At 46.4% G+C, this 71724-nt stretch overlaps 1 protein-coding gene and 1 non-coding gene across 2 annotated transcripts; both read left to right on the top strand.

Moving 5' to 3' along the window:
• The first annotated feature begins 46772 nt into the window (after positions 1-46772).
• Positions 46773-70945, top strand: Cdcp1 (CUB domain containing protein 1). Its single transcript, XM_027932453.2, has 9 exons — positions 46773-46821; positions 46916-47125; positions 51864-52226; positions 52956-53324; positions 59640-59861; positions 61029-61421; positions 63403-63768; positions 65884-65971; positions 68490-70945. The coding sequence occupies exons 1-9, from the start codon at positions 46773-46775 to the stop codon at positions 68914-68916; spliced, it is 2487 nt and encodes an 828-aa protein (XP_027788254.2). The 3' UTR covers positions 68917-70945.
• Positions 70031-70103, top strand: Trnav-cac (transfer RNA valine (anticodon CAC)). The gene has a single exon. It is a non-coding gene; the product is annotated as a tRNA-Val (tRNA).
• Positions 70946-71724: the final 779 nt, after the last annotated feature.

Here is a 71724-nt window from a genome sequence, read left to right as displayed (position 1 = left end):
TCCAATATGAACAAGTGACTTGTCCACAGTTTCCAGCTGCTATACACCAGAATTTATCCTGTCCCTTCTGCCACCAGAGCCCACCAGGCGAGAGCTCTGCTGGGTCAACGGTACCTTCCCACCAGAAAAGCCCGCTTGTAGTTTTTATCCCTTTAATGCATCTTATGCAGTCTCCTTTCTCCTTTCGTTCTTTCCTTCTGGTGAATCTCCATCTGAGGCCCTCTGGAAAATGAACCATATCTCTTCTGCTTTCCCAGCCCCAGCCCCTGAGACTTGGAACTCAGTTTAAAAGAAAAATTGCATCTATAGGCTGGTGAGAAAACTGGCTTTGTGGTACCTCCACAATGAAGGGCAGATGTGTGATGTCAAACAGATGCTTCTAACTCCAAAACTGGTGGGGACCCTCCTGCCTGGCCCTGGACTAGTTAACCTATTTTGGAGATGGCTCTGACACTGTGTCCCCTGCATCCCGGGACTTGGAAGTACGGAGTCCTCCTACAACTGGGTTTCCAGTCCCACCAGGCGTCTCTCAGCATGCCCAGCCCTTGGGGGGCGGGGGGGGGGGGGGGGGAGAGGTGACACCAGTGTCAGCACAAAGCAGGCTTCATATTAAGCTCCACTGTCTTTTTCTTTCCAGATTCCCCAGCTCCCTGGGGGCAGACCTCCACCCTAAGAGAAACTGAGAGGACATGAATCAGCACATTCTTGCCCGCCTGACTCGCCCTGCCTGCCTGGGATCACGATCAGCCAACACCCATCCCAAACACGCTGGTTGCACTTCCAACAGGCCCTCTAGCTTTTAAGGGTGGCACCTGGTTTGTGGTTCTGCTGAGGCTCACACCCTCTCTGCAGCTTTAACCCTCCCACAAGTGGGCAGAAACTAAAAGCACCTGAAAGCATTTCCAGCTCTCCAAAGGCAGGTAAGTGAGGACTGGTTTGTATCCTGCATGGTTTTCAAAGGGCTAGTGGCTGCTGTTTATAATAAGAAACAAAGAGACAAAGAATAGCAACAGTGTAATTAAGTACTTGTGGGTTTGCTTGGCAGGGGGCAGGGAATGTTGCAAGGGGTCTGGGGTTGTGGCTCTCCCTTAGCATGTGCGGGGGGGGGGGGGGGAGGCTTTGGTTTGATCCTCAGCACCACATAAAAATAAATAAAATAAAAGTATTTTGCCCAACTACATCTAAAAAATAAATATATATTAAAAAAAGAGTGTTGCAATTTTACACAAAACTCTTGCTCTGAGCCTCCTAGTAGGCAAGGGGAAAGTAGTTTATGCTGTTCTCATTATCAAATGAAAGAAAGTATACTATATCTTCCCAGGGACCCAAACTCTGAGCAATTGTTTCTAACCCAGAGAGAGGCTTCAGAAAAAATAATTGTGAAGGGGAGAGAGAAAAGAACATTTACTCCTAGCCCTGATACTTTGACTACTAACCCCAATTATCACTGGGTTGCAACATCAAATAAGCAGGAGCAGTCTCATTCATGCAAAGGTTTACAATATAGGCAGTTATTTTCCCTGCAGCAGTTTCAATCTAGAAGCCTACAAAAGTGCAAGTCCAGACCTATGGAATTGGAATCTCTGGAAGAAGAGACCAGGAATCTGCATTTCCCTTGGAATTCTTGGGCACCCTAGAATTGCAGAGCTGATTGAGAACTTCCATACACTTGGAAACTACATTCCAAATTGGACCCTCGGAGAGCAGCTCCCCTTTCCTACTTACTATGACTTTGAGCAGCCAACGAGGTCACGGCTCATGGGGACCATGTCACACCTGCTCACACTCCTCCTCCCTGCCTCCCACCAGGTTCACTCAAGTCCTCTGAGAATGATATGCCAAGATGAGACATGCAAAGCTTTCATTGGAGGAAATGCATGAGTGACAGGGAGTAGAGAAGAAGCAGAGAGCACTGCATTGAGAGCCTGGCCCCAACTAGGGTCACCGGGTTCAGCAAATAAATAACCAAGATACCCAGATAAATATGAATTTCAGATAAGCAACAAATGCACACACACACACACACACACAATTTCACACTATTTGGGACATACTTATTGTTTGTTGTTTACCCAAAGTTCAGATTTCCTTGGGCATCCTGCATTTTTTTCTGACAACCATAAAGCTCTGAGTGCAGGGGAGAAGGAGGCATGCTGCCTGCTGTGCTGTGCTGTCCAAGGAAGATTTCACTGAGGCCATCAGATGGGTCCTGGAACCAAACATAGGGCTACATCTGAGGAGCCCCTATCTCCCAAGGATACTCCCACTTAGTATTCCCACTGTGCTCAGTCTTGATGGAGCCACAGGAAACGTGGTCTCTATACAAACCCGGAGGCAGATGTAAGAGCCGGGGGTAGGAGCCCTTGGCCAGTGTGCACCCCGTGACTAGAGGCTTACAAGGTACACATGCACCAGTCCCACGCCCATTGGACACCCGTGTTCAAACCTTGGGTCAGTCACTTCAAAATGAAGTTAAAAACAACTTCTCTGCTCCAGTTTTTCCAGCCACCTTGCAGATACTCTGGAAAGATAAAGAGGGGCTGAAGCCAAGTACTTCTGCCCCCCAGAGCAAAGGTTGTATGTGGGCTGAGAGGACTGTCCTTTGTCCCACTGGAGTCTCTCTCAGTTGGGCTGCATCTTCTGGTCAGGGACACTCTGCCTCAGCCCTGTGGCGACACCCCCAACATCAGGGGCAGATGCAGTTCCACAGAATTCCTTTCCCTCAAATGTGGGATCCTCCTGGGAACCAAATCCCACAGGTCTCAGAGTGTCACACATACCTGGGAAAGGGGATGGAGCAGAGCAGGCAGGTATCAACAGGCGTGTGTTCTGTGTGCCAAGCCCCACGTGGAGAACGTGGCATTCCACAGGACTCCAGAGACCAGCCAAGGAAAGTGGAAGAGCCGGGGATCAGCCTGAGATCTTGATACCGATCTTGGGAATCAGGAATGGGTCCTCATTCCCCTGGTGCTGAAGATCAAACACCCAAGAATACGTAGAAAGCAAGCTTTATTTAAGAGAGAGAGACAGTGACAGAATTCTCTAGAGAGAGTGGAACCCAAAGCTGGGTACCCGTGAGAGGGGATGTGCCTTGCTCTTTTATAAACCCCCCAGAACCCCCCACACTTTTACTTTCTTCTCCCTGTGCACCCTCAGGGCAGGGAGGAGCAGCACAGGGGTCATCACTTGTCTTGGGAAGTGTGATTCCCAGGGGTGTTAACAACCCATTGTCTTTTCTGTGAAAACCAGCCCTCATCTTCTCAACCCCCATCATTCATTACTGTCAGGCCTTTCACTCCCTGCCTCAGTTTGTGGAGGAATGTGACATTTCCTGTCCCCTCAGGCCAGGCAGGGCTGCAGACAGATTGCTTTTTTTTTTTTTTTTTTTTTTTTTTGGCAAAGAAAACATGCCGGGAGTCAGAACAGTGGGCTCATTTTATAGAATTATTCTCTTAACCTTGTGTTCCCACCATGCTCATCTAGATGTCCTCTTACACTCTGGTGCCCTGAAGCCATGTTCTGGGTGGCACAGAGTATCTCCCTGCCTCACTAGTTGGAAGATACTTCTCCTTTTTTTTTTCCCCCAACACAGACCCAGTTATCTGGTTACCACTGTGACCACACAAGGCAGCCCTCCAGGACAGGACAACCCGCAGAGCACAGAAGGGGAGGCTCTGCCCCAGCCTGGTGCTTAAATGTGGCTGATGGGGATGGCCGAGCCTGGGACACTTTGCCTAAATGCCCTGCAGGGGGGAAAGTGCACTTTCAAACCAAGCCACAAGTTCCAACTTGCATCCTTCCTGGGACCATGTCCCCAGCCTAAGGCAACCTAAGTGGCATTCCTTCCCTGGATTCCTGCAGGCAGTCCCTGTTTACCCCGTTCTCAGGGCCAGGACCTCGCTCACACTCTGTGCCCCTCATGAGCTTTGCTGGGCTGTTCTGCTTGCCTGCAGTGCCCTCTCCTCGTGTCACTGTTCAAACATGTCCTAAACCATTGTTTATGTGGATGGCAGTGTGGTTAAGGGTGTGGGGTCAGGCTCTGAAATCCCAGGTTCCCTGTTCTAGTCCTGGCTCTGCTGCTGAACAAATATGTGAATGGGAGCAAGTTATTCAACTGTGCCTCGATGTTCTTACCTGTAAAATGGAGCCAGGGACACCACAGAAGGCTGTTACGAGAACAAAACCAGATAAATGATACGTCAAGCACTTAACAAAGGGCCTGGGAATAATAGACAATAATAAAGGATGATCTGTCTATCCATCCTGGAACAACCAGGTCCCAGTAGGTGAGAACTGGCCCCAAGGTGCTATGAAAGAGGCAGGATCCAGGACTCCACAGAGTGCAATTTACTGGGGACTTACAGAGAGAAGGGGGTTCCTGGGCAGCAGCAATACCAGTGGACTCCTGAGGCTTACAAGGAGGTCAGACAAAAGTGACTTCATCCAGGCAGAAATGGACCTGGTTTATCTTAAACCAACATCAAGGACATTGGGCACATTGCTGCCACTGTTGGCTCCAAGGTCTGGGTCTAAAGCTCTATATGCCACCATCATGGCTTTGTTTATTTGCAATGACTGGAAACGATGTCTGGAAAGCAGGCAGTCGACTCAAGATGGCTACAATCATGTCAAGCTGCATCCCTTTGTTACCTGTCTCTGCCTTCAGAAATGCAGTGGTGCACACCTGTAATCCCAGCTCCCTGGGAGGCTGAGGCAGGAGGTTTGCAGGTTTCAGGCCAACCTGGCAACTTAGTGAGACCCTGTCAAATAAAACAATAAAATAAAAACAGCGAAAGGCAGAATACTCCTGGGCTCAATCCCCAATACCATGAACTAAAAAAAAAAAAATTTAAGGGCCATTGAGCCATTCCAGGTTCTGGGGATTCTGGGGTACCTATGACGTAGACACTGTTTTTCATCGATGAGGATTCACTTGCTTGTACCTTATGGAGAGTGGTAGAATATGGTATGCAAAAAAGGGAGGGCAAATAGACTGCTTCTAGCTGAGAAGCTTCTAGCTTCTTCACATGGAGCATATAGATTCTGATCCCCACCTCTCTTTCCAGCTGTGGAAAGACTTGGGGGCAAATTCACTTCCCAGTGCTGTTGGAAAGACAAAAGGACTTCAGGTAGGATAAAGCCAGTGCCTATGACAAGAGATATTAGAGACAAATAGGCGCTTCCCGTGCAAAGGAATGGCTTTTAAGTGATGGAATGTCAGGCACCTGTAGGCAGAGGACAGCTGCATTTGGAGTTGGGCTGCCAGGGAGCTGGATGTCAAGTTCCCTGGGACCCAACTTTGACAGGTCTCACATAATGCTGACCCTGGGCTTGGCCAAAGTCCCATCGGTTCTAAGGGAAAAACTCTATAGAGGGACAGAGTCAAGGGTTCTCCATAAAATAAAGCTTCCTTCAGGAAAATCTGGATCTGGAACTCCACCGGACACTTGCATGTCATACAGCAGCTTGTTTATGATTCCAGCAGCTCTATCCCGCTGGGCTCATTCAACCTGGTTTATAGACGAAGAAGCTAAAACTCAGAGGCAGGCCACCTGCTCAAGGACACAGGGTCCATTCATAGCAGGGCCAGGATTCCAACCCAGAGGAGATGGGCTCCAACATCCAGGGCCTCCCATACAGCTCATTCCCTGCCTGGGCAGGGCTTCCAGGTCACTTTTTGGACAAAATTCATTTTTCACCACTAAGATCTTGTTACAGAGATCTCAGTGTTGAGCCCTGAAGCTATGCATGTGCTGGGTTTTCCGGTCCTACTCAAGTTCCATCTTAATTGTGCAATATTTACTGCCTGTTAAGTCTTTGTGAGAGCTGCTCATCCCCAGTTCATGGTCATGAGGTTTCCCCTTACGGGAATCAAGCACATCTTTATGAACACCCCAACATAGCATAGCATAGTGTGGGGGGACAAAGTTGGTGTTCCATCAATGGTTGTGGAATAAAAGAAAAATGACAGCTGTTACTTATTGCATGCGACAAATCTTTCTCTTTTGTACTGTCTCACTTGACCTTGACAATGACCTCTGAAGCCACAAATGGACCCTTGGCTCAGGTCCACTCACAGTGAACCTATTCATGCAGCAAATCCATGATTATTTCCCCAGCCCTCAAACGTGTGATGCAAATGGATACCCCTGGCAGCAAACTTCCCTCGTTGGTTTTCTGGCCTGTGGGGCCAGAGCTGCTGTCATAGGACCAAATAGGCCCTGGTCCAACCAGCCTCCACTGAAGCCTTCGGACTTCTCCCCCAACTCAGGTGAGCAAGAAACAGGAAATTATCTTTCTATAATTCAACCCAACTTACACTGAAGTCCCCTTTTTTTTTTTTTTTTTTTTGAGGTGGTGGATGCTTCCCTTGGAGTCCCTGTTTGGGGACTCACGCTCAGCCAAAGGCCCCTCAAGAAGCTCCAACAGAGCCAGCCAAGGTCCCACCAGCATCAATCATCACGTGTGTCAGTCCTCAGCTGTGTGAGGGAGGGAGCCCTCAGCTGCTTCCTCTCCAGCCTTCTGGCTGCCCCAGCTGGTACCACAGAGGTGGAGTGAAATAAAGATGGTGACTGTTTTATCTCCTAAGTGTTGGCATGTCTGTTATGTTGTCATAAGGGACTAGAGGCTGTCCTCCGAGGATGGGCACTGACCCAACTCTTGACAGCCTGTAGCCCAGAACAGTACCTAGAACATTCTAAATATTCCTTACCTGTCAGGTGTTTATTCTGTTGTTTCCAAATTGAACAACCCCAGTTCTGAATGGTGGCACTGAGCTGTAGACACACAGATAAATGGCTGTGCCATCCAGACAGAGGGAATGAAGGAAGGCTTCGCAAGATGAAGGCCTTTGGCCTACACCCTGGAGGTGAGGAAGCAAATTTTCAGAGCAAAGGGCAGCACTACTCACAGCCGATCTGGGAGGTGCCTCAGGCCCCACTAGCAATCCTGGTTAAGGATTGGTGGTACTGAGCCCAGAACCCAGGTCTCCTGGGTCCTGCTGTGGAAAGTGTCCCCTCTTCAGGTTACCCAGGGGTTGCCCTCAGGCTGGGGAGCTATACCCACAGCTCTCCTCTCCCTAACCTGCACCGGTCTGAGGGTTTGATGTCTGCTCCCCTGGAGTTTGTCGATTCTTAAGGCCTCCAGTGAGCTGTGTGTTTGCACATCCCTATCTCTCCATCCCCCACCTCAGCCCTGCAAGGCCCAGAAGGTTATTTGCACCAACTCGCTGCCTAATGGGCACTGGAGTCCGACTGGGCACCCACAGACAGACCTCATCACTCCCTCATCAGTTAACCCTTCCCTCTTGTTCTACCGCCAGTGTCAGGCCTTCCCCTGAGGACCATGGTTTAGAACCAACTTCCAAGGTATGCAGTTACACGGTATGTTTGTAAATCATAAATGAAAGATAAGTAGGATGTGGAAAAATCTTGCAGATTAAGAAAACAATTACCCACAACCCCACCAGCCCCACCCTGACAGTGATAACCATTGTGTTCATCTCTTTTGGATTTTTTTTTTTTCCAAACCTTCCAGTATTTTTGGAACCTGTTACAGTTGTACTTTACATTTAACTGTGAAGGCTGAGTTTTCCATTTAACATTGCAATGTGTGCTTTTTCATAGCTTGCTTTCTTTTTTTTTTTTTAATATTTATTTATTTTTAGTTTTCGGCGGACACAACATCTTTGTTTGTATGTGGTGCTGAGGATCGAACCCGGGCTGCACGCATGACAGGCGAGCGCGCTACCACTTGAGCCACATCCCCAGCCCTCATAGCTTGCTTTCTTAATGAGCACATAGCAGTACTAAGGGGCTGGACCATATTTCATCTATTTAGTTGGGTGTTTAGAAAACATCTGCCTGCCTAGAGCTTTTCCTGAAAACAGAATTATTCCTTAAGATAGATTCCTAAGAGGAATGACTGGGGTCAGAAGTTGTGGGGATAGTGATACCCACAATTCTCTAGATACCCTTTTGTCAAATGATCACAGTGACTTTTTGAAAATTTGAATTACTATTGTGATTGTTACTGTTGTTATGAAGGATCAAATGATCCATGTAGAAAATTTGGAAAGTTGAGAGAAATGAATAAAAATCACCCACATTTATCCCCCCACAAAGATAATCAGTAATTATCATTGTACAGCAGTAATGTTGGTATATTTGTTTTCAGCCTATTTTTTTTTATGTAAGTGTTAGGGTTTTTTGTTTGTTTCAGTACATTTGTGAATTAACATAATTATGATGATGCTCTAAATAAATTAGAGATCATAATTTTCCTCGAGCATAACAGCTAAGCATTTTCCACTTTATTGCAAACTCTTCATAAATATCAAATTTAAGAAATGCATAATTTCCCATTGAGTGGATATATTCTCATTTACTTGCCCATTATCCTATTTGGGGACACTGACACTGATTCCAGATTTTTGCTTTTAAAAACATTCGGCATGAATAAATTTGCAAGTTATGGCTTGAAAAGCAATTCCTAAGTTGGGTAAGTAGAAAAATTGTGAAAACTCATCATGGAAGAGGTGACTAATTGGCCTTGATTGTGGAAAAGACTAATTTCAAAACTCCTAGATTCACAAATGGAATTTAAAAAAAAAAAAGTGAGTTTTTTTGTTTGGTTGAAAATTTTTTTTTGGACAATCAGAGCAAACCCAGCAACAGAACACCGGTTGGGAACTCTGACGCCTGGTTCTCTGATGGCTTTGCCTCTTGCTGTGTGATCCTGGACAAGTCACACAACCTCTCCAGGGTGTAGTAGAATGAGCAGTTAGACCAGATGGCACCAGCCTGGTGCTGTGACTCCCTGGCTTTTCCCTTCCACCCACCCACACCTTGTAAACACAGCACCTTCATTAAGCCTCTGGGGCTGCCATCTGCTTCCTGCCCCACCCTTACTGGAAAACCCTGCAGTCTGGGGCTGGGCGCTGGTGTGCAAGCAGCAGACAGGGTGCCTGCTGCAGGAGCCATTACAGACATGTTGGCTGGGAATGTGGCTCAGTGGTAGAGTGCCTGCCTGTCACAGAGCGAGGCCCTGGGTTCCATGTCCAGCACCACAGAAAAGCATACAAACAAAAACAGTGATGTTGCTTCCTCTGTTCAGACATGGGTAGATCATCAAGAAACTGATTACGTAGGAAAACAAAACAACAACCAAACAAAATATCCTGGGGGAAAAACCAGGACATAGTATGCTATCATTTGCATAAAAATAAAGAGCCAGAGATACATATTAAAAAAAAAAAAATCCAAAGAGTTGAAGAAAAGCAGCAAAGGGCCATGCAGCCACCACTGGCAATCACAGGGTGAAGACTTACTGTTCCTTAAAAAAAATCACTTCACTTTACACACAGACAAGACTCATTCACTACAGCGGTGTTTAGTCAGCTTTTTAACTCCTGTGACTAAAAGACCTGCCGAGAAAATTTTGAGAGGGAAAAATTTATTTGGGGCACAGTTTCTGAGGTCTGAGTCCACAGATGTCCAACTCCATTCCTTTGGACCTGAGGTGAGGCGGAACATCATGGTAGAAGGGTGTGACTGGGGAAAGCAGTGGGGATATGGTACCAGGAAGCAGAGAGAGAGAGCACGTCACTCACCCAGAACAGAATAGATACCCCAAAGACAGGACCCCAATCACCCACCTTCTCCAGCCTCATCCTACCTGCCTACAGCTACCACCCAATTAATGTGTATCAGGGGATTGGCCCACTGATTAGGTTAAGATTCTCTTAACCCAATCATTTCACCTCTAAATTTTCTTGCATTGTCTCACATGTGAGTTTTTGGAGGATACCTCATATCTAAAGCAGAACATTCTGCTCCTGGCCCCCAAAAGCTCATGCCCATCTCACAATGTGAAATACATTTAGTCTATTTCCAAGAATCCCCATAGCCTTAACAGTTCCAGGATTGCTCAGAAGTTCAAATTTTTCACCAAGACTCGAGGCAAACTCTCAGTGTAAGCTTTGGTAAAAATGAAAATCAATACATACACATATATATGCTAAGAGTAAACATTTCCATTCTGAAAGAAGAAAAAGGGGCCTAGAAAGAAGCCACAGGACCAAAGCAAGACCAAAATCCAGCTGGACAAACAAATCCTGTGGCTCTTTGTCCAGCATCTGGGGCACACAGCATCAAGTTGTTCTCTCCAAAGGGCTTGTGTAGCTCTGCCCCTATAGCTTTGTTGGTTGCAGCCCATATGGTCTCTCTTTTGGCTTGTCTGTGTTCAATCCCTTCAGCTTTCCTTGGATGACATTCCACGGTACTGGCATTTCTTAATCCCGAAGGTCTCCACTGCAGCTTTGGTTTCCTTCTCACATCTCCACACATGGCCCTCTCAGTGGCAGCCCACAGGAACTCGAACTCTGTTACACCTTTCCTGACCTTCCGGGTCTTCCTTTGAAATCTTGGTGGAAGGCTTCATGACCCCTTAACTCCAGCATCCTGTACTCCGAGACTGCACCAGGAAGAGCAATGGCAGAGAGAGAGAGAGAGAGAGAGAGAGAAAGAGAAGGGAGAAAACAGTGAGAAAAAAGAGAGAAACTTTGGCTATCTTTTGGACACTCAGAAAGATCTTGAGGAATTCTGATGATGCTTCACTCAGGACAAGCTCTTTAAAGTTATCTTCCTTTCAAGGGCACCTTGTCTCTCAAGACATCTTTCTGTCTCTCAGGATATCTTTTTGCCCTCAGCAGCTCAGAAGGGCTACTGCTGCTTGGCAGCCTTCTGCTGGGGACCGATCTGGAGACCCTGGGTTATCCCTGTTTCTTGTCCTAGTCCTGGCCTTCCAGTGCAGTAACAAGTGACCATTGCCTGTGACCATGCCTGACACCTGCTGCCTCCAGGGTCTTGGCACAGGAAGCCCCACTAGCTCTCCCTCTGAAAGGGGCCTCTCAGCTCCTTGTGCATGCTTTGGAGCAGAGATGCTGAAAATCCTGAGGCCCTGGCAGGAAAGATACGTGGCAGAGTTCATATTTCCCAGATGTCTCTTTCTTATCTGCCAGGATTAATCTTTGGTGACACAGCCATTAAACTGGACAGAACACATGGAGAAAATGAATCTGATGCAGACATCCTGAATAATAAGGGGTGAGAACTGTGGGGAGAACTTGGAGTGCTGAGAAAGCCCTGCCTGAGGACAGCACACATGACCAGAGGAAGCAGGGACCCTGGAAGGCCAGCAGGTCTCCTGGGACCTGAACACCACCACCTTGGAATCTTCTGTCATGGTTTTGTCACTCTATCAGCAACTCCCCAACTCAAAAGTTGGACCAGGCTGGAGGGATGTCCATTTCTTGCTTTCTCCTCCCCACCTTCCAGCTGGGGTCAGTGAAACCAGGTAGCATGCCAAGGCCGGCGTGACCATGGGCTGTGCTCTGCGACAGAGGATCCCTTCAGACCTCCTGCCAACATCAGGGACAGAGCTAGGCAGTGTCTCCAAGTCTTTTTTAATTCCTGAAAAATGACACAGGGACACAGGAAGAGTAAAAACACTGTTTTTATAATAACAACTAGTATTTTAGACTCCCGCAGCCAGGCACTACTCTGCTTTAAGAGAAATGTCCCATTGGATCTTTGCAATGACCCTAGGAGGGAGATTCATGATTTATCCCCAGTTTACAGGTAAGAAAACTGAGGCATGAAGAAGTTTAAGACCACACAGTAGGCTGGAGGTGAAACCAGGGAGTCTTCTCGTGTGTACCCTTAGGTCAGTAACACATCTCATTACTAATGAAGCCAATGGGAGGACTCAGTTTCCACCTGTGGCTGAGGGGGCTTGTGAAAACACCTGTCTAAATGGGACAGGCTTTGTCATTCACTTGAGAGTGGGGAATCCAGCCTTGGAGCATACCTCATAGCTGAACAGGGACATTTGCCCCCAGGAAAAGAAAAGTCACAAGCCCAGAGGGGCAGAGCTCCTGCTACTGTACCCAAAGTGAGAGGAGAATTAAGGGTGGGTGTTACTCCAGCACTGTGAGATGCCCCCTGGCCCGCATGGCACAATCACCTGGGGAATGTTTTAAACATTTCCGTTATGTCCAGTCTCTCCAAATGCCTGTCCCCAGTGAAATCCGATGCTCTAGGAGGGACCCAGGCATCTGTATGTTTGAAACTCTGCAGGTGATTCCAGTAGATAGGCAAAGTTGAGAACTACTTCCAGGCTGACATTTCCTTGTGGGACAGTACGCAAGTCCAAGTGAATGGCCACTTGCCTTTTACATGAATTTGGAGATGTGGACTGGGGTGAGCAACAGGCGCAAGGCCCTGTCAGTCTTGTCATGCAGTGTGAATTCATTCTGGCCTCAGCTCCCTCCGTGCTGGCTGAGATCCAGGTGCAAAGGAGAGGGAGTTTGACAGTAGAGAACAGAGGGTGCAGTTGCTATGAGGGCCCCTGCAGAGAAGGCCAGGCCACCACGCACCTTCTGGCTCACTAGGGTGAGCCCCCATTGGCCATCCTATTTTGGAGCTTCTGCTGCCTGAGTCAATGTCTTAGATTACACCCATTGCTAAAGAGAGAGAGAGAGAGAGAGAGAGAGAGAAATTTAAAAAAAATAAAAATTGATTAATTAATTAATTTTTTAAGAAAGAATACACCCATTGCAATTTCACAATGCCCCCACCGCCCCCCCAGCAGCCATTGCTCTTTCCACTGCCTCGGGAGACGTCTTCTCCACTCCTGTTACCTCTCTTGACAGACAGCTTGTCCTTGAATTAAACTAAAACTCTCTTCCTGTGACATCTACACCCTGACCAGGGCTCTGCTCTGAGGAGACATAAAGAGAAGTTCTCTTCCCACCACAAGAGAAGAGTCCTTCAGACACAGTAAACACTCCCACTGCCTCCAGAACCTGCTCTGACGTGGCCTAGCACCCTTAGTTCCCCTAGGGCTGCCCAGATCTCCTGGTGCAGCCTCCTTTTACCATTTTTTGGGTTTCTCCATGGATGGTCATTATGTCACCATGTACCAGTGGCAGCTGTGTGACCCTTGACCCCAAGTTCTTTCTGATTCTTGCAATTATTCTCTCGACTCTTCATTGTTGTGCTACTAAAACAGTGTGGCGAGCATTTTACAGATCAGGAAGCTGCAGCTCAGAGCTGCCAAAGTCACCTGTCCAAAGTCAGGCAACAGATCAACGACAGAACTGGGGTACGGACGGACCCAGGCCTGCCTGATGCCAGGGCTCAAGTTCATCTCACTCAAACCGCCTCTGTCAGTCGCAGAACAGCAAGCCACAGCAACCTCTGAGCATGCCAGGAGCATTAACACCTCCCTGGCCTAGAGACTTCCTGTGTCTTCTAAGCAAGCATAAGATTACCTTTATCCTTTCTATAATCACCTACCTGTCAAACTTCAGGAGGCCCAATCCAATAAATACCTCTGAAAAAACTCACCTGCTGCTGAAGTTTACATACCGCATCCCATCCCCAGCCCACCTCAGGGTGCTAAGAATGATTCCAGTTTTCCTCCTAAACACTTTTGGATTTTGCCATTTCTATTTCTCACAACTAGCCTTGGGTCCTTCCAATATATTTTATTACTTGGAAAAAAATTCAGACGATGGCTCATACATTTTATTCATGGTTGCAGTTCCCAGGGAAAGTTAAAAGGCAGGAATGGGCCTAAGTCTGGGCCAACTCCTTCCACGCTGTTGCACCGTGGGCATGTTCTGGTTGTTTCCTGTGCTGGCAGATCTGGCCACTTGCTCCTTCCTCAAAGCTCTGGTGGGGTCAATGTGTGATGCAGAGAAGGCTAAGGCTTCTTGTGAAGCTAAAGAATGCCTCAAACCAGGGAAGAAGGCCAGCCCAGGAGGGAAAGGGGGGGTTTAAGGAGATGGCATCTGAGTCTCTTATGACTTTGTCCACTTAATACAGTATCTGCTTCACTGGCTGTGCAGTGTATCCACAGATGAGTCATGAATCCCATATTTCCTGAAGCTCAAATACCATCAATATATCTCACATCACTACTGCAGATATCTCTAAGAAAAATATTCCAACCGTTTTCTTATCTAATCAGCCATGAGATGCATCTCAATTTCAGAAATGCTAAAATGTGAGGGGGGAATCCAGGAAATGAGGTAGAAATACTTGAAGGTGAAATGCATTTGGGAAACCTTCTAGTGAAACAGTCCTCCTTACTGTAGGACTTTTCAGAGTTTTAATATGCTCAGGTGCACAATGAGCTCCTAAGAAGAGGGAAGGAATGAGCCATTCCTATTGGTCCACACATGGTGGTCCACAGACAGCTTCCTACCAGAGAATCCCAGAGAAGGGGCATCCTGTAGAGGCAGATAGTGAGAAATTGGGGAAAAGAGAAGCCTACAGGAGACTGAGTCCAACACCTGGGAGTACTTAAATCTAAAAAGTAAAGATTATCAATAAAAAGAAAGAAAGAAATCCAAAGGCAGGATTACTTGCACTGTGGGAAAAAAAAGAAACGGTGGTGCAGCTTGCATGTATGAGAATCACCTGTTCTGACGTCGATCTTCTGCGCTTCCGGTCCAACTTCTATGGTGCTTTCAGAATTCTGTGGAGGAAAGTGAACCAGAGGGTTATAATTAACATAACCATGTTTGCTCACCCCCAAAATCCATTCAGGTGACCTGGAAATGGGAATTTGAAGATCAGGATTCTTGCTGTCCATCAATAGATAAATGGAGAAATAATGGTGGTGTCCCCAACTCCCCCCCCCCCCCGCACACACAAACACACATACACAATGGAATATCACCCAGCTCTAGGAATGAAGCAAATTCAGACACATTACTACAACATGGATGAACTTTGATGATATTGTGCTCGATGAAATAAGCCAGTCACAAATGGATAAATATTGTATGTTCCACATACAGGAGATACCAAGAGTAGACAAGTTCACAGGGACAGAAAGTAGAACGGTGGTTGCCAGGGGCTGAGGGTGGGGATCAAGTGGGGAATTATTGTTGAGGGGTACAGAGTCTCGGTCTAGGAAGATGAAAAAGTTCTGGGGCTGGATGATGGGAGGCCCCCAGCACTATAGTCGGGTGACTCGATTCCCTCTCCAGGGGGAAGAGATCACCTACAAAAGCCGTTTACCTCCCAAACTCCAGGGGAAAACAGAAAAGAAAGGAGCGAGCCTGATAGGCAAGGCCCTGACTCGGGTATGGGTCACATCCGAGGGATGGGCAGGGCATGACTCTCTCTGCCCTGTGGGCAAGAGACTTACTAAGAGCCGGTTGCACAAGCTTAAGAAAGAAGAAGAGTCAGCTCTGTCTCCAGCTTTGCTCGTCCTCTTTCTCCCACTGGCATTTTATCTTGACCTCTTGGAGGTAATTGGGAGAGGTGATGGAGTGTGTGGATCCCTGGCCACTTTGGGGTGATCTCAGAACATGCACAGCCACTTACTATCCAGTTCCTGAGTCACAAGTGCACTCAGCCCCCAGCCTGCAGCAGGCGACCAGCTGCTCCGTGCAGGCTTTCTGATTTGTCTTACTCATCCCAAGATTGAAATCCACCCTTCCATGTGGTTACCCCTCCCCCGCAGGCCAAGGACTCATCGAAGGAAGTCCTTTCCAAGGAAGATTCCTCACAATCCAAGACCTTGGCGAATTCCCCTGTTTCAAGAGTCACAAAGAGGCATTTGCCCAAAGTGAGACTGCTGGGGAGGGTGGGGGTGGGGGTGGGGGGTGAGGGGGGGTTGTTTCCTCCCTCAAACAGCAATTGGCCTGTGTAGTGACACTAGAGCGATCATACACTGAAAGAATCTCAACTCTGTTAACTTATTTAATCACCTAGAAAGCAAACTCCAAGAGGACCCCTGCTTCTGACAGATGCTCCTCCTCCTCTTTGTTCAAACCACATAAAGGTCATGCCCACCAGACTCTGGCCAACTCCACAAGACCAGGGTTACCACCAGACATCTGCATGGGCCAAAATGACCTGTTCTAGAAGTCAGGGCCCTACCACCCCCCAACACACAAACATACTTTTCTTTTCTTTTTTTTTTTTTTTTTTTTTTGCAGTGCCAGAGATTGAACCCAGGACCTTGTGCATGCTAGGCAAGTTCTCTACCACTGAACACACCCCAACCCCCAACCCCCACCCGCCCCCCCACCCCGTCCCTTTTTAAAACGAACTATGTGTTCTTGGCTAGAAAAGCTCATTTATTCCCCAGCTATTTATTGAGCACTGACTACACACCAAGCACTGTTTCCAACACCAGGAACATCAACATGAGTAAGACAGAGACAACTTCCTGCCTTGAGGGGCTGATAATTTCTAGTCTGAATGAGATTGTAAAGAAATGTGTCTCCAGACTTCTCTTTCCAGAACTCTTCCCCCTACACCTCCATAGTGTCTATCCCCACCAAAGTGACAGGTGTGCCTTTTATGCCAGCCCCCACAGCAAAGCAATCTCAGCTAACTTTACTGTGCATTTGTTAGTGCCAAACACGGTGCTAAGTATTATGTATATGTATTAGTTTCATTAGTCTTTACAACACTCTATGAAGGATACTCTCTCGTAGCCGCAGTTCATAGACAAGCAAACTGAGGCATATAGTCAAAGGGAATTGCATAAGCCAGTAAGTGGCAGAGCCTGGGTCTGAATCTACGACCTCTGACTGCAAAATCCACATTAGTAGTTGATAAGCTATTCCATCTTGCTCCTGTAGTAAAGTTTATTTGCTCTCTGCAGTAAAGTTCCTGGGTCTACATACTCCACAGCTCTAAAAACCCAAGGATAGCCTGTCACTCTATGGTGCAGGCTGCCCTTGGTTGCTCAACTGAGTGTGGTTCTTTTGCATCTGTATGCTGGGGCTTGGGGTGGCAGCGTGTCTCAGTGAAACATCATTATTACTTGAGAACCTCATCACCAGAGACAGTGGCTCTATGTGAGTTTACTCCATGCTCCATTCACTAGGAAGGGAATGGTGGCCACAGAAGTCAGCCCCAACCCCCTGGCCCAGAGTAGGCCATATGCTTTAAGACTTGACTCAATCTGGATACTGGGCTCTCTATAGGCCTGGTGCACATCACCCTGGGAGTTCCTTGCCCCTCCCTTGGGCTGGATCTCTGCTTCCTGCAACCAGAGGCACACATACCATGAAATCCGGAAAGCTCAAATGTTACCATAGGACCTTCCAAAGGCTGTACCCTTTTGGTCACGTGTCTTTGTAACATTTGCAAAGGCACATATTTTAACTGCCAAAAAAAGTTCTTTACATCTAAAAAATAAATATCAAAAAAAAAAAAGTTCTCTTCCCACCTGCAGTCCATTAGGCAACATAGCATCCTGGGGCTGTGGATGTTTTGATGATATCTGGCTAAGTGGAATTGGAGTCACATTTCACTGAGGTTTAGGAGGGTGCATTCAAGTAATCCACACTCATGTTCATATATAGTTATTTGTTCTCACATTGTAGTAACGGCTTCCAGGAATACTCCCTCCACCCACTGGGCTGACTCACCAGATGAAGACCAGAAGGAGCAAGGCCTGAATGGGAATCACATTATGAGCCTGCCGTCCAGTGTTCAACACCGAGGAGCATGTGGATACGGAAAAGAGGGAGGATACAGTTTGAAGTGTACAGAGCCAGAGGAAGCTTAGTCCATGGGAGATTTTTTTTAACACCTTTATTCTATTTATTTATTTTTATGTGGTGCTGAGGATCAAACCCACTGTCTCACATGTGTTACGCAAGTGCTCTACCACTGAGCCACAACCCCCAGCCCTTGAGTATTTCTTTGTGTAATCCACATGTTTATGCTTTCTGAGTCAAAGTGTGTCTTTTCTGATGCATCTTGCAAAATGACCTGAAGAAATCAGTGAAAAGGAGCTGTACCATGCAGTTCACAGTAAATATACTCCGGGTTTTTTTTCTGAATTTTGTGATATTTGTGATCTTTTTCAATTTCTTCAACGTCGAAATTTGTTTCCTTATTCTAAATAATCACTTTTTACATCTGATTTTTTTATTCGTAAGTTTGTGTTCTATTTTTAAGGTGATTGATCTCAGCCTCTACAAACCTATATCCACATAAACATGTGGATTACACAAAGAAATACTCAAGGGCTGTGTTTCATATATTTCTTGTTTTAACATATACATCTTCCAGTATTTTCCTGAGGAAAAGGTGTCTGGGAGATTATTTGTGTGCATGTGCACATGCGTGCATTTTCTACCTTACCTTTTAACTTGGTAGTTTGTCTGGATATTCTGAATTCCAAGATGGAATTTATCTTCCTTCATAATTTTGAATATATATTTTTTAATATTTATTTTTAAGTTTTAGGTGGACACAATATGCTTATTTTACATTTATGTGGTGCTGAGGATCGAACCCAGTGCCTCGCGCATGCTAGGCAAGCGCTCTACCACTGAGCCACAACCCCAGCCCCCAGAGTTTTGAATATATTGATTCTTGTCTTTCAGCTTCCAGTGTTGTTCTGGAGAAATTCAGAACCATTTTGATTTTTGTTCTTGTCTGTGAGGTCCATTTCTTACCTCTGAAAGTCACAGCCCTCTTTGTCCCTAGGTGAAATTTCAACACAGTACTTTGATGTGAGCCTACGTGATCCACTGTTCAGGACATTCCATGAGTTTTCAAGTCCAAAAACTCATGTCATTCCTTCCTGGGGAACTTCTTGAATGATGTCATTGATGTTGTCTTCTCCTCTATTTAATCTGTTCTCTTTTTTTTCTAGAAAACCCACTGTATACACATTGGGGCTCCTGAGCTGTGCTTAATCTATCTACCTATTTATTATTTTTTTGGCAATGGGGATTGAATCCTGGGTCGTATGCATGATAAGCAGGTGACACACCACTGAACTACACTGCCAACCTCTCTTTTTTATATCATTTTTTTTAATTTCCAAAAACTATTACTATTAATTTTTTTATTTCATCCTGTTCCTACTTCATAGATAATTTCTTTCTGAGAAAGTTGATCATGTTTTTGTTTGCTTTGCTTTGTTTTCTTCTTGTACTCTCTCTTTCTTCCACGTGACTTTTTTCTTGTTTGGTTAGTTGGTTGGATTTTTTTTTCTTTTCTTTTTACTCAGACACTTTCCTGGGTTGTCAGATCTGATCAGATTTAAAAGTGAGAGATTAAGCAGCTGTGTCAGCCAGCTTGCCAAATGGGAGCCTCATGGGAGGGAGCCCTTCAACCTGTGGAGGGGGTCAATGTCTATATCTTTTGGTCTTTCCTCTTGTGATCCTCAAACTCCCTAAAAGAAGATGAGAAGATTCTTTCATCTCCAGTATGGATGGTCAAGCCATTCATCCCTTTCTAGGAGGCTAGTTAGGAAGGGGAGGGAGGCTCTCAGCAGTCAGACGCAGATGCAAATGTTCTCTTTTATCTACCGGTTTTCAGAATGTTTCCTGGGCCTTCAGCTATGCCCGCAGCCCGCAGCCCGGATTCCTACATTTCTGTCTTCCTAGAAAACAACACTCAGACTTCTGGGATGCAGGAGGGACGGCTGCCCAGCCAGAAGGAAATCAGGCAGGGTTCCGTGAGCTACTAACTATGGTACTTCTCAAACAGTTTTCTCCCAGTCTTCTTCTTCACCCTCCATCTCCAGAATTGGAACTGCCCTTTCCTGAGGGTTTTGTTTTTGTTTGTTTTTTGAGGACTTCACAGTATCAACTCTGTCATTTCTCAATTTTCCCCTATTCAAATAGGGTTTTGGCACCTGTGAGTTCCGAAGGCAGGTACGTACCGTCTGTCCCTCTGCCTTCTAGCTTCTGAGGTGATTTAGCTGCTGTCTTCTCTCTGTTCTCCCTACCTGGGTAGGATTATAAATTTTCAAAAAATTCCTGCTTTGTAGCCTTTGTAGTTTTCACAAAGATCAAGATTTAAAAGGGATGGTCTATTTTCAAAATCCATCTGTCATTCTTCTCTGGCGATGGATGATAATTGCCTGAATTTCTCTCCAGTTCGGAAACACAATTCTTCAAATTGATTCCTTCTATTCCTCCATGCTTGTAAACACGGAACAGATCCATACCTTGAATAAGAACATGAGGTTAAGAGAATAATCGTATAAGATGAGCCCACTGTACTGACTCCCCACACACACGGTTTCTTTGCCAAAAGGCGATCAGTTTGCAGCACCACCTGGCCTGAGGGGACAGGATATGAAACACTCCTCAACAAACTGACAAACTGAGGTGGGGGCAAAGGTCAGGCAGTCATTGTAGGTAATCAATGATGGGGGTTGAGAAGATGAAGGCTGGTTATCAAAGAAAAGACAAAGGGTCGCTCTCAGCTAGCCTCTGGGATTGCACTTCCTGGCACCTGGAGTCTTTTGTGTTCCTGATCCTTCTTGCCCCTATGCTCCTAAGGAGAAGAGAGAGAAAGTGTGTGTGTGGGGGGCGGATCCTGGGGTCTATAACAGAGCAAGACACACCCGAAGAAGTCCTTTGTCCCTGTCTTTTTACTTAAATAAACTTACTTTCTGTGCTTTCTTTTGTGGGTGTTTAATCTTCCACAGCCCGGAAAAAGGACCTGATCCTGATCTCTGAGACCAGTATCACCTTGGCAATGCTTTGTTCACATTCTACTCCAAGAGCCAAGACATTATTTTAGAACATCTTGCCTTCAACTATGGAGTTGGGCTGATACACGGGATGCTGAAAACCTTCCTACTATTCTCTCTTTGCTGCCATTGTCCAGACCACCACTAATCCTTCACATTTGGAAACTATTCTTATTATTTAAATGTTTTTTAGTTGTAAATGGGCACAATATCTTTTTATGTACTTTTTTTAATGTGGTGCTGAGGATCGAACCCAGTGCCTCGCACGTGTGACGCAAGCACTCTGCCACTGAGCTACAGCCCCAGCCCCACATCTGGGAATTATTGAATCTCATGCCATGTTCAAAAAATTGGTATCAACTATTCCAAGGAGGTCTGTTAAGCAAACCTTGGAGAAGTGAAACAATTAGTCCCTTAGGTGTGACTTGTCAAGCAATACTTCTGCTATTTTGAACTCAATGTCCTACTTTCCTATTATTGTTGTTGTGATGGTTGTTACTATATGTGAGATATAGCATATAGAGTTATGGTTGTGAGAAGATGATGCTGGGATATCTATGTCTGCTCAGAATTAGGGAAAAAGACAACACCTGCTTTCTTCTTCCTGATCAGTATAAACATTGCTAAAGGGTGTTCAGGTTTTTGTCTCAAGATCTCTTACTCTTAATGAATTTTCCCTCAGTTCAGCCAGGATAACCAAGAGCCTCCCTATTTTTCATCATCTTCCTTCCCTCTAGGCCTCAGTTTCCCCAGAGATCTGCTCAGTGACGGAAGTGGCCTAGAATTTAAAAGTTTAAGGTCCACTGTAGCTTCTAGGTCCTTCCATAGGTAGGGCTGTTTGGACATCTCTGCCTCTCTTAATAAACTGTGGGCTCCTGGAGGACAGGTTTACTTGATTCTTATTCCTGACCATGCATAGAAGGAAGGGGGTGGGGCTCCTAAGGGACTGACTTCTCACCTCTGTTGACCATAGGGTTAGGGCCGCTGGAGAGGCTCAGTGTCCTTAAGAATTCAAGAGAAGTGCCATTCCTTGTGCTTGCCAGTAATCCCAGCGGCTCAGGAGGCTGAAGCAGGAGGATTTCAAGTTCAAAGCCAGCCTCAGCAACTTAGCCAGACCTCAAGCAATTCAGCAAAACACTGGTTCTCAATTAAAATGTAAAAATGGGCTGTGGATCGTGGCTCAGTGGTTAAGCGCCTCTGGGTTCAATGCCTTATATAAAAAAAAAAAAAAATCCAGACCGCCGACATTGTTTTGGGGGACTGGCCCAGCCTCTGTCTACCATGGATACAGGTAGCCCAAGGAGTCATCAAGTCATTTTGGCCAAACACTGGTCTGCCAGCCAAGAGTTCCTCAAGCATCCACTGTCTCTCCCTTTGGCCCTGTGATCCAAGATTTGCTATGTGGCCTGCAGGGTGGAACCCACAGCACCTCTGGTGCCAGAGGTAGGGGGCACAGCTGCAGCTGGTGCTATGCACAGTACTCCCTTATTCAGTGGAGGGCACATTCACAACTCAATTCGGAGCCCCGAGGGCCTGTTCACATTTCTTCTCTTACCTTTCCAGCCTCACGTTTTCTCTCACTCATTCATTCTTCAAAAAATCAACACCAGGAGTTGGTGGTGTAGCTCAGTGGTACAGCACTTGCCTAGCATAGAAGAGGCCCTGGTTTCTATCTCCAGGCTACACACACACACACACACACACACAAAACCACAAAATTTCAACACAACAACTCTGTGAAACTCATCTTGCACTGCCAAATCCTTCCTCTAATTTACCAACTGACCTGGTGACCCTGGGCCAGTCACCCAACACAGCAAGTCTGTCTGGCCTGCCTTGCTTGTAACAGAAGGGTTGCTGTGAGCATTAGAAACAAGCAGGTGAAGTGCCTGGGGTAGGCTGCAGGCTCATGGTCTTGCAAAGAGCAACCCTAACACCGACTTGATGTCTGGTGAGCCTCAAAGCCAAACAGCAGGAGAGAAAGCACAGGAAGCCAAGACTCAGGTGACCCACGAGTATGATTCCCTTCCAAAGCGGCACACCTGGACAGCGAAGAGAAGTCGGATTGACTTTCCCTAAGTAAGACCTTCGCACCTTTGTACCAAGAGATCTGATCATTCTTAGCTTTGGGAAAGAGGACTAAGCCCGGGAAGGTGGAAACAAGTCCGACGTAATGCCACATTGGGTAGGAAGGAACCCAGCTACAGTGCCTAGGACGTCCCCACACCGGGTGGCTGAGGCAGGAAGGGGAGGAGGAGAGAGAGGAAGCACCGGTCAGGTCAGCGGCGCTCCAGCTGCGCAGGGCGGAGCCTGGGCTGGTCCGCCTGCGCGCAGGTGAGCTAGCCAGGGCGGAGCGCGGCGGACCGGGTGCCAAGCTCCGGCGCCCGCGGCCGCCGCTCCGAGTCACAGACTACAGTTGTTTTCCTCATCAAGGGCGCCCCAGAGCCATGGCTGGCCAGAACTGCAGGGTCACAGTTGTACTGCTGGGGGGCCTGCTACTGCTTGCGGTGCGCCTGATGCGCGGGGCAGGTGAGTGCGGGGCTCGCGGCTGGGGTGGCGCCGAGCATTGGGGCGGGCTCTCCGGCCCGCGCTAGGCGGTGAGGGTGCTGAGGAGCACCGGGTGCGGAGACTGCAGAATGGGATGGCGCGGCGGCTCAGTCGGGGTGCTCTGGTGGGATTGGATCCCCAGGACAGCCCGGCTCCTGCTCGCTCCTCATCGGGCGCCGTGGCGATGCCCTCCTGGGTTCCAGCGACCTAGCTCTGGGCTCAGGCCGTGGCACGTGGGAATGTCTGGGACCCAGAGCCTCTCGGTCTGAGTGGATGAGCCCAGCGCTGGCCAAAGGGGAAAAGGCGCGCCGAAGCTTAGCCCTGGGAACATGCCCGAGGGGGCGAGCTGTGCGTCCTGGGGGCTTTGCTGGGATTCTTGGGGAGAACCACGCCGGGTGTGGGGAGAGAGCTTTCTGCTCCAAGCGCTCTACCTCCTCAACTGGGCCAAGGAGAAAGAAAACAGTGGTCGGACGTACGATTTCCCATCAGATCGCCTCCTTTTTACCCTTCCGCCAGCCCCTCGCCTTCTCCAGAAGTTCAAGAGTGTTAATTCGAAATGAAAGCGCCAGGTAGGAGAAAGCTGCCAGGGTCCGCTCCCCAAGGCCAGACCTTCCTCCTGCCCCTGGCATCTCTGTGTAGTGGACTTTGACTGCAGCATTGGGTAGTTTCGGGGTGAACATAGGCTAGTTCAGGTTGGGAGGAGGGGCGGTCAAGAGGTCTGTGCCAGTGAGGACGTGCCCTGGAAGTTTTAGAACATAGTAAATAATATGGTGTCTTCATGTAAGAACTTGAAATGAGGTCTTTTCTGAGACTAGCACAGGTTTTGTGTTTTTGAACGAGACCTATCCAGGAAGTGATTTGGGCTTTCGATATCATTTGCCGCACCTAAGCGGGTGTTTATGTTTGACAGGTAGATAAACTAGGGTAAATTAAAGTAAAGAATGAAACTTGTGAGGTTGAACTTGGACGTGACAGTGACAATCATCGTTACAAACCCAAGGCAGGAAAGTTTCCTGATTTCTTTCTCCAACATTAGGTGACATTACTGCACAATAGATAGAAAAGATGTAAAACCTTTAAAACATTGAATACATATTTACTGTAATAGCATAGGACTGAAGTTCAAGATCCCATTTGTAGAGAAAGAAATCAGTTTAAGAATAAAAAACGGGAGTGAAGATGGGTGTAAATGTGTTAGAGAAAAGTATGTGCCTACCATTCTTGGAACTGTGTTGAAAATTGTTTGAGATGTTTCTAACTTTCTGTGATAACAGAAAGAACTTGTCCATGAAAATATGGTGTAAATCAAGGTATTATGGATGACAAAATGATAATCTATCTTGAACTGGCTTGTTACATGTCCAGGAAGTTCTTGAGGGGCTGAGCTCTGTGTAATGGTTTGGTGTATAAAAACCACAAAGCCTAGTAACTTCCCCAATTCACTTTCTTAAATTCCTCCCTATTACCTCAGGAACAGACTCTAGAACCCATGGTGATGCTCACTTGAGGGCTTTTGTGTTGGGAATAGAACTCAGCAGCAGTACATCTGATTTGCCTGGAGTTGTGGGGTGTATCTAACTGGTGGAGGCCTTTAGGAAGTTATTGGAGTCTGTCCTGCAAGGACAGAGAAAGCCAGAGCCCTCTCTCTCTCACTGTGGATTTGTTTGATAAACTCCTGAACTCTCTGAAGAAAGACTTAGCAGAGTGGAAATGGACTTGGTATCTCCATGCAACTGAAAATATAGGACAATTGTGTTTTGATAGGGTGTGTGGGTGAGACTTCGGTATTCCCACCAACTCCCCCACTTCCAGGAATGAAGCACTGATTGAGTTGGAATCATAACCTTGTTAAAACCTTAACTTGGTTGCTTTCCAAGAACTGATACCAGAGTCTGGTTCAGTGACCCCATTGTTACTGCATTGTTTCCTCCAAAAGATGCAGGCAGACAGATCAAATGCTGTGTTTGTTCACCTCGGGTGAGTGTGTGTGTTCGTCATTCTTCAGATTCAAAAGAGGAACTGCTGGCTGGTATCTGGAATGTGTAACAGGCAGGACTGATGAGTCCCACCAGCCCTCCTCCATACCCCACAGATTTGCACGAGTTGAGTCACAGGAGAGGGCTGTTCTGCCAGTCATAGATGTGTGCTGGGGCCTACCTGTCAGCTCTGGTTCGCCTGAGGTACTGTCATTCCATCTGTGATGACTGCACCTACCCACACACATGCTCTTCTGAAGGTTCTCCCTGGCTATCAGTGTAAAAGAAGGATGTTAAAAACAATAGTTAAAAACAACACAGTTTGAGTAGCACAGAGTTATCACAGAAAAGTTGGCAATAATTATAACTCAAATGGAAAAAAAAATCATCTGTGAGCAAACCACCTTGTTCATTTGGATACAGTCTTTTCATCAAGTGTGTGCATAAACTAAAAATGGGAAAACCTCATTGTATGACTTTAACTAGTCCCCTATTGTTGGGCATTTAGGTTGCTTCTAATTTTTTCTATTTAAAATAGAGCATATTCAACAGTGGGGGACTGCTTATATTAATTTTGACAGGTCTAGTCAATGAAAAGTTCTTACAAATTTTGTCATGTAGACGACATAATGACATAACAATGTAATCATGTTGCCAAGGATATAAAATAGTATGTTGTAGAAACTGGATTATTCTATTTTGATTTATCTGAGAATGTTTTTGTGGCTATGTTTGCTCTGAAGATTATTTAATTTAATTAATTGATTGATTTTTAGAGACAGGTCTTGCTAAATTGCTAAGGGGGGCTCAAACTTGTGATCCTCCTGCCTCAGCCTTCAGAGTCACTGAGCTTATACTGTGCCCAGCTGTTTTGCACATTCTTGACTGTTTGGTCCAGCTAAAATTCTGGAAGTAGAGTTGCTGGGGTGAGGAGGGAGTCTTAGGGCTTCAGATGCACGTTTCTATGTTGCTGTGGCAAGGTTGTCCTCTTGTCCTGCCGTATCCTCCATACCTGTTTCTCACACCTTCCCAGGCTGTCACTGGGGTCGCTTCACCAACATCCATGAAAGTCCTCCCAGTTCAGCAGGCAGTCTGATCAGTGTTGTTAGATGCTCAAGAGTCTGAGGAACTCCCTCCATCTAGGTAGTATTAGTAGCTCCAAAGAAAATAGATCTGCAACCCTTGGCTTATAACACAAGTCTCACCTGCATTTTTGCCCAGTAGTGCTGACTGAGGTTTGGATGGCGTGGGGAGGTAGAGGTGACAGACCAATTTGCTGGCTAGAAGGACCGCTGATGGAGGTTGGCATGGATGGGGCAGTAGGAGATGACAAGACCTGATGGGGGGAACCCATGGCTGAGTCTGTCAGCCTTGGTGAGTAAGAAAAATTCATACCCTTTAATTATCATTCTAAATTATAAAAATTATTCCTCAATCAAATTATTTCAAACCACTTACCACAACCTCGTAATTAGCCCATCACCTTCTCCCGGCAGCTGGAAGCATTCTAGACAACCAGGCCAGGACAGCCGGGTTCCTTCCCTCACCTCTTTCTAACCTTGGATTTCTATTGGGTGCATCAGTTTTTAAAATCACTGACGACCACTGCTTCTTGTGATGCGGATGCATATTGAGCATTTTCTGCACCAGTCACTCTTCTGTTTTGCATGTGAGCATCTCCCACGTAACATCAATAGTCTATTCCTGAAAACCAGGCATTCGGCATGAAAACACCAACTCTCTACATCTCATTCTTTGGTGTGGGGAAAAATCTAACCACTCACTGCACAGCAATACAAAAACCCCCAGCAGTTTCGGAAAGAATAATGAAACATAAGGAGATACATATATGTATCTAGCAACCAATCCTGTTAAATGTAAAATACATAAGAAATCCCTTAGAGACTTCCAGGGCATTTATGTGATTGTCCACAGACAGCTGCTCTGTGTGCAGTGACCCCACTGTACCTCCCTTTGTTGACATGCCAGTGTCTCTTCTTGCTCCTGATGTTCTTGATCCCATTGTTTTTGGAATGCAAGTCAAGACTACTTGTGCATCATTTTGTTTAAAGTGCTATGTTTAGAGATGTAAATGTACATGTTTCCAAAATAGAATATTGGCCAAAAATTACTTTTTTTTTTTTTTTTGGTAGTACTGGGGATTGTACCCAGTGCCTTGAGCATGCAAAGCAAGCACTGTACCTCAGTTGAAGAAATAGCACACCTGCCCTTTTATTTTTTAATTTTGAGGCAAGGTTTCCCTAAACGACCCAGGCTGACCCAGGCTGACACATGATCCTCCTGCCTTGACCTTCTGAGTAGCTGGGATTTCAGGAGTGTATGGCTATGCCCAGGCAAAGATATCTTTGATGGATAAAATCAAAGTTCCACAATGTATGAGTATTAAAAAATGATGCCATTTTCTCCTGAGAAAATATAGATAAAACTCTTAAATGGGCCTCTGTGTTGCGCCACTCTCCGTTTTCAAGCACGTACTGCTACTAACTTTCCTTTAGTAGGCACACAAAGGTGAAGTGACCAGACCAGGGCCACCCAGCTGGAATGCAGTGATGCTGAGGCAGCCAGAGAGTAACTCCAGAACCAGCTCCCAACACAGTGAGCTATGCCCCACACACCGTAGGCCTCAAAGGCACCATGTGCTTGTCAGCCTTGAGACATTCACTGAGCTCCAGAAACTTTTTTTATTAAAAAAAAATTGCCCAGCACAGTGGCACACACCTGTAATCCCAGCAACTCAGGTGGCTAAAATAGGTGGATCGCAAGTTCAAAGCCAGCCTCAGCAATTGAGCAAGGCCTTAAGCAACTTAGTGAAACCCTGTCTCAAAATAAGAAAATAAAAAGGGCTGGGGATGTGGCTCAGTGGTAAAGCGCCCCTGGGTTCAATCCATGGTACCAATAAATAAATAAATAAATAACCAGTTCATGTTGTTTGTATTTGTTTTAGGAATATGTATGTGTTTTTAATGAAACAATTTAAAAACTGTGTAGAAAAAGAATTACACAGTTACACACAACCTAATGATGTTAATGATGTCTCAGTCAGTGATGGGCCACATACACAACCACAGTCCCGTAAGAATATAGTGGAGGTGAAAAATTCCTATGGCCTAGTGATTGTACCACAGTCCTCACACCACAGTCCTCACAGAGCAATGCATTCTGCACACACGTGTGATGATGCTGGTTGAAACAACCTGCTGCACTGCCAATTACAAACAAATAGCACAGACAGTTATGGGCAGTGCAGAAGTTTGGATAATGATCATAAGCAACTATGTTACTGGTTATGTATTTACTATACTACACTTTCTATTATTGTTTTAGAGTATATTCCATCTACTCATTAAAAAAAAAAAAAGGCTGAGGCAGGAGGACCGCAAGTTCAAAGCCAGACTCAGCAACTTAGTGAGGCCCTAAGCAACTCAGTGAGACCCTGTCTCTAAATAAAATATAAAATAGGGCTGCGGATGGGGCTCAGTGGTCAAGTACCCCTGAGTTCAATATCTGGTACCAAAATAATAATAATAATAATAATAGCCAAGTGTGATGGTACATTCACTGGAATCCCAGTGACTTGGGAGGCTAAGGAAGGAATATCACATGTTGGAGGCCAGCCACAGCCACATACCAAGTTCCTATCTCAAAATTAAAAAAGAAAAAAGTTGGGGATGTAGCTCAGTGGTGGAGCCTTGCCTAGTACGTGCGAGGCCCTGGGTTCTATGCCCAGCACCACAAATAAAAATGGTTTACTGTAACTGCTAAACTGGCAGCAGCCTACGCACAGCTTGTGTTTACCATGTCTCTCGTTTGTCTCCGGAGGCCATGTTAAGTGAGTGACCTACACCATCTAGGTTTCTGTAAGTACATGATATGACATTTAGGCAACAATGAAATTGCCAGGGATACATTTCTCAGAAGGCATCCCCGGTGTTCCATGACGGTACTATAAAATGGGTGGGGCAGTGTATCCCCTCCTGCCTCAGGCTCTGGACCTCCTCCCAGAGGCAGCCACGGTTTCTCGTGTATTGTTCTGGAGCTATTTTTATGCTGTACAGGTTTATAAGTGATGTACCTCCCTCTTGTGCACTAAGCATACTATAGTGCCTAAAGTGTAGGATTTACTCCATAGACTTCTTGTTTTTCACTTAGGACTCTTATCTTGGCGTTCATTCCATATCAGAACATACAGAACAGCCAGGTGCCTTTTGACAGCTGCACAGTATTCCTTGTCGTGGGAATAGCATGTTAAATTTAACCATCCCCTTATGGATGGATTGTCCCCGTTCTTTTGTTACTATGAACAGAACCTCAGTGCCTATCTTTGCAGCCAACTTTGTTGGGCAAGTTCATCTGTAGGCAAAATTCCTAGAGGAAGCTGGGTTCAGTGGTGCACGCTTGTAATCCCAGGGGCTTGGGAGGCTGAGGCAGAAGGATTGAAAGTTCAGTCTCAGCAAAAGCAAGGAGCTATGCAAGTCAGTGAGACCCTGTCTCTAAATAAAAATACATGGTCAAGTGCCCCTGAGTTTAATCCCCAGAACACCCCCACTCCACCCAAACAAAATCCCTGGAGGAAGAATAACTGAAAAGTAAACAAGGAGGTGAAGCAAGTAAATAAATAAATATTAAAAAATGGAGGTGCAATAGCTTACCCAAGGTCATGGCTAGCAGGTGGAGGTGCTGTCTGAGGATCAGGTGGTCTCCCAGAGTGAGGGCTTCCACTCCACTTTCTGGTTTATTTATTTATTTTCTAGTTGAAACTAATCACAAATGTCAGGTGAAACCTTGTCTCATTTTGAATTTCCTTTCACGTATTTGCATTTGGTTAATGTTTATATCTGTTCTGAATCTCTTCCTGGGGTATGGATGCCTCCATCAGTTAAATCCCATGTAAATCATGCAGTCGCTGGGTCCTCTTCAAGATCTCTGTGGCTATTTGTCTTACAATAAGTTTTTCTTGTTAGTGAAAAATACGCAGAGACTCCCTGTTCCTGGGTGGTGACCTCTCCGTCTTTTTCCTCCTCTGACACACATCTATAAAGTCACATGACTTCATGCCTTCCATTCTCTGCTCATTACACTTCATTGTTGCAGAGTGACCTTTTGTTGATTGCAAGGGGCAGGGTGACCTCTTACTGATTGCAAGGGACGCCTTGCGGTCCTTATCTTCCTGAACCATTTCAGGATGCCCAGAGTCCTGCGTGTCAAGCAGACCGAAGCCTCTGGTGGCTCTTCACATTTACACCAATGATTGGTTAGCTCTTAACAATTCCATACTTTAGGTCTCATATTTAGGGTACAACCTGTCTTAAGCTGCTCCGATACATATACCCAAATGTGTACGATAGTTCACACACGATAGATTTTTTTTTTTTTTGCTCACCTAAGATGCAAAACAGAGGATGTCCTCCAAGCTGTGAGGTAGGGACTCAGGCCTTTCCATTTTTTGAGACCTGCCGTCTTCAACATGCTTGCTTCTGTGTTCATCTGCATCAAACAGATAGAGTCAAGCAGCGCATGAGAAATCTCACATTGGAGGTTTTCATGGGCCACGAAAGGAAGTTGCTCACATCACTGCTGCTGCTGTTGTGTGGGCTGGACTTTGGCAGCACAGCCCCACCGAGGCAAAAGGGAGCCCGGGTTGTGTAGTGTGGTTGTGAGCCAGGAGGCAGCCGGGAATGTCTAGTTTGCAGGCAGCTGGCAGAACAGTCAGGATTCCCAGTTCTAACCTCAATCATGTCAACAGTTAGCTTTATATGAGACTGGGGGCAGTTGCCTCACCCCTCTGGGCCTCCGTTTTCCAATCTTTAATTGATGAGTTTGACCACACATAGAAACCTCTTGCACACATGTTTTATGAACTGATTTAAACCAAAGCCAACTTGTGGACCTCCTAGGGACCCTCAGGAAGTTTTATGTCCAAACACCACGAGTTAAGTGGCTAGAATCACACCTGGTACCTGGTGGCATTTGGTACCTACCTGTGGAATAAACAAGTACATGGTCAAGGTCTCTTGGCAAATCTTTCTAGGAATCTTATAGAAGTTAGGTCACTTTTTAAAGTCACACTGTCAGAGAGTGGCAAGGGCAGAAAATTCTAAAGCCTGGGTCTTCTGGCTTTAAATTTGATGCAAATCAGATAGACTAGGAGGAGAAAGGAAAAACAGTCCCCAAGGCTTCACGCGTGGACACAAATCCTGGGAAAACTAGAAAATTAGAGAAAAGAAAGTGTGGATGGTCCAAGGAGCCCAAACTTGCTGTCTCTGCAGAGGTGGGGGAGATTGTTCTCCACACTGCACCAGGGCCTGGCACCTTTGCTGTGTGAAATGTGCCCAGGGTCTTTGCTGATCCATTTCAACCTGGGTCCAGGAGACAGTGGATGGGGTGTGGGCAGGTTGGCAGGAACGCAGTCCTCCTCTGGAATAACCAGAAAATAATGATGAACTGCCAATGATACAATGAAAGATGCCAGGTAGTCACAGGTACAGTGTGGCTACAGTTGTTATTTGCTCTTTCTGTGTGTATCTCACAGGAAGACATAGGGGAAAAGGCTGAAGGAAATAGCAGCACCTCAAGTGTCTGGGCTTACGTGTGGCTCAGCAGGGTCCTCATGGTGAAGGGCAACTTATTAGTAGCAGTAATGAATATGACAAAAACTTTGTATTGTCCTGTGAGGTCCTCCATTTTAACTACATCACTCTATAGCAATGCAGAATTTGTGATAGAATACAGTAGAAAATCAGAATATTCTTTATAGGCATCTGATTGAATGTCTTTAAACGTTTACGAAATTGAAAGTTCTTTCTTACTGGGTGCCTGGTGTGGGCCTGTGACTCCTAGCTACTCAGGAGGCTGAGGCAGGAGGATCACAAGTTCAAAGCCAGCCTCAGCAACTTAGAGAGACCTTGTCTCAAAATTTAAAAATAAAAAGGGCTGAGGATGTAGCCCAGTGAAAGAGCACACTGGATTTTATACCTATCTTCAATTACTGCATTTAGAAAATAATGTGCACTTCTTAATTCTCTCCTGGTTGGGGCCCAGGGAATCACTGAGAGCCTTGTTAACCTGACCGCATAAGGGATGGGCTGTCTTTCACTAGCAGCCATACTTTCTGGTAGACAGAAACACCAGTCAATAATTAGACTGCAGGGTCTGTGAATGCCTCGCCTGGGTGCAAACATCCTTAAATAATAAATTTGAAAATGTCTTGAAAAAGAAAATTAAAACAGCTTCAGGAGCACAGATGGTGTAACTTCAAGTTCTTTAATGAAGCACAAGCACTCCTAGCCTCAATGACAGAAGATCAAAGCGTTCTTAGAGAAATGTGCCATTTGGGCAAGAGTGTACAAGGTGACAATCTGCTACCTTTGCCTGGGATGATAAAAACAGTCTCTGGAGATAAAAGTTCCATCAACTTTCTGAATCCAGAGATAGCACAGAGTGGAAGTTGGGCCGCTGTCTTTGTTTCTGGGTCTGCCCACTTCCTTGGCATTTTGCCGTGTCACAGAACACTTGGATCCATGAGAAGCATCTGCAATTCCTGATAATGTGTGGTCCAGCTGGAAGCCGAGCTGGGGTGGTGCATGTCCAGGCACGTGCCTTGTTTGCCCAAATAGACGCCTTATCTTCTATTACTGATCTGGAGGCAGGAACATCAGGCTATTTCAACCAAGGATGGTTTCACTAAAACAATATGAAACCTCAGAGCAACTTACAAACATTCGGCGTGCAGGTCCCAGGACATCACAGAGGTGATGAGATTAAGCCCCTGTGTTTGAAGGTCTCAGAGCATCTCCCAAACCAGACACTGGGCTGCTATGCAGGTGGTACACCGGTCATAATGGAGAGGTATGTGCCCAGTGCCTCTGCTCTGCTGGAGTCCCCAGGCCACAAGGACCTCGTCTTGGGAGGGCCCAGCCTATGTGATGGATGACCATCCTCTATCCACTGCGCTGCTGGCAAGTCTGGTACAACACTTCTGAGGATACGACATCCAGCCTCCATAGATCACTACACTTCTGAATTCTTGCATGTCACCGTATTTCCCATTTCCTCAATGCACACATCCCAAAGAGCTCAGATTCTAGGCTAGAAACTGACCCAGAGTGAGGAAGTGGAGAAATGGGTGGCGTGGAGCCAAATGCCTCCTGGGCTCATGGTTACCTTTCTAGCTTATTGGCAGTGATCTTACTCAGCAAGCTTTGGCATTGGGCAAAGCTTGGTTCAAATCCCGACTCCACTGCTTATTAACTTGGTGAGTTGGGCAAGTGACTTAACCTCCCTGAGACTCTGTGCTTGGTTACAAAACAGCAACAGCAGTATCTGGAGGTTGGCTGGAGGTCCCTATGAAAGGACATTGGTAAATCACTCAGTCCTGGCCTAGAACAAATCTCTCCACTAATCAGAATTATTATGATTTTGATCATCTGAGTTGAGCCCAAGAACATTTGTAATTTCCATGGCAGATTCTCATCATCCATGTAATCAGCTGCCTATTAGGAGATGTCAATGCTACGACCTGCTTCAGCTACTCCCAGGGATTAACTTTGGGCACCTATGGGGATATCTGTGGGGGAAATTCCTAGAAGTGGAACTGCTGGATTGAAATCTGCAAGAAGACATTTTCAATGACACCAGAACGTTTCCAAAAGTTGTTTGCAATAGAGTACCTACGTATACGTGAATTTCCTGTTAGCCAAGGAACCAACCGGACAGGTTTTGTACAACTTAAGTGCTGTGCTCAGTTGTACATGATCCCTGAATGAGAATGTCCCAGAAGGCTTCTAGGGATGGCAGCTTTCCTTGTGACAGGAGTCTTAAGTGGAGATTGTACTGGAGCATGCCAGTGTGTGAAACCAGAGCTAGAACCCCCATGAATTGCAGCCTGGCAGCACCCTGGCCTTTAATTCTTATTGAGAGATGGAGAAGTCGCTGACAGTCTTATCAATCTAATCTTATCTTGGTTAACCCCGTCAGGAGCTTGCTCTTATTTTGTCAGAACACAGAAGACACTTTTCACATTGTAAACAGAGCGTGGGTCATCTAGCAGAAGCCCATTCACACCCAAATGCAGCCCCATCCTGGAATAGTATCTTCCAGCCTTTGAGTCCTCAACCTCTGTTGGGCAATATAACCCAAGTTCTTGCCAGAAACACTGGGGAAGGTATATGTCTCACTGGCACCTTCTGACTCTGGCTAAGTGTCTTCTCCTCTTTTCCCTGGTAGCTGGAGACTAGAGACAACTCAAATACACATCCATAGAAACCAGGTAGATAAATTACGCTGCACCCAGGCAGCCATTTAAAAGAATGAGATAGCGTTCTTTAATCTGATGTGGAGTAACGCACAGGGTACGTTAAGGAGAGGAAAACCCAATGTTCAGAACAGTGGTGTGACATGCAAACTTTTGGCAAATTAAAATACATAAAATTAAATAGAAATGGTATATAGATATACACCCACACTTTCCTAGACTACCCCTGGACCAATGCATCCCCAAAATGGTAATGGTTGCTTCAGGGAACAAAACCAGACTTAAGGGTAAGAGAAAAATATTTTACTGGTCAGGTGTTTATCATTTCATTTCATTATTTTATGCCTCACATAATATTTATCTAAATGTAAAAAATATTTTTCAGTTCTATTGAGGTGTAACATACACGCCATAAAAGTCACCAACCTCAGTTGTGCAATTTGACAAGTCCTACCAAGTGCATGATATGATATTTCCATTTCCCCACAAAATTCCTTCCAACCCTTCTACAGTCAGTTCCTGCCCCTTGGCCCCTGGCAATGACTGATTTGCCTTCTACTACCATAGTTTTGCCTTCAAAATATTCTCTTCCTTCCAACAAAGGGGTCATCGTGTATATGTTTCTGTGTGGGTGTGAATTGAGTCTATGTAGTTTTGCTCAACTTTTGGTTCTCATTCACATCAATGATTAGCAATTAATTCTCCCCTAAGTTATGTTAAACGAAATAAGCTAGACACAAAGACACATCCTGTATAATTCCACTTATTCGAGCAGTCAGATTCAGGGAGACAGAAGGTAGGGTGGTGGTTGTTGGTGGGGAGGTGAGAGTCAGTGTTTTATGGGTAGAGACTTCCTGTTTGGGATGATGAGAAGGTTCTGGAGATGGTGGTGATGATGGTTGCACAATAATGTGAATGTGTATAATGCCACTGGACTGTACATTTAAAATGGTTAGAATGACAAAGTTTGTTAAAAAAAAAAGTGGGGAAAAAAAAGTCTGTGGGCTTATTTGTGTCTGCTACTCTTTTTCCCTTTTTTTATCAGTTTGGTTTTTGTTTTTTGCAGTGATGGGGATGGAACCTAGGGCCTCATGCTTGCTAGACAAGTGCTCTACTACAGAACTACACCCCTGGTCCTAGTTTTTTGTTTTCTTTTTAAAAGCAAAATAGACTTTCTCTCTCTCTCTCTCTCTCTCTCTCAGAAGAAGAAGGAGAAGAAGAAAAGCAAAACTTACAATTCTAAATCTTGCTTTGTAAATGACCTACCTAGTCTATCTGAATCTAATGCTGTGGAGCCCAGGACAGCACCATCAGCCTGCCCAGTCCCCACAGAACTTACTGTACTTGCTCAGGGTTCAGACCGGGGGAAGGACTTGGGGTTTAGATCATGGAGAAGGACCACGCCTTCGGAAGCCAACAGAGTTTTCTCCTCCAGCTTTAGCATCATGAAAAAACAATTCATTATACAAAACCTTGAAGCTCTGCAAAAACCTGGTTCACTCGAGTAGACTTCAGATAGGGATTGTGGATAAGATCCCGTGACCACCTCTGTGCAGGCTCAAAAAGGGACTCGGAGGATGTCTGCTGCATGCCCAGAGGGACAGGGGAGAGTTGAGTTTTTTAATCATCAGAGAAGCTTTCGGACAGCTAGCAATGGTTCTTCTAAGTTTAAAAAATTGTTTTATTGACATGTAATAAAGTACACAAATCCTAAGTGTGCAGTTTAGTACCTTATAAATAGGAGATATATACATTTCATACATATAATGTGTGTATGTATATATATTTTTTATATAACATGAGATAAATATATATCTCATGTATATAAGTGTATACATAAAATGTTCCTTAGTGGCAGGAATATAGTCTGAGAAATGCATCATTGGGCTAGGGATGGAGCTCAGTGGTAGACCACTTGCCTAACATATGAAAGGCCCTGAGTTTGATCCCCAGCATTGCAAACAAACCAAAAAAAAAAAAAAGCATTATTATGGAATTTCATCATTGTGTGTACATGCATAAATTAAGTTGGTTATCACGTCACTAATATAATCTTTTGGGACCACCATCATATATGCTGACCTATTGTTGCCCAAAACTTTGTTATATGGCACATTACCACATGCATATGTGTGTGTGTGTGTATATGTGTGTGTATGTGTGTGTGTGTGTGTGGACATTTGCGCACCTTGTAACCATCACCCAAATCAAGACTGGAACATTCCAGTGTTGCAGAAGTTTTTCACTTGCCCCCCTCCCACCTAGTATCTGCTCCCTAGAGGTTTACTACCCTGACTTACACCAGCGAAGATTGGCTTTATCCCAATGTACAGTCAACGGAATCACCCAGCATGTAGTCCGTTGAGTGTGGATTCCTATGTGACCAGCCCCCTGTTGGTTTTAGCTATTTAATCTCCAGTGGCAAAGCTGGGCTGTGGGATCAAAGTCCTCCAGAGCAAGAAACTGGATATTCAGTAACTTCTAAAACATTGAGCTTCTGGGGAGGGATTGTACAGGTCCATGGTCTGTCAAGGTCCCCAAGCATTTGTGCAGATGAATTGTTTGATCCCCTCCTCTGACTCTTTCCACATCTGTCCTTGTGATCCTTGGTGACTTTTCTGATTTCATACCTGAAGGTGTAACAGAGTGAAACTCTAACATTTTGTGGAATGAAATGCCCTGTGGCATATTAGCATATCATCATGCATTATGTACAGTGGCCTCATACTGAAGTATTTGTTGTTGAATCCTGCAGTGCTCACATTCAAAGTCTGTTACTCTGCAGCTCTCTTACCTTGGTCATCCTCCTTGAATTCATTTCTCCACCCAGTATGGTTTGATTCCATCTGGGGTTACATCCTCAAGTCCAGTCTTTTTTTTTGTTTGTTTGTTTTTTTGTTTTTTTTTTAATTTATTTATTTTTTTAATAGTTATTTAATTACTTTTAGTTTTCGGCAGATACAACATGTTCTTTTGTATGTGGTGCTGAGGATCGAACCCGGGCTGCACGCATGCCAGGCGAGCGCGTTACCGCTTGAGCCACATCCCCAGCCCTCAAGTCCAGTCTTGAATTGGCAAGGAGCCATAACACAGCCACAGTCCCAGAGAAGTGCAGACATAGAGATATCCATTTGTTACAGACTGTGGTCCAGATAGGGCCCACAGCCTAGTGGAGGCACATACCTCTCTAACATGGCCTGTGTTTTTGACTCATAAAAATGAAAAATACTGCGGAAGGGTCTGGATGGCTTCATGCAAGCCCTTTACTACTTTGGAAAATGGGTTAAATACCTGCAGACAGAGCTGATCACTAGCATTGCTTTCAGAAGATGGCTCAGTAACTTCAGAAGGTTGATAGCTTGCATCATTGCACATAATTTCCTTTGATAAGGAGTTTGGGAATCAAGAGTGGGATGTGAACTTGAATTGATTAAGAATACACACAGGTTCTCTTTAACATTGCTGTTGGAACTTTATTTTCCTGTCCTCTATGATCATTCCAAGAGTTATGGAAATAGTAACTATTTTAAAAGGGACCTGTGGGTCTGTTTTACTGAGAGGATGGAAACTTAATCTGTTGAGCCCTGAGGTCCCTGGAAGTGACTCTGGAAGTTGAGGCCCAACTTTGTTCATCTTTGTATGTCAGCCCCTGGCCTAGAAGGCAGGTTGTAGCAAAATTACTTTGATGTGGCCAGAGTCAACCTTCATCAGGGTCAGGGATTTTTGTTTTTTGTTTGTTTCACTTTGTTTTGGACCAAGGATTGATTCCAGGTACCCAGCACTTAAATCACTGAGCCACATCCCTAGCCTTTTTTAAAGTTTTTTACTATTTTGAGACAGGGTCTTTCTAAGTTGCTTGGGGCCTCGCTAAATTGCTGAAGCTGACTTTGAACTTGTGATCCTCCTGCTTTGGCCTCCCAAGCTGCTGGGATTACAAGCGAGCATCTCTGTGCCCCAATTCATCAATATCTCCTGCGTCCCAGCCCCACGCTGCCCTTGATCACTCCCCAGGTCCTTTGTGTATAATGTTCTATGTCCTTTGCAGCTTCGACTGGGGGCTGGGAAGTGGGATGGTTGCCTGTCCTGCCATCTACCCCTTCCTCCAAATCTCCATAGTAGCCCAAAGCATTCCCACAGCTTGGCCAGACTGCCACACCTTGCCTCAGCTTCTTCCTGGGGTTTCCTGGTAGGTAGTCATCAGTCCACACACCTGTACTTCTAAGAAAAAGGAAGAGATTTTCCCTGTTGCTTCCATGGACTGCTTTTCCCCAAGTCAGCCACAGGGGACTGAGATGGGGCCGGAGTGACTGACAGGGCTTGTCGGGACCTGCTTGACCTCCACCCAGTGGACAGAGGCTTCAAGGCTCACAAGGACAGGTTGGGGTGGGGGTGGTCTCTATTCCAGGAAGAAGCATTTCCTGCTAAGTCACACCAGAGGCCTGGATGAACTTCACTCACTCTAGTTAAGGAGGAAGGAGGACGGGGTGGGTGGGGATTTGGGGAATTCTCCTAAAGTTCAGTGTGATTTCACCCATGAGTCTCAGTGATAGCAATCTTGAGAAATAAGGCCCCCAGGGCGGGGGACTTCTGTGGAATGCTTTTCTGCCAGATCGGCACCGCCTTTCGTTCAGAATGCTTTATTCCAGAATCGTGGCTGCCTTTTCCTAGCCACCAACGCAACCACATTCACCTCCCCTGCCAGCCATCTTCCAGGCAGACCCCGTTGAAGCTGTGGCACCCTGAGCAGCTGAACCTGTCGCCTTCCCTCTCCTAGAACCTCACACCTGGGCACTGCCCAGAAAGTACACAGAACACACCATGCCCCAAACATTTCAGATTCTAGGGAACGTCAAATCTTAGCTTTAAATCGGGCGACCCTTTCAAATGATTCTTAAAAATTAATTTATTCATGTTAATTAGGTATTTCAAATGCAACGTCCACATTCAACCGTCTTAAACAAGCATCTTTCTCTCGAGGTTGTCCGGGAGGTGCCCTGGAGCCCTCACAGCTTGGAGCCATTCTATTCCGTCTTGATTTGCCTTGAGGGTGAGAACAAACCATGCTCATCAAAAAGTTAGAGGTTGAGTGTGAATTGCTGGGGCAGGGTTAGGTCTGCTGAATACTTATTTATCATGCCCCAGGCTCCAGCATCAAACTGCTCAGCAGGTGTGAAACCCGGCCCCGCCTCTTCTAATTAGTCACAGACGCCTGGGCAAGTCACTTCACCTGCCTGAACTTTCAGTTTCTTCATCTGCAACTGGAGATACATGCTAGAGCCTCCCCTGCAGGCTGGTCGTGGGGACTCGTGACTACTTAACATACTTACCTCGTGTAAGTGGTACCGCCGGTTACCTGTTACCTTGATGAGTCCTGCTTCCCGAATGTTGAAGTGTAACACCAGAGCAGCACTCTGAGGCCAGGGTGGAGTACAAAGTAAGGAGCTTTATTTAAAGGATAATAGAACAGACTCCCCCTCCCCACCCAGGAAGAAGGGGACCCAAAGTCGGGATCCATGGGATGACGAAGTCCCATCCCTTTTACACATCTAAAGTCTCCTTTTTTCTTTTACATCCTTCCCCCCTTGTTCATTTCCCTTCATCTCGTATATGTGACTGGGAGATGCTGGTGGGAAAACCCAAAGGTGGTAAACAGATGGGCTGAAGGGGCTGGCAGGAATGGTGGGGCCGGAAGGGGGCCCGGGGTGAATTAATTAGCAGTTCCCTGTGTGCTCCGGGGTTGCTTTATTAACAATTCTTTAGGAAGGGCTGTATTGGCTTTGGGGGACATTAGCATTTCAATCTCCCACCCAGGAGTCTTCAACCTTTGGAACCCAAACCGGTTTGGTCTGTTTTTCTCAATTTGGCCCGATTTATCTGTCTACACCGACTACCTATTTTTAATTCTGGCTTCTTAAGTGTGGTGCATGACATGGGCTAAGCTCTTGGGAAGTGCTTGGTGTTATTCAGGCAGCTCTGGGGTCTAGATTCCCAAGGCTTCCTGTGCCAGGGAAATGAATTAGTCTCTGAAACAGCAACTGGTGTTCTAGTTCTTTTTTTACGTGAATGTGGAAATTAACCACTTCCAGGAGGCAGATCTGTGACCTACACCTCAGTGAGCCAGTCTGTAAATGGGCCTGGCCAACTCAATGGCAAATGGACTTAGGGTATCTAAACCGGTTGTCTGTCCCTCTGCTGCCTTCTGGCCTCACTGGCTAATAGGCACTGTATTAGAAAGACCCCAGGCTTGGGGTCGGGATGGCTTGGCACCCCCTCCCCACAGCAGACCCCATAGAGATGACTGGTGGTGAACCCAAGTCCCTTGGTATCAGCCAACAGCTCCCTTCACTTACTGAGGATTGCAGCAGCCCCTCCTCTGCTGGGGACTTGACCAAGTCACCAAGTCACTCCAGCAACTTGCAGGAGGCAGTTCAGTATGTCCCCTGGGGGAGTGAAGACGGCAGGGGCACTAAGGTTGAACCAGAAGGTCCCAGCTGCTTCCTGAGCTCAGCAAACTTGGTTAAGTGAAGTCACATCTCTGAGTCTCTGAAGTGTAGGAGTCACATGAGTCACTAGTTATAGAAGGGCTTGTTGGCCAGTGGGCAGGGCCAGGGCCAGATGAGGCTGGTAAGACATGCAGAAGAGGGCAATCACGTTTGCACAGCTCTGAGAGTGAGTACCTTCCTGTTCACAGTTTGCCCTCTAGGTACCCTCCCTGCCTCACCTAGGCCACCCAGCCAATCAGGACTCTGGTTAGACTCAGCGCAGCAGATGCTGGACTTGTCTCTGAATACCCTTCAATGGTGCTCATCACTAGGACTAGCTGTTGGAATATCCCATCATTAACAATATCGAAACAATAACAGCTAATATTGATTAACTACCTGGCACCATTCTGAGCATTTTATAGGTAGTTAACTCATTCAGGGTATCTACCCTTTGCAGGGTATCTACCCTTTGCAGTTGGGGAAAGTGGGGCTCAGAGAAGCTGAGGAATTTGCCTAAGCAGACACAGCATAAGTGGTAGGACCTAGGCAGCCTGCTTCTAGAATCTGCACTCTTAACCACTACATGCAGCTACTAAGATGGGCTGGTCCCAAACTCTGGCCTGTGCCCAGCCCTTGCTCCCCTCTCCAACACTTCTATCCCCTACACCAAACTTTGTGAGGTAGCTCCAAAGAAGCATGATCTTCACAACTCCACGTCTTTGCCCCTGTGGCTCCTCCCACCTATCCTTCTGACACCCATCTCACTATCACCAGCTGGAAAATGCCTGTTCCCCTTTCCAGGCCCAAAACCTTCCTTGACCCTTGACTACCACCTCCAGATAGCCAATGCCCCCCCCCACCCCCGTGTCTTCAGAACACTTGAACTTCCTTGTTGCCCTCAACTTACTGATTATCTCGTGGAGTCTGGTGGGCAGAGAGATCAACAAATGTACATTCAATTTATGTGAATTCAGCAGTTGCTCCTGCCAGGGAATGAAGGTAGAGAGAGGTCCTAAATGGTGTGAGGGGATCTGAGGCAGAGGGTGAATCGCTGTCACTCTGCAGGTGTCACTTCCTCTGGCTGTTCCTGGTGTGAGCATCCCACGCTCTGAATGAGCATCCACAATCAATGAACTATATTTTGCAAACCAGCCCCTCAAAGCAAATCGTTATTTTTTTTTTTTTAAGAGAGAGTGAGAGTGAGAGAGAGGTAGAGAGAGAGAGAATTTTAATATTTATTTTTTAGTATTTGGCAGACACAACATCTTTGTTTGTATGTGGTGCTGAGGATCGAACCTGGGCCGCACGCATGCCAGGCGAGCGCGCTACAGCTTGAGCCACATCCCCAGCCCGCAAATCGTTATTAATCTGGTGCACAGCCTGAGAAACTGGGATCTGTCTGCTGCGTGGAAGCAGGAGATGCTCTCTCTATACGTATACCTGGAGCGTGAGGAAGCTGGTCTACAACATGACATCTTCCTAAGAGGCCACAGGGCTGTTTTGTCCGTCGGTGGTTTTCTTCTTACGTGCTTGCTTTAGGATCTGACTCCCACACCAGCTGTGACTGATCAGCCACACTGATTCACACCTAAACTCCTTGGTTTCTGAGTCTGTCTCCCTCAGCCTCCTGGGTACTCCCCCAGAGCACTGTGCCATTAACATTGTCTCCCGGGTGCCCGAGCTTAGCCAGACCCTGGTTAAACTTTTATTATTATTATTTTTCCATATGGAGAGCCAACTGTCCCAACTCTAATTATTGAACATATCAGTATCTTTCCTTCATGAATTACTAGCGCTGCCTTAGTTGTTTGTTTCATTTTAGGGTCTACAAAATCCAGATTTCCATGCAAACTCATTTTGCAAACAAGGACAATGAAACCTTTACAGTTCATTGTAAAGGAGCTGCTCAGTTCATTGTCGTTGGACAGAGAAAGTGAATGAGAACCAAGCCCCACCAAAAACCACATCCACAATGGAGGCACTAGTTCTGACACATCAAAAACTGTTTCAGTGATATCTGTCAGTCTTTTAAACTGTATTTGACAAATCTGGGAGAGATGACTCCCCTGGTGTTTATCTGGTGGAATCTCCTTTCCTTTTTTCTTTTTGCATATGTTTCCTGTTTCTCTTACTATTGCAAAGATAAAGAGGAGGGAGAAGAAATAGCAAGGAGTGTTTATAGACTGTCTTGTGACAAGGTGAATAATGAATGGTGATTAAAGCCATTGGACATTCCCACCTGAGAAGTTCCTGGTGGGAGGGAATTAGCATAATAAAGAGCTGGAGGTGGGGCTCTGAAGAGAGAGCGGGGACTCAGGGACCCAGCCTGGTGCCCCACACTCCTTCCTGAATGCCCCAAGCCTGGGAGTTTAGGAGCAGCCACTGAGAAGGTGACCTTGATTTCTTTCAGTCCGGAGGATCTTGCAATCACACCAGAACTTGGAACGCTGTCTGAGTTTCTCTGAACTGGAAGCACAGATCTGAAATATCAGACCAATGAATACAATGTTCTCAGGGAGGTGAAAGAGAGAGATACAGAAGAAAACTCTCCCCCATTTCCTTTAAACCACAGGCCATTTGTCAAGTGCTCAGATGTGCCAGACCCCATGGGGGAGGGGGGAGGGAGGCTGAGATTTTATTCCAAGTTGCTGGGGTTTGCAGGGTCAAGGTGTAAGAGGGGTGGTGAGCGAGGAACAGGGGGATGAGCAAGCACGGTGTGCTGAAACTCCAAGCATCCGTGATCAAACGAACTTATTTTACCTATGTGGCCGGGTCTCTGTTCCTTTGATTACAGTGAAATAATCAGAGAGGTGGAGTTGATGAGCAGCAGGAGTCCCCATCTCAAGTATGTACGGGGTGGAATCATCTTCTTACCCCCCCCCCACCCACCCCATCTCACTTCTTCATCATTTGGGATGAGGGGCAGTTACAAATGGCAGCCACGTGGGTGATGCATCCTGGACTGTAACCCTACAGCCTATAATACACACCACCCCCTCCTGCTGCAGAGGTGCTGAGACTCTGCTATACAGTCTTTAGCTTAGTGTCCCCTCTGTATGCCAGATCACTCAAGCCCAGGTTCTCTGGTCTGGGTCCCTGGAGGACAGAGTAGAACTTGCTGGGTTGTTCACATCCAGGTCAGCACACAGTAGACATGTTGCAAGAGCTCCAAGAGTGAGTCCTTGTAAAGGTTTCCATCATCCTTGTTTGCAAAATGAGTTTGCATGGAAATCTGGATTCTTTAGACCCCACAATGAAACATACAAATAACTAAGGCAGCACTAGTAACTCATGAAGGAAAGACACTGATATGTTCAATAATTAGAGTTGGGAAAGTTGTCTCTCCACATGGAAAAAAAAATAATAATAAAAGTGAATTCCTACCTCTCATCCTCCACCAAAAGAGGAGTTTTCAATGCAGATTACCAGGTTTCATTCGAGGCCAGCCAGGTCTGAAAATTTTTTCTTTTTTTGTACCAGGGATTGAATTCAGGGGTCCTCGACCACTGAGCCACATCCCCAGCTCTATTTTGTATTTTACTTAGAGGGTCCCACTGAATTGCTTAGAGCCTCGCTTTTGCTGTGGCTGGGTTTGAACTCACAATCCTCCTGTCTCAGCTTCCTGAGCCACTGGGATTACAGGCATGCGCCACTGTGCCTGGCAGGAACTTTGTCATTTTTAAAATTGATAAATTACACTGTGAACTTTCTGAGAGCAAACTCTGGCTGTTTTTGTCATTAAATAGTTATATACTAAGTATGGTCCCTAGAATACATTATGAACCTAGAAAATGTTGATTGAATAAAAGATTACAAAGATTCTTTTAAAATGAATTTATTGAAGAGATTAGACCTTTTCCTTTGGTCATCATTAATACTACAATGGACTACCACATACCCAGAATTATTTGGGCTACTTACCTAGCTGAAAACAGGAAAGAACTGAGTGGAGATATTTTGGTGAGCTTGGCTTTGGTCTCCTCTGAATCTAATTCTAAAAGATTTGGAAATATTGCATGTACTTTGAGAGCAGCTAGGCCCACCCAAAATATTATTTTTGTGTGTGGTACTGGGGTTTGAACTCAGGGCCTTGTGCATGGGAAGCAAGTGCTCTACCCCTGAGCCACATTGCCAATCCATCACCACCCAAAATATTATTAAACCTTATTTAGGTATATCCATAATTATTCCACTGTTCATTTATTAAATGCCTTTTTTGTGTAGACAGACACTCTTTTGAACACTTCTCCTCATTTCTATTAAAATAATATATAAAATGAACACCACCACTCTCCATGTGCATTGTGATGGATTTGGGCATTTATATACAGCAGGTAGTCGCCACCATAGTCAAGACCCAGAACAGTCCCTTCATTGTGACCTTGGTCACGATCATCGTTACAATCAGGGAATCCTTTTAAATGTATGTAAATTATGCCTCAAAAAAGTTGATTTTAAAAGAAACGGGGAAAATCATAGCTGAGAAATGAAAAGCTCTTGGTAGATTGCAGTCTACTCACTGACTTCTTTTGAGCACCTTATGTGTACAGGCTCCATAACTGGTACTGATTGACCATGTCTTTATGCCAGAACAGGGTGAGACAGAAGCCCCCATGCTGGTACTGTGGTTCCATCAGTCTGTGTGGGCCCCGGGTTCCCTCCACAGGACCTACCTACAACCATCTATCCCACCCCCCTCGGCTCCCAGACCAGCCTGCCTACGATCAGAACCCTACAATCAAGACCAGGGCAGGGGCTGCTAAGAAGGGCTCTTCCCCTTTGGTCTAGAGCATTTAAACATTAATCAAGCAATCAAGTAGGATAGAGACTGGGCTTGTTCATGAGCACGGCCTCATGATGACACAGGCACTCCTCTGCTTAGTAACCAGTCCCCACCTCATTGGCTTAGTATTATTTGCTCAAGTGTTTTTGCTGAATCCCAATCTGAGGTAATAGCTTATTTTTAACTTTCCAAGCTCATTGATACAGTAGTATCAATGAGTAAACATCAGAAGTATGTTTACTTCTAATTTCTGCAAACATCTTCCTACCCCCACCCTACTCCTATACATATGTATGTTCTGGATGTGCCAAGTGCTACAGCAGGAGACAGTGGCTCTTTGCAGATAAACGTGCCTCTTCACTGGGGTATTAGTCAGCTTTCTGTCACTGTGACAAAATGCCAGAGAAAATGGACTTGAAGGAGGAAAGATTTACTTTGGCTCAGGGTTTTAGAGGCTTCAGTCAATAATCACTTGGCTTCATAGTTTCTGGGCATGCAGTGAAGCCTTCCATCGTAACAGAAGCACATGACAGCCAGGAAGCAAGAAGAGAGGAAGGGGCTGGGGACAAATGTAGCCTTCAAGGGCACACCCCCAGTGACCTTCTTCCTCCTCTAACTAAGCCCACCTCCTAATAGCCCCTTAAGCTACCAATGAGATCAGAGCACTCTTGAAGGCTCCACCTCTGACCAAGCCTGCAACACGTGAGCTGTTGGGAAGCGTCCCAGATCCAAAATCAAGACAGATGGTTTCTTCTACAGTCATATCAAGAAGATAAGTGGAGCCGGGCATGGTGGCGAATGCCTGTGATCTCAGGAGTTTGGGTAGTTGAGGCAGGAGGATTACAAGTTCAAAGCCAGCCTCAGCAAAAAGTGAGGTGCTAAGCAACTCAGTGAGATCCTGTCTCTAAATAAAATACAAAATAGGGCTGGGGATGTGGCTCAGTGGTTGAGTGCCCCTGAGTTCAATCCCCGGTTCTCCTCCCTGCCAATAAAAAGACAAGTGAAAATGACTCTGGTCATTATTTAATACTATAAGTCAGGTATCTGAAAACAAATTGCTCAAGATATCTGGGATGTGGTTTTTAACTTGTAGCAAAATCAATAATCCAAAGAAGAGACAGACAGATGTTTGTGCCCGGCCAGCAGTGCTTACTGGTTCTTTGGTGCCAGCAATGTCAGCGCTGTCGGTTTGCACCATCAGACCAGGAGGGAAGGCACGAGGTGTGAGAGAGGCCATCCTCCCTGAGCCAGCTGACAGGTGGGCAGGTGTGCAGACCTAAGCATCCGCTCACTGCATCTTTCTTCCTCCCTCCAGAGGCTTCTGAGATTGCTCTGCCCCAAGGAAGCAACATTACCATTCTCATAAAGCGGGGGACATCAGCTCCGCCAGCGAAGCCCTGCTTCATCATCGTTTCTAAAAGGCATATGACTGTGTTGTTCATCAAAGCTGGAGAGAAAATGGGCTTTACCTTTAGCTGCCAGGACCCACAGAACCACTTTGTCATGGAGATCCAGAAGAATATCGGTAAGTTGCCCCTCGGGAGCTCTGGGCTGTGGCTCCGCCCCTCCCTGCCCCTCTTTCCCCCATGAAGCTGGACAGGTGGGCTCTGCACTCTCCCTATCCAGCTCTTGTGTGGCCAGTTCTAAGTGCCTTACACAGGTTAATTTGTTTGGTCTCCAGAAGATCTCTATTGAGATGTTCCCAGAGAAGGACTTGTCCAAGATGGCACAGCTAGTAAGTCGCAGGCCAGGGGAGGAGCCCAGAACTCTGGATCCAGAGTCTGTCCTTAACCACTCAGCCACATGGTCTCTTCATGGAGTCCCAGCGAGGCCCATGAGCTGCAGATCTTCAGGTCAGCAAAAGTCAAGGGAGTTCACCTTAGTCCATTTGTGCTACTATAACAGAATCCCTGAGACTGGGTGATTTATAAAGAACAGAGATTCATTTTCTCACGGTTCTGGAATTTGGGAGGCCCGAGGTCAAGGTATAGCAAGTGGCAAGGCAGGAGAGAAAGAGAGCTCTCCCTTCAACCTTAAGCTCTTTAGAGGGGTCCCAAGCCCATCCAAGAGGGCTCCATCAGTCTGCGGGTTTTGGAGGAGACACATTCAACCCATAACAGAGTTGGAAGCAAAAGGAATCAGAAGGTTGAGGAGATAAGAGGGGCCATGTGTCCGCAAGCACCAGGAATAAACCAGCTTTAGAGAGTGGTCGAGCTGGATTTAGCTTCAAGCTCCAGGGCTGAGTCATGTGACCTATCCTGAGGCTTCACATGAGTTACTCGACTGTTTTGTGCCTTAGTTTTCTTATCTATGAAATAAGAGTCATCATACCAAACCACTAAGGTTGGTAGGAGAATGAAATAAAATAATGGATTGAAAATGTATAACACAAGAATTCAAAGTATATGTATTTGATATTTTTATTATTCATAATTTGAGCTTGGGATAGCAGGTTGATATGGGAAGCAGGCGGGGGTGGGGAGCTTTCAAAATTTCTGGTTTCCCAATCGGCATGCCAAATAAGAGTTAGTAGATATTAATGACAGTGAGAGCATTAAAAGAGCTATAGTTTAAAAAACTATATTTGCTGGGTGCAGTTGGCGCACGCCATATTCATCAGACACAGAAGTGTTACCAATAAAACAAAGAACAGGGTAGGAGTTCCCATCCTGCAAGCTGATGGTCTCCATTATCCAGAATTTCTAATTAAATATTTATGGATAATCTTAACAAAGACACACAATATGTCTGAAGCAAAATGGAAAATTTTGCGGAAAGACAAAAGAAAAGACTTCAGTAAAAGAAGAGAGCTATCACATTCCTTGACAAAAAACACTTAGTGTTTTTAAAGCATCAATTCTCCCCCAGATTAATTTATCAGTTTAAATTGATGGCAATTAAAGCCTCATTGAAGCCTTTACAGAGCTGAGTAGAATATCAGTATACTTTAAGAATCCAGTGGAATGGTGTGTTGCCATTTAAAGAATGTTAAGTTTGTGTATTCGTCATGGAAAGACGCCAAGGGTAGTTTGGTTCCATCAAGAACAATGCAGAAGGCTGAGGCAAGAGGATCATGAGTTCAGAGCCAGCCTCAGCAATTTAATGAGGCCCTAAGCAACTCAGCAAGACCCTGCCTCTAAATAACATACATTAAAAAATAAAAAAGTGGGGAGCTGGGCTGAGTATGTGGCTCAGTGGTTGAGCACCCCTGGGTTTAGTCCCCAGTACCAAAAAAAAAAAAAGAAAGAAAAGAACAATACAGTCTATACAGAAGAACAGTTTGTTGCATTATGTGAATGAGCACACACATAACATGCACACCCACACGCATACACGTAATCATACAGAGCCCAAAGTCAGGAGAGATAAAGAACAAAATGCTAATCCCATACTATATCTACTGGGGATGGGGGAAAGGAACAGGTGACCTTCGCTTTCTTCTTTCTATCCTTCTGTACTGTCCTTTGTTTTCTTTCTTTCTTTTTTTAACAAGTGTTCATTTCTATTCTATTCCATTCCATTCTATTCTATGTTGCTGGGGATAGAACCCAGGGGCTCACACTTGCCAGGCAAGCCCTCTGCCACTGAGCTCCACCCCCATCCTATGCTCACTTTCAGAATCAGTTCAATAAAGTGACTTCCTTTTTGAAAAAGCTAACAAATGACATGTCACAAACAGTTGAATATATTCTGCCTTTCAGCCCCAGTTTGCCCACGCTATTTGCTAGGTAGTAAAAATGCATGCTCTTAACTTTTGAAAGTGATAGGGAAAAATCAATTTTTAAAATAACCAATCTAGACACTGGAATCAAATCCAGTGGTCTGCCCGCCCCCTCACTTCCTTTTCTGGGTAAGCAACAGAAAGTTTCAAGGGAAATTACATCTCAGTTCTCGTCCCGTCTTCAATAGTTCCAAGCAAGTTAATGGATGTAGACATCTACAGGAAAAAAACAGGTTGTCAATCACTTCAGAAATGACACTTCTCCCTCCTCTGGATATTCCTATATTCCTTTAAGTTATTTAAAATTTTTTTGCAGTGGACAGAATGCGGGAGCCACACCAGAGGGTGTGGAGCCATGCGGGTCATTTGGACTATTCCAAGGTACCAGGGATTGAACTCAGGGACACTTGACCACTGAGCCACAACCCCAACCCTATTTTATATTTTATTTAGAGACAGGGTCTCACTGAGTTGCTTAGCGCCTCATTTTTGCTGAGGCTGGCTTTGATCTGGCGATCCTCCTATCTCAGCCTCCTGACCTCCTGGTTTTACAGGCATGCCACTCTGTGACTGGTCTGGACTATTCTTATCTCTGGGTCCATCCTCAATACCCCCAAAGTAATGAATGAAAAATTGTGTTCATAGCCTAGCTATTTCAGTACCATGGCAGGTGGCAGAGCTGAGGCTGGGAGGTGGGAGGGCCTTTCAACCCTGGGTCCTTGATATGGAATTAAGTCAGAATCCCTCAGGTGGTCCAAGCATGCATATTTTAAAAATATTCTCCAGGAGGGTCTGGGGTGGAACCAGGGCTGAGAGCTTTAATAGGAATAAATGATTCCCCAAGAGTACAGAACCCAGCAGAGCCCAAGTAATGCTACCCTGGACACAGTGGGCATATGCATGGACAGCTAAGAGGTGGCTTAATATAAACAACCAAGTTTCCATGAGCTCCCCAAATAGGTACTATCTTTACCAACACAGAAAGTCTGATTTCAGCCACATTAGTCACCTCTTTATCTAACCCTGTTTTATTGATATGGCTGCAGAGTGCATTGGCAAACTCGTGCTTGATCAAACACAGACTGGGCCTTTGTCCTGGCATTGATGTGTACTGCAAGTGGTTAGACCCAAGACACCTGGACTCCGGGGCTGTTTTGCAAAACTGAGAGGTTTGGCATGGATGACTTCAGAAGTGCTAGACAGCTCCAGATTTCACCTGTCATTTTATTTGAAGTCAACAGTTCTTTCAAACAACCCACAAAAGCAGGAATAGCTGTGCATGGTGGTGCACACCTGTAATCCCAGCAACTGGGGAGGCCGAGTCAGGAGGATTGCAAGTTCAAGACCAACCTGGACAATTTAGCAAGGCCCTTAGCAATTTAGAGAGACCCTATTTCTAAATAAATAAATGAATAAATAAAAAGGGCTGGGGATGTAGCTCAGTGATCAAGCACCCCTTGGGTTCAATCCCCCTACCCCCCGACAAAAAAAAAAAAACACAGAAATAAATATTTAAATATTTACAGATTATTATTACAAACGCCATCACATCCTTCAGAACCCCTGTGCACTGAAGTGCCTGCTTTCTATCACCTGTCTCCACTTATTTCTTCCTTGATAGTAATGTGTTTCACTTTGTTTTAAAAGGCTTGGGAAACAAAATACTTTAAAGGGTGTCATTAGTTGTGAGCACTTCAGAATTCAACTACAGTGGTACAAAACACTCCCATAAAGCCACACAACAGGAAGATCACTTTGCTGCAGGCTCCAGACACCCGGGAGTTGTAGACTTGGGGTGCACACCTCAGCATGTGGGTGAGGATATTGATGGGGAACGCAGGTGTAAAAGGTGGATCTTGGCACTGTGCCCTAGAAATTGTGAAACCAGAACTCAGAATAGGGGAAGTTGGACATCCCAAAGCACGGACTTCATTGCACGCAGCTTCTTCTGGCCTCCAGTAAGGTCTGGTCAGAGGTCCACCAGCCGGGCTCCACTTGGTCAGGAAAACACAGTAGTTAGGAGGCATCTTGGGTCAGATGCCCTGGAAGCAGAGCCTGGGACAAGGGTTTTTGTTTAAGTCATTTATCAAGAGTGTTCCCAGAAGAAACCCAAAGTGAGGGAAGTAGGAAAAGCCAGGGGGAAGTGAGCACAGATGTGGTTTCAGCTAACATGTGGCCTCAGCCTGTTCTCACGACGGAGAGTGCTGGAGCATGAATGGCACCCCGGGTCATGCCACTCAAAGCAGGAGATCAGGCTTTTTGGTCCTGCCTCAAGCAGTTATTGGCTGAGGACTGCAACTCCTGCCTTGGGATGGGAGTGAGGGGGCAGCTAAACCTCTTAGACTTTTCTGGTCAAAAAACTGAGGCTTAGACCAGACCCAGCTGAGGCTCTCCCTAGACCCGCAGCAGCTGGGGAGTGAGTGCACCTGCTGGTAAAAGCCACCTGGGCAGAGCCCCAGAGGGTCCGCTCCAGGGGGCTGAGAGGAGCAGCATGTGGCCTTACAACATCCATGATCAAAATTGCTCTTGTGGATTCTTGCAGACTGCATGTCAGGCCCCTGTCCTTTTGGGGAGGTTCAGCTTCAGCCTGCGACATCGACGTTGCCCACTCTCAACAGAACTTTCATCTGGGACGTCAAAGCTCACAAGCGCATCGGCCTGGAGCTGCAGTTCTCTCTCCCACGCCTGAGGCAGATCGGGCCCGGGGAGAGCTGTGCCGATGGGGTCACTCACTCCATCAGTGGCCGCATCGATGCCACTGTAGTCAGGATCGGCATCTTCTGCAGCAATGGCACTGTGTCCCGGATCAAGATGCAGGAGGGAGTGAAGATGGCCTTGCACCTGCCGTGGTTCCACCCCCGAAATGTCTCTGGCTTCAGCATTGCCAACCGCTCATCTATAAAACGTGAGCACACCCCTCCCTCCCTAGTGGGTAGATGGAAACACAGGAAGTGGCCGCCATTTTTCTAGGGCAGGGATGGCACATGGTTGGCCATTCTGTAGCAGTCAACTAATGCCCTCAAGGAAGATCCCATGCTCCTATAAGCCACTAGGGCCACTTGTGAGAGCCTCCTTTCTCTCTTAAACAAACAGAACATCTCTTTTCTTTGTCCTGCCTGCATATGATATTTATTTTCACAAACTTGGTTGCCCTACCTGTGTCTCCCTCACATTTTCTATACACTCACAATGGCTCCTGGGGGTTGCTCCTTAAGTGTTCTGGAATTTTGTGAGCTGATGTTAAACAGAGTCGGTCTCAGCAATAACATTGTATAAACTTACAATTCAATAAAGCATTTTAGAAGCAAAGGTAATAAATACGCCCAGCTCATCACTTCCTAATTATTTTACTACATTTTACTATGATCTCTGATCTCCCAGGTTATTTATGACTATCCTATCTTTTTGGCAGACATACAATATAATGTTGTCTGTTGCCCGACTCTGTATCCAGTTGTGTTGGAAGCTTGAAGTCAGCCATGGGAGTATTTACACCAAGGAAATGGGCACAGTCCACCAAGTAGGGCTTTTCCCCTGCTGAGTGTAAACATACATCCAAACTCACTCCTAGGAGTTGGGAACTTGATTGTGTAGTCACCTCCTTTTCTTTCTGGTCGGGTTCCATTCCCAACAGGCCTGTGCATCATCGAGTCTGTGTTTGAAGGGGAAGGCTCGGCCACCCTGATGTCTGCCAACTATCCAGAAGGCTTCCCCGAGGATGAGCTTATGACGTGGCAGTTTGTGGTCCCCGCACACCTGCGGGCCAGCGTCACCTTCCTCACCTTCAACGTCTCCAACTGTGAGAAGAAGGAGGAGCGGGTAGAGTACTACATCCCAGGCTCCACCACCAACCCCGAGGTGTTCAAGTTGGAGGACAAGCAGCCCGGGAACATGGCTGGGAACTTCAACCTCTCCCTGCAGGGCTGTGACCAAGACGCCCAGAATCCAGGGATCCTGCGACTGCAATTTCAAGTTTTAGTCCAACATCCACAAAATGAAAGCAGTAAGTAAGCCTGGCTTTCCTCTCCCCATCTCCTGCACACCCTCTCTGATTCCCCCGGGAGTCGGCTTGGGTGGGGTCCCTTGCCTGTTTCTCATTGGGCTCCTGGAGCACTTGGACTCTGGCCCCTAGAAGAGTTTCAGGAAGTAGGTTGCTAGGTAACAAGAGGCTCTCTGGTGAACACCCAGCATGCAGTTTCATTTTAGCTCAATAAGCAAGCAGCAAATGTGATCTTGCATTCAGGGTGTTAAGTTGTTTTTAATGAAACCCAGGGAAAGCCTCTTTCTAGACCTCAGGTCTTGACCCTGCAGCGTGACTGAGTTGTCACCAGCACCGTCAGCATGATGATGACAGCTATCAGTTTTTTAGCTGAGCACCCGCTACCATGGACACTCACTGCAAGCCAAGCCTTGTGACAAACACTTACACAGCATCCTTATCCTTACTGCGGCCCTGTAGGGGAGATGGGAATGATCTTTTATTAATGAAAAGCCAGAAGGTTAAGAGAGGTTATGAAACCAGCCTAATGTCACACAGTTTATCAGGAGCAGAGCAAGCTAAGAACACAGAGCGCGCACTCTGGACCATACTGAGCTCTAGGCAGATGGGACACTATTCCACAGACATTGCTGAGACACCATGAAACTAGAGGCGGCGAGTCAAGCTCAGGATTGGGTTGCGCTCAAGGGACCAGGATGCAAATTTTAAGGAGGCACCCACTCGGAGGAGCCTCACCCTCGTCCTGGCACTATTGTGACTTTTGAGATCAAAGCGGAGGAGTCAGTGTCTGTACCTGGGCCCATCATGCACTGAAGTCTGGGGAGGAGTGAGTTATGACAGGTGGTCTTCAAGAGGACACTTCTGACATGCATTGAGGGTGGGCTCTGTCCTGAGGGCTGGTTCTCATTCTTGTTTTTATTATCATTCACTCTAGGAAAGGGGCAGAGCCAGGCAGAAACATTAGGTGGGGACATGCAATGGCTTCCTATATCTTTCTGTAAAGCATATAAACATCCAAAAAGTGATAGTGTGGTATCTTCTCAAAAGACTGCCCAATTCGAACTGGGAATGTCCTCTTGCCACTCTTTTGCATGTGTGTATGTGTGTATGTGTGTGTGTACACATGCCATACACATTTACATATATGTACACATGTATGTGTGCAAATATGCATATTCAAGTGTGTCCTCTGAGACATTTATTTTGTTTCCACTGCCACCGTCGTGTCATCAGAGTGTGGAACACAGTGCAAAAGGATCTAGAAATGGAGTGAGTCTGGGTTTTAGAAGACAGAAGGGTTTGTTTATCATCTCAGTCGTGGCGAAGTGCTGCTGAGAACCTCTAATGAATTCTGTTTCCTGTAACATCTGCTGGGCTGGTTTCTAAAACTAATCAAATTGTTAAACAAGCCATAAACAGCATCCAGGAGGGAGTGGATTCAGTTCTGAGATGAACAGAGACTGATGAACTGCGGGGCCAGGTGGATCACAGAGTCGGCCTGTCGAGTCGAGTTTGCTCTGTACTGTTCTAGAGGAGGAGTGGATCTGGCCAGCAGGAATATCTCTGGGGGAGAGAAGAAGAGTGGGCTGGACTCCTGAAAGCTCTGGCAGCTCCCTCTGATGCTGTGAACCCCAGTGTGGGCCCTGCATTTCCAGGACTAGTCCAAGGAAGCCAGTCCTGGGCACCCACACACCTGTCTGACCCGTTCCTCATGCAGGAAATGATTATGGCAGCTCGTTTTGTAGGCAGGGTGCCCAGTGGGCAAGGGCACTGACCTGGGGAGTCAGCCCATGTGGATCTGTCTCCCATCTTCCCTGTTTTCCTTGTGACCAGGTCAAGCCGCTTTGCTTCTGCATGACTCAGCTCCTCACCTGTGCGGTGGAGATGATGGATGCTACAAGGCCAACCTGAGGCAGCCCAGGGCCCAGCAGGTTGTAAGCCCTCTCTAAATGCTACCTGCAGGGTTCTAGATCAAGAAGAGGATGCAGGGTTGGAAAAGACAGGGAGATGGTCCCCAGAGATTGGGCTGTGGCCCAGAATAGGAGTAATTTGTAAGCGGTAGCAAGTCACTCCTGGAAGGAGCTCTGCAGACCTCAGGCTGGGAGAATTCCAAGGGAGGACTCATGGCAGAGTCTGCTCTTTCCCAAGCTGCCCAGAGGCCCCATCTGTGCGGCAGTGCATGCCCCCTCATGACCACAGGAAGGGATTCCAGGTGTAATTTTGGCTTTCTTAGCTTGGAGGTGAGCAAGTAGAAGCTGAGGGGAGAGGGGCTTCAAGGTGACTGAGTCCCTTGGGTCCAAGCCTGTGTCCTCCCTTCTCACACAAGTGCTAGAGGGAACCTCCTGCAGCTGGTACCCCCCTGAGCCCAGGCCAGGGCCTGCTGCCCTCACTGGACCGTCTTCATCCCCAGCAGCAGGGAGCAGCTGCCCAGACCAAAGACTGTACCCCAAGAGCCCATGTGGCTGCTCTGCCTTCCTCATGGGCCACGCTGTATTTATCCATCTGCACAGCTGAGTCCCACTAATCTCCACCCAGTCTTGTTCCTCTTTCTGTAGCCACCAGTTTCTGGCACATTCCAGCCTCTCCATAAATTCATAAACATTGCACCAATCTCATGAGGCAGTATCCTATCCCAAGTGGCACAAGATCCAGATGCATCATCCAAGCACACAGTCCATCTGAAAGGGCAAGACAGGCAGGAGAGGGTGGGCCCCCAGAGGGCTGGACACTTAGGGTGTCAGACAAAGGGAAGAGCTTCAGAAACTGGAGTGGACACAGAGCCAGGAGACCTTCTCAAGCCAAAGAGGAGGGTTATTGCAGCAACCATAGAAAACCAAAGGGCACCACAGGAATGGTTTAAGAATTGAACTCCCTTGCTGATGATTTAGTAGAGAAAATATTTAAAAAAAAAAAAAAAAAAGAAAACCAGAGGGCTGCATTGGAGGCACCCAGTCGGCTGAGACCCTTTGCCATCCCATGGCCAGACCTGACCACAAATGGGCCCAGGCTGCAAAAATATTTCTGAATGTGAGCAGCCAGGCACATGTTAACCTTGAATCTTATTGTCCCCTCCACATCACCACCACCAAACCTGCTATCATTCCTCTGTCCGCTTGCTGAAAAATATCAGTTGGTTCAAGTGTACCCAGGGGACACCTGCATTCAGTTTTACAGTAAGTCATGTACAGGCTGCCCAGGACTAAAGGAATAATGGATGTGCCCAGCTGTGACTAATGTGTCCACTGCTGGCTTTGCCTCACAAAATGTGAAGCTCAGGGGCTCAAAAGAGTTCATGTGCATCTCCACCAAAAAAAAAAAAAAAAAAACCTGCCTGTTAAGGGCATCATAATGCACTCTTTTCTTTTCTCTTGATAGTACAGAATTATCATGTCACACCGGGGGTTGCTACCATTTGTACCATGCAGCCTGTCTTCCCTGTTGTGTAATTCCTAGAAGATTGGAGTAGCCCTGCTGATGACGATTACATGAGTCAATAGTGCACCTCCTGTCCACAGCATCCTCTTTAGGGGGAGCCTGCTAGCCTCTGTGTAATGCATCCTCCTTGATGATGTATTTCTGAAGATATATTTACTTTCTCTGAAAATATCAAGCAAACTGGTGTCTTCAAAACCCCTGGGCCAGCTGGGTACAGTGGCACACTCCTGTAATCCCAGAGACTCTCGGGAGCCTGAGGCAGGAAGATCTCAAGTTTGAGGTCAGACTGAGCAACTCAGTAAGACCCTGTCTCAAAATTAAATTTTCAAGGGCTGAAAGCATAGCTCAGTGGTAGAGCACTTGTCTAGCATGCTTAAAGACCTGGGTTCAATTCCCAGTTTATATTTATATATATATCTCCATCCCCCCAAAGACATAGACAAGTTTAGAGAGCCACTTTTGGGGTAAAGCAAGGAATACATACTCAAGCGAGAATGTGAGCTATCTCTAGAGGAGTATAATGGGTTTTTAAGAACATTTTTTAAAGTAGTTTTCAACATTTTAAAGAATATTTAATATTTATAAAGGCACAGAACAGTCAGAAAGAGAAATGGAAAGAAAACTATGTAACTTTTCACGAAATGGAAAGTAAGGTGGTGACTGATCCATCCCATCCAAAAGTGCAGAATCAGAAACAACAATGGGAAAAAAGAAACCTGGTTTGTCCCACAAAGGCGCGAGAAGTAGCAAGTCAGATCCAGACCGGGGGACAAACTGGGGCTAAGAGTGGAAGAAGCCACTAGAACACCAGGTCCTTCTTCTCTGACAGCAAGTGCCAAGCCTCCTGTAGCTCTTCCCCAGCCAAGGGCAATAATGTTTCTCCTTGAGACAAGATAAGACAGTCATTGACCCAAAGGTCCCAGCCTTTGCTTTAGGGACCAAACTGAGCGCCTGGGTTGTCTGGAAGTTACCCACCAACTACCGTGCCACTTTCCCCTCACTGAGCCAGGCATACATTTCCTCCCTTTTTTAGAGTGACGGGCTCTTTTCTGAAGGAATCCCACCAATCCAAGAGACCCTGTCCACAGTATCCTCTTTAGGGGGAGCCTACTAGCCTCTGTGTAATGCATCCTCCTTGAACTTTCTGAAGATATAATGTTAGTGGTTTGACTGGAAGCAGTCTGGCCATAAAACCCTACAGAGAAGCTCCATCAACAAGCAGAGGTATTCCAAATAGCTTTCAGTGTCCTCTATCAGTAAGAGCAATAGGCAGACCCCCAGGCACCTGAAGAAGGCCAGTGAGAAAGACCAAGACCAAAACAAATTAACAGAAGAAAAGTAACTTGGAGGAGGTGGAGATATTGAATGGAGAAAAACCACAAAAAAGCTATCAGCCGGGCGTGGTTGTGCACACCCATAACACCAACAGCTTGGGAGGTTGAGGCGGGAGGATGGCGAGTTCAAAGTCAGCTTCAGCAGGAGTGAGGTGCTAAGCATCTCAGTGAGACTTTTCTCTAAATAAAATAGGGCCGAGGATGTGAACTCAGGGCCTTGGGCTAGGCAAGCTCTCTACCACTGAGCCATAGAACCAGCCTTTTTAAAATTTTGTTTTAAGACAGGGTCTCACTAATTTGCCCAGGCTGGCCTCAAATTTGCAATCCTCCCACTTTAGCCTCCCAAGTTGCTGGGATTACAGGTGAGGTGCAGGCCACTGAGCCTAGTCCAGGTTGTAATGTTTTGAAAAGAGCTTTCAAAAGGATCTCTTAGAAAAAAATCCAAGAAATACAAAATGGAAGGGGGCTGAAAGATAAAGATGAGGAAATCTCCCAGAAAGTGGAGTTTGGTTTGTTTTGTTAAGAAAAAGAAGGAGGAGAAAGAGGAGGAGGGGGAGGGGGAGGAGAAGGAGAAAAGAAAATTTCCTGGGCAGGAAAGGAAAAGTAATCGTAGTATGCAACATGATATGACTCTATGAACACTGTGTTAGTATAGTGTTTACACAGTCATGATAATGCAGACAGAATAATGATTTCACTGTTAAAAATATAACTGTTAGAGAAAATGAAAAGGGAAGTACGTGTATCATAGTCTATATATTTGCTACAACATGCCATTTGCTCAGTACTACATCTAGGAGGCTTTTAGATCTCTCTCAGTCTTTTTAACTGCTGTATAATATTCATGAATGTCCCGTAGTTTATTCAACTATCCAGTGTTAGTTGGTTTCTGGTCTCCACAGCCCTGAGATAAAATGTGGGCACACATCATCACATCACATGGCTGAGTTCCCAGGGCTGCAAGGTTTTCATTTATACACTGCTTCTCAAGTGACTATGCAGGCTGACCCAGGCTTCTGCCAGTCTTGTGGGTGAAGCACCTGTTTCCCTAACCTCCCTGGCACACCATATCCCCATATGTTTATGTTTTCCCCATCTGAGTCGGGGAAAAGAGACCCTTGGTTTTAATTTGCTTTCTCTGGTGACAAGTGACCCTAAAAACCTTTCATATTTTGAATATCTGGACACTGATGTCTCCTTCTGTGAACTGCTCAATCGTTGCCTATCAGCAATATGTTCCCCCCCACCCCGTGCCCCTTGTCCCTGTTACTTATAGCACCTATTATTGACGGATATTTTAATCTTTTCATTCATTTATTTTTTTGCTTTTATACTTTGTGTTGATTTCACATTTCTAATGTTTGATTTTATTGGGTGAAGTCCACTGCTTTTTAATTTTCTTTGAAAGTTATTGCAATATTACACTAATAATAAAAACCCATGCCCTGTGCTGCTTTCCTCCTCGGGAGAGGTTGACTACTGACTCTTACCATCTTAAGTGGCTGCTGCTGGTCCGTGCATCACACCTCGTTTCTATTCGTGTTTTCAGATAAAACCTACATAGTTGACTTGAGTCAGGAGCGGACCATGTCAATCACCATCGAGCCACGCCCCGTCAAACAGAGCCGCAGATTTGTCCCTGGCTGCTTCGTGTGTCTGGAGTCTCGGACCTGCAGTAACAACGTCACCCTGACACCGGGCTCCAAGCACAAGATCTCCTTCCTTTGCGATGACCTGACACGCCTGTGGTTGAACGCAGAGAAAACCATAAGTACGCCCCTCACTGGTACATGGGTCTCTGGCTGCGGGCAGCTCTGCCCCTGCCCGCCCTCCCTTCTTAGGGGAGTTCATTAGGTAGGTTGGGAATTGTCCGATCTGAAATGCCCACCCAAGTGCAGGTGAGCAAGGGCAGCAAGAAGGAAACAGAGCATATGCAACGCACTGGCTTTAGGACCAGGCTCAGCTGGAACGTGCCTCCCTTGAAATTCCCTACTATGTCTGTGCTATGTCTCTGCTGGCCTGCCAGATCCCCTCTGATGAAATCTCTCCTCTGCTTAGACTACTCCAGTCCATCTGCCCCCGCACCCTCACTTCCGTACTCACTGCCCACCTGTCTCCTCTGCATCAGACTGAGAAGAATTTTGCCTAATTCCATTTTTTTAAAAAAAAAATCCATTTAATCCCTAGTAGTGCTGGTCATGTGTTGGTCACTTAAAGAATGTTTGATGAATGAAGGGCAGCAGTGCCTACTGTCACCTCCCTGATGAGCCACTGTGAGCTTTGTCATGGGTGCCCTTAGAGTCTCTACAATGCAGGAGCTGAACCCACATGTAGACTACCAAGGTCACTCCATTAGGAGCTGGACATGGTGGCATACACCTGTTATCTCAGTGACTCCAGAGGCTGAGGCAGAAAGATCCCAAGTTCAAGGCCAGGCTCAGCAACCTAGTGAGACCCTGTCTCAAAAGAAAAAAGGGCTGGGGATGTAGCTCAGTGGTAAAGCACCCCTGGGTTCAATGTCCAGTATGACCAAAAATAAGTAAAGAAATAAATCAGCTCTCTCCATTAGAAGTACAAATTAACAAATTAGACCTCTAAAAAAAAAAAAAAAAAGATCTCCCCGGTGGCACTCATAGATGTGACTACTACACCAAACAGCCTGCCCGCAAGACACTTAGCATCTCAGACACAATGCAAACAAGAAGAGAGCACTCATATCCTAAGTCCTGCAGATGGCTGACAGTGGGAATGGGAGAGAGCAGGGGAAATCCAGCAAAGCAGACACAGGGAGCCAGAAAGGGGGGAACGGGGGACCACAGGGACGTGACACGGGACAGACCAGGAGGAAAAAGTCTGCAGGGGAAGGTAGGGCGGGCGTGGGAGCCAGGGAGGGCGACTTCCGATCCCTGCACATAGGAACCACCAGCCTCTCTCCTAGGCTGCACAGACCACCGGTACTGCCACAGGAAGTCCTACCAACTCCAGGTGCCCAGTGACCTCCTCCAGCTGCCCGTGCAGTTGCACGACTTCTCCTGGAAGCTGCTGGTGCCCAAGGACAGGCTCAGTCTGGTGCTGGTGCCCAAACAGAAGCTGCAACAGCACACTCATGAGAAGGTCTGCAATACCAGCTTCAGCTACCTCGTGGCCACACACCTGGCCACACCTGGTCAGGAACTGTACTACGGCTCCTTCTGCCCTGGCCCTGGAGGCTCTATCGAGCAGATCCAGGTGAAGCAGAACAGCTCCGTGACCCTCCGTACCTTTGCTCCCGGCTTCCAACAAGAGTTCTACAAGCAGGGCCTAACCGTGTCCTTCACCCCACACTTTAAAGGTAAGGGGGACCCTCACTCTCTCTCTCCCATCTTGTTTGGGCAATTTTATTATTTTTTTTTTAATTTATTTACTTTTTAAGTTGTAGGTGGACACGACGATACTTTTATTTATTTATTTATTTTTAATGTGGTGCTGAGAATCAAACCCAGGGCCTCACGCGTGCCAGGCAAGTGCTTTACCACTGAGCCACAACCCCAGCCCAGGGCATCCATGTTTATCTTGAGTTGTGTGAGTCCCTTAATTAAGTTGCCAATTTGGAGAGAAGGGGTGACTGAGGAGCTGATCCCCACGCAAGAGATTTCAAAGATGACGAGTCCTGATTCCGATTTTTCCCATCAACCTAGGATGGAAAATTCCAGAAGTTTGAAAAGAAAAAGAAAATGTTTCTCCCAGCTGAAGGCAATGGTTGGTAGGCAGCAGAACAAATAATCAGGTTCAATTCTCTTTTGGAAGCAGGCAGAGCATAAATGAGAAATCACCAAATATTCCCCAGCCCTGAATTTTTAAGATGGGAACATAAAAATTCTTTTGCAGACATTTTTATGATTCTGCTTTTACAATTCAGGATGCAAGGTGGAGAGAGAGCCCGAGGAGGAATTGGGGGAGGGAGGTGACTCCCCGGAGCACAAGGGTCCCTTTCTGCAGCCTGGTGAAGGTTAGATTAAGGTCTTCGTGTCCGAGGCAATAAACGAGGTCTAAATGGCTCACCGCAGTAACCTCCAGGTGGTTGATTTTAAAAGTCACAGTTGCCATTATAAGTTGCTCAGAGAACAGTGCCATTAAATTAGAGGCCATTTCAAAATTGACCAAGACCTTTATTTAAGGTTTACTTTGTATTTTTGTTCTCAGAGGCATGAGTGGGAGGGAGATGAACTTTTAGCCATAGATTAAGATCGGTCCAGACTTCCTGATATCTCCAAGGTTACCAGAGAAAATCCTCTGGGCAACCTTTGAAATTAAGATACTCTCATTAGAGTGGAAAAGTGGGGTTTTTATCTCACCGGAAGGTAAGAAATGGATTTATGAATGTGTTAGAAACTGTTTCAGATTTATGATTCTAGAATTCTTCCCAGAACATGAGGGTTCTTTGGGTTTTTTTTTTTTTTTTTCCAGTCTCTGAATCAGAAATTGGTATATACCAATCCCAATGGAGCAAGGCAGCAGACAAGCATTAGAATTATTTCTAAAAGGAAAGTGAGTTAACCACAGGTTTGGCAAACTGAACTGTTTGCTGTTTGTGTTTTCCAAAAGACCTAGACACCTAATCTGACTGGAACTAATTTTGCACTGAATAATACAGTAACCATCAGCTACATGTGCTTATTTAAATTAATAGTAAACAAATCTAAATTGCCGATCCTCATTGTGTTAGCTTTCTGACACTGTGACAAAATGCCTGAGATAATTGACTTATAAGGAGGAAAGGTTTATTTGGTCTCATGGTTTCAAAGTTTTCACTCCATGGTTGCTTGGCCCTGCTGCTTTGAGGACCAAGCAGCACAGTATATCATGGCAGGAGCTCATGACAGAAGAAACTGCTCACCTCATGGCAGCCAGAAAGCAAAGAGAGAGGAAGGGACCAGTTCCCTTGGCACCACCTCCCAATAGTGCCACAGGCTGGAAACCAAACCCGTAACACCTGGGCCTTTGGGAGATATTTCAGATCCAAATTTTAGTACTCAGTCAAATTAGTCCCATTTCAATGGCAACCACACATGTGGCAATGGAAATGCTATTAAACAGTGCAGATAGAGAATATTTCCAGGGACTAGGGATGTAGCTTAGTGGTGGAGCATTTGCTTAGCTTTGATCCCCAGCATGTTAATAAAAGAGTCAAGAATATTATCACTGATGAAAGTTCTGCTGGACCTGCCAATCTAGAAGATTTAACATGTCCTCCTGTACCCCTCCTTTCTCTTTTATTTCCATCTTGATGAAGTGAAACAGTGTCTGTTTGGATCCCCTTCCCTTTTCTGCAGAGGATGGAATTTTCACCGTGACCCCAGACACAAAGAACAAGGTCTACCTGAGGACCCCCAACTGGGAGCGGGGCCTGCCAGCCCTCTCCTCCTTGTCCTGGAACATCAGTGTGCCCCGTGATCAGGTGGCCTGCCTGACCTTCTTCAAGGAGCGCATCGGCGTGGTCTGCCAGACGGGGTGGGCGCTCATGATCATCCAGGAGCAGAGGTCGCAACCAGAGGAGATCTTCAACCTGGAGGAGGTCATGCTCCCCAAGCCAAGCTTCCACTATCACAACTTCTGGGTCAACATCTCCAACTGCAGCCCTGTGAGCGGCAAGCAGCTGGACCTGCTCTTCTGGGTGACTCTCACCCCAAAGACCCTGGGTAAGAACTTCCATCGTCTTTCAGAGATGGTAGTGATCAGGAAAAAACCAGCATCTGAAGAGCTAGGAATAAGCCTGGGAGATAAGTCAGAAAACATAGAAAGAGTCCTGGTTGTCCTTGTATCAGTCAGTTATTGCATTGATAATGCTGCATAACAAACCACCCAAGAAGTTAGCAGCTTAAAACAGCCATTTATTACTGCTCATGCATTGGCTGAGTGATTCTGGTCTGAGCTGGGCTTATTGGGCTCACTCATTCACGCAGTTGAAGGTTGGTTAGAGGATTTTATTGATCTTAGCTGGGCACTTTCATATGTAAGGGGTTTAGCCAAGCTATCTGACACAACTAGGCTAACCTAACCCTTCTTCAGGTGGTCTGTTATCCTCCAGCTGGACCTGTTCTCTTGACAGAGGCAGAAAGATCCACAAGAGACTCGCAGAAGCATGCACAGTCTCTTGATGCTGGAATTGGGAACTTTTTTTTTAGAGAGAGGGTCTCACTGAGTTGCTTAACGCCTTCTATTGCTGAGGCTGGCTTTGAACCTGAGGTCCTCCTGCCTCAGCCTCCTAAGCACTGGGATAACAGGCGTGCCCACCGCGGCCAGCCAGAATTGGGAACTTTGCACTATCCCTTCTAGCACATTCGTTGGGTCTGCCTAGATATTCTCCGCCGAACTTCTACTGTTCTGTACTCTTCATCTCTTTCTCACATGGGGGAAGTCTCTGCCTCCTTTGATCTTCTTTATCTGTAAAGTAGGTGATAACTATATCATAAAAGTATCATGGGGATTCAGTGCCAGGGATTAAAAATGTGACATAGATATACAATACTGCTATTTTTTTTTTTTTAACTTCATCCCAGTGAAACTTTGGACTCCATGAACAGCCCCAGTCGCAGGCCTTAGAGCAGGGTGGAGAATTTGCCTCTATGACTCCAGGAAGTGCCTACATGGCAGGGTGATCTGCAGTGGGACCCTGTGTACCCCTTATGGCCAGAGTGCCACAGAGTGTTGGAGCCTAAAGGACCATGGAGGCTATTTTCCTGACCTCTTCCCTTTCTGGAGGCCAGGGGGATTGGATATCCCCCCGAAGGTCACACAACTGCTTATCAGCAAGAGAACTAATGGGAACCAAAGCCAGAGTGACAACTTCTCCCGTGTCCTCAGGTTATCGCCTGGGTTCTCCTCCTCTCCTCCATTAATTTTCTATCATTTCTTTTCCTATTTCCTCTGAAGCACATCTTCTGTCTTCTTGGCTCCTTGGATTGACTTTCTCTTTCCTCCACTCGGCTATAGGAAAAGGACAGTACAGATGAAAGAGCCCTCTCCTCACCCTTCACCCTTGACGCTTGACTCCCTGCTTTCTCTCCCACTCTGCTCTTCCCTCCTCCAAGACAGACTGGTGACTGGGGGAACCCACCTGGTGGTAGGCCAGGAATACCCTCTGGAGTAGATCTGGTAGGTCTCCCCAATTGTTCCCACTTGTCTGTTGCTACATACAAGCCACCCCAAAATGTCATGGCTTAGACCTTGACCATTTTGTTGGTTCACAATTTCTGGGTCAAGAATCTTGACAGGACACAACAGGATGTCTCCTCTGTACTCCAGGGCATCTGGGTCCCCTGCCAGATGCCTTGAACAGCTGAAGGTTGACCAGGATGGAGACATGTCTGGGGCCTTGATTCTCACTTTTTTTTCCCCCCATGGAGTCTCCACATGGCTAGCTTGGGCTTCCTCACAGCATGGTGGTCTCAGCACAGGCAGACTTCTAACATGGTAGCTACCTTCCCCTCACAGAAAAAAATGCAAGCTGGGCAAGGCATATAGCTTGGTGGTAGAGTACTTACCTAATATGTGCAAGCCACTGGGTTCCATCCCCAGCACTACAAAACAAGGTGCAAGCTGATAGTCTTCTTAAGGATCAAGGCCAGAACTGAGACAGCCACCTTCTGTTGGCCACCCCAAACTCAGGAGAAAGGAAATACACTCCCTCTAATGTGAGCACTATGTGGGTACAGAAGGGGAGGGCCTGGGGGCAGCCAACCTGGAGTCCACTCGGGTTCATCATTGCGCTGACCGCGCCTGTCTCATCTGTCTCCTTATGTCTCTGCCCACAGACCTGACTGCTATCATCATCGCTGTGGTGGCAGGCGGAGCCTTGCTACTGTTGGCCCTCGGACTCATCATTTGCTTCGTGAAAAGGAAGTAAGTGGAATCCCTCCAGCTGTCTGGCTGACTTGATGTCTCCTCCATCACCCAGCCCAGATGTAGTATTAATTATTGGCTTTGTTTTCTTGCTTCTCCTTCCTCTCCCACAAAGACCATGTTGCATAATATTGCTAGGTCTGAGTTATGGTTTGGGGGGGGTGGGAGGAGATCCTATCCTAGGAGGGGATAAAGGAAAAATAAAAAGCAACACGCTGTGATTTTCTGGCCACAGCTTCTAGCTGCCTGGGCACAAGAGCCCTGTGAGTCACACTCTTGTTTGCTCATTAAACTGATCCACACAGGGGACCTTGGCAGGAAGGTGCTCAGTAGGCCCTACCAGGCCAGACCAGGCCTCTGGAACTGCACGTTCTCTCTCCCCTAGAGGAACACGCACACATGTTGCCCCTGCTTATTCTCCTGCAGTTTATTAGACAGACTGTCTGCTTTGAGCTTGTTTGTTAGACTCCAGACGAGCACCAAAAGAGCATCTCTACGGGTGAGAGGAAGACCCATCGACCTCCTCCATCCCACCTTCCACCCCCTCAGGAGGGCAGCTTCTGTTGCATGAAAGGAAAATGACCTTTTTTTTAGACAGAGTTCATGCTTTGCTGCAGATTTTACAAATTCTGCTCATATTTCTGATTAAAACCATGCGGGAGAAGAAGAGACATCTGCTTTCCGTAGCATGTTTTGACCTTCCAAAAAAAAAAAAAAAAAAAAGCCAACAACAACAACAAAAATGGTTTGAAATTAACCACGACCCTGAGCAAACCAACTGAAATTCCTCATCTGCAAGGAGATGGTCTAGAAATGTCCCCAAAGATGAGGAAGTCCTGGCTCTTTGCAGGTCCTAGAGAGGCCTCTTGTCCATGAAATGTGGCTGTAGGAAGGACTTCTCTTAATGAAACGTCATGTTACTTTTCCTCTTAGGAGACTCTCTTGTCCAGGGCACACAGAATGTCCCACCCAGTGAGGAAAGCCTGGTGTTAAGACTGAGCCCTAGCTTCTCACCAGGAGGGACCTGGGCAGGGGCGGGGGTCCAGCCTTGCCTCCATCTCTAAACTGCTCCACTTTGGGCCTGAGGATCACTAGCCCTGGCCTTGCCGAGGTCCTTGTCTGTGTGAAGCCGTGTGTTGACAGGTTTATATAGGCCCATGCATCTCCAGGTTGGTGGAGGAGGGTGGACAGATTCTGCAACACGAACCAGCAGAGACAGCACCATCCAATTTACTCACTGAGCAGGTATTTCCTGAGGGTCTCCTAAGCACTAGGACCCACGCATGATGCTGAGGATAAAAGCAGGAGCAAGACGCAGTCTCTTCTACTGTCCATGGGGTAGAGGAACAAAAGAGGCAGGTGAATACACAGGCAGGTTCAGGATGCAGGAGAGCTTTGGAGAGATCAAGCAAGGCACGGTGGGAGTGTGAAGGAGGGGCATCCATTAGAGACCTCAGGCCGGAAGCCTAGGAGCCCATCCTCTTGGCCAGAAACTCCACATAACAAGCTAACAGTACTAGATTTATTTTTATCTCAGGTTGCTGATCCACAATTAGTGAACTGCCAGCCCCATGCATTATGTGGTCCATTATGCTAATGGAGCTAATGTCCTCCATTCGAATCACTCTGGTCAGCTAACAAGTCAGCCTTCCCTGCTATTTGGCTCACAGAGACGGAAGGCGAAGCTTTGTTTTCCAAGGCAGAGAGTGCTAATGTCCAGCCACGTCCAAGTACCAGAGAACATTACACTCCAAATGTTAATGGCGTTATTGTGGAACTCTGGCACGTGGCCCAAATTCTGTCTTCGTTTTGGCTCTTTCCTCTCTAGGAGGTTACCGTCGCAGGAACCTCTGAGGATGCTAAGCTCTTCTGTCCCCAATGCGAGCAGAAAATTAGCTCCACCCTTCCTTCCTGAGTCTCCTCTACGGCCACCTGGAATCTAAATGGTCAGAGCTTTTACCCATGTGAGAGAAAGATGAAATGTTAGCTACAGGAAAGTAGTAAGAGTTCTAGAAGGTTGGCCCCAGGTGTGCAGAGCCAGATGGGGTTTAGAAGAGCTGGGACACCATTTGTTTCTAGTAAGAAAGAGAGGGAGACATTGTCAGGTGTTCACACCATTGGATACCAGGTAATCCATCAAAGAGGATTGGAGGGGTTGAGGGTGTGACTCAGTGATAGAGCATGTGCTTAGCATGCACGAGGCCCTGGGTTCCATCCCCAGTTCTGGGGAGATGAAAGCAAATTTGAGCACAAATAGTGTTAAAGATGTCCCCTCTAAACCCTCTCTACCGTCTGTGATCTCTTGGTTTCCACCTTAAAAGCCTGAGACAATAGTAGGTCATTTCCAAATGTTCACTGGAGAACACTTTCATTTCCACATGCTAAGAGTTTCAGGGGCTCCAGGGAGACTTGGTCAGAACTCTGAAGACTCTAAGCTCCCACAGGGGTTTAGAAATGCGGTACCTCTAAGAGATTTTTTTTTTTTCTGACTTCCATCTTGTTCTCTTTCTACAAATAGGAAAAAGAAAAACAAAGGCCCTGCTGTGGGCATCTACAATGGCAATGTCAACACCCAGGTGCCGAGGCAGCTGAAGAAGTTTCATAAAGGAAGAAAGGACAATGACTCCCATGTGTACGCAGTCATCGATGACACCATGGTGTATGGACATCTGCTGCAGGATTCCAATGGGTCCTTCCTCCAGCCAGAGGTGGACACCTATCGGCCCTTCCAGGGCCCCACGGGGGACTGCCCTCCCTCCCCACCCCCCATATGCTCCAGGACCCCAACTGCAAAGTTGACCACAGAGGAGCTGCCCCCTTGCATCTCTCCTGAGTCTGAGAGTGAACCCTACACCTTCTCCCACCCCAACAAGGTGGAGGTAGGCAACGGGGACACAGACATTCCCTTGCTGGATACCCAGGAGCCAGTGAAACCAGCAGAGTAACTTTAGGTCCTTTCCAAAGACTTTGCTGAGATGCACAAAGCAAGGCACTGAGACACTCTACAGTGTTCCTGCCCAGAACTCCTAGAGAAGCATATGGAAGAAGAGCAGGATTTCTTGGCCACCACTGTCAGATTTCCCAGTGGACTCATTCCAGTGATGAGAATGAAAAGGAGGGATTCAGACCTGGATACAGTCACCCTACAGTGTTGTAGGGTAGTCCATAAAGAGACGTGAGTCACCTGATACAGGGGTCGCCACAAGCGCAGATTTGGAGTGATAAACGGAGTCTTGCCCACTTCGTGGTGACAATTCTGATTCCTAGGAGCCCACCTGAGGTCCTGGCTCTCATTAGAGTCCCCTGGATGAAAAGGACACTGTGCCTTATTATTATTTATGTGGTGTTCCTATGTATTTAAGTGGTCAAATGTATCACCACACAGTTCTTTTCACCTGATATAATATTGACTTGTGCCAACTGGTTCCTATGGCGGGGCTTTGACTTCTACCAACCACTTGATAAACATGTGCTTGTCCCCTGTGAGGTGCGATAATTTGCAACATGTCCCACCAGAAAAGGATATGTGTGGGAGCTGCAGGGACACCCACCTGCTTGACACCCATCTGCTTGGGTAAGAGACTTCCTGATTCTCTCCAGCTGTGTAGAGTTATCCCACTGCAGACATTTAGCTTTTGTTCCTTTGTCTTTTACTCCTAGAGAGAAATTTCTTTTGAGTTGCCATATGTGGCTCTCCCAGCTGCAGCAAGACTCTGACATTTAAACAAAAATTTAGAGAATACTTTCCTCCTCCAAAAACGTTGAAATACATACCAGAGAGTAGCCACCTGGGTTAGTTTCTGTTGCTACTGCAACACATTATTATTTGGTGGCTTAAAAGCAATGCAAATATAATGTCTTACCATGTAGAGATCAGAATTCCCAAATGGTTCTCTTTGGGCCAGATTCCTGGCATAGACTCTAGAATTCATTTCCTTAGCTCTGGTGACTGGTCAGGTCTTTCTCATACAGCATCACTGATCACTGACTGCCCTACTTCCCTCTTCTACTTCTGATTCCAGGATGCTCTCCCCACCTCAAGATCCTTACCATCGGGTTGGGGATATAGCTCAGTTGGTAGAGTGCTTGCCTCACATGCACAAGGCCCTGGGTTCAATCCCCAGCACCCTTAGGAAAAGAAGAAAAAAAGATCTTTTACAGTCCATAGTGGAAAAGTCCCTTCTGTCATGTAAGGCACACATCCACGGGTAGGGATTAGGACCCTGATGGTAGGGTGCCATTAATCTGCCTGACTCACCTTCCTGCCACTGACACCCACAGAGAAACTACAAAATGATCCAGCTCACCGGGTGTTTTGTTTAGCCTGCTGTCTTTTTAAAGAATTTGTTACTAATGTTTAAAACTCCAAAATATTGCATTAAAATCCAGAGCAGAAGATCTGCCCACACTGAGCTCACACTCATCCCAGTGATTGGCTGGACACGGTTGTTGGTAGAATGGTGCTCCCACAGAAATGCCGTTCCTGTAATGGAAAGACCCGGACCCTCATCTCTTCCCCAGTGAGAAGCTAGACCACAAGGCTGGCCTGTGTTTCGGGAAAGTGTTTCCTCCTAGTGTGTCTCCTTCCTGTATGCAAATCACCAGCCCCATTCCTGTGAACCTTTGCCAGCCAGGCTCTGCTCTAACCTGGAGAAGAGCGCAGTGCAAAGTTCAGTACTTCCTACAAAGAATAAAGGTGACTCTCGTTGTGTTCCTCACCCTGGAAGTGCACCACCTCTCCTGGTCAGGTGGCCCCAGTGGAAGGGTGTTGGACAGTCACCTAGATGGTGTGTGCTCCACACACTTGACCTCTTTCCAGAAGGAAGAGGATTTATTTCTCTGATCATACCCTGTCCTTTCTGAAAGGCTGGCTCCGCCCACCTCCTTTCAGACTCCACCCCAGATGCTGGGGTGACCGACCATACATACTATTATCACTTGCAAGGTCCCCTTATGGACATTTGCTTTTTTTTTTTTTTTGGATCCCAGGGATTGAACTCAGGGGCACTTAACCACTGAGCCACATCCCCAGCCCTTTTTTGTATTTTTTTAAGAGACAGTGTTGCTGAGTTGCGTAGAGCCTCACTCAGTTTGCTGAGACTGGCTTTGAACTCTCAATCCTCCTTCCTCAGACTCCCGAGCCACTGGGATTACAGGCATGTGCCACTGTGCCCAGTGGGCTACATTTGCTTTTAAGGGAAGGCTCAAGACTCTGGGCTGAGTTGCTGGCCCCCTGATCCTGCAGGTGGATGAATCTTCCCCAAACCCAGGCTCAGTGAAGGGGCCCAGCCTGAGCATGTGGCTCTTTAAGGCCCAGACCCCACTTATGTACAATATTTCCAGGACTCTGGAGACCAGTCAAATGTCATGTTGATTTTTGCTGTGTGCCAGCATCGTGCCCTTCCACCCTAGATCTGCAGATGCCCAGGCAGCCCGTATGCCCTTCTGCTTCATCTGTGAGCAAGGCTGGCTCACACAGGATTGATCTTCAGTGCTGCGGACACTGCATGGGAGGGAAAGTTCTCCAAGAGGAGTCAAGAGGGCAAGCCTAAGTCCAGACCTCAGGAGAGGTTAGGGGATGGCTTGTGTGGATCTGCAAAAGCTTAACTGGAAATAATTTATTTAATGTAGATACTTTTTACGTAGCATTTTATTCATTTCCTATGCTTTTTTAAAATAAACAAATGTACAAAACAAATGAGTATTGGGTTGTTTAAATGCTCTGACTATTCACTCCCTGGTTCGGTAGAGGC

Source organism: Marmota flaviventris, chromosome 1 (assembly GCF_047511675.1).
Source record: "Marmota flaviventris isolate mMarFla1 chromosome 1, mMarFla1.hap1, whole genome shotgun sequence".
In the NCBI taxonomy this organism is placed as follows: domain Eukaryota; kingdom Metazoa; phylum Chordata; class Mammalia; order Rodentia; family Sciuridae; genus Marmota; species Marmota flaviventris.
This window is presented reverse-complemented; position numbering and strand designations above follow the sequence as displayed.

Coding starts and splice junctions, on each gene's coding strand:
- Cdcp1 (XM_027932453.2), top strand. CDS start 46,773: ATGTCAGCGCTGTCGGTTTGCACCATCAGACCAGGAGGGAAGGCACGA. Junction 47,126..51,863: donor GGAGATCCAGAAGAATATCG/GTAAGTTGCCCC, acceptor GGATTCTTGCAG/ACTGCATGTCAGGCCCCTGT. Junction 52,227..52,955: donor CAACCGCTCATCTATAAAAC/GTGAGCACACCC, acceptor CATTCCCAACAG/GCCTGTGCATCATCGAGTCT.